General features: G+C 57.3%; 2 protein-coding genes across 7 annotated transcripts; both read left to right on the forward strand.

Annotated features, from left to right (window-relative positions):
- The first annotated feature begins 8,987 nt into the window (after positions 1-8,987).
- PTP4A1 (protein tyrosine phosphatase 4A1) lies at positions 8,988-16,904 on the forward strand. Its single transcript, XM_054169501.1, has 5 exons — positions 8,988-9,140; positions 11,785-11,877; positions 13,798-13,928; positions 14,907-14,981; positions 16,779-16,904. The coding sequence occupies exons 1-5, from the start codon at positions 9,036-9,038 to the stop codon at positions 16,894-16,896; spliced, it is 522 nt and encodes a 173-aa protein (XP_054025476.1). The 5' UTR covers positions 8,988-9,035; the 3' UTR covers positions 16,897-16,904.
- Positions 16,905-22,289: 5,385 nt separating this feature from the next.
- Positions 22,290-60,599, forward strand: PHF3 (PHD finger protein 3). 6 transcript variants are annotated; one of them, XM_054169520.1, is made up of 15 exons: positions 22,290-22,551; positions 30,710-30,874; positions 32,006-33,767; positions 42,663-42,972; positions 43,863-44,040; positions 44,478-44,628; positions 44,749-44,905; positions 46,029-46,145; positions 48,713-48,844; positions 52,731-52,863; positions 53,838-54,033; positions 54,818-54,965; positions 55,901-55,990; positions 57,195-57,390; positions 58,071-60,599. In XM_054169520.1, the coding sequence occupies exons 2-15, from the start codon at positions 30,730-30,732 to the stop codon at positions 60,209-60,211; spliced, it is 5,856 nt and encodes a 1,951-aa protein (XP_054025495.1). In that variant the 5' UTR covers positions 22,290-22,551; positions 30,710-30,729; the 3' UTR covers positions 60,212-60,599. The 6 variants fall into 6 exon arrangements, with proteins under 6 accessions (XP_054025495.1, XP_054025513.1, XP_054025504.1 ...); XM_054169538.1 differs by having other exon boundaries at positions 22,452-22,551; positions 30,801-30,874; XM_054169529.1 differs by lacking the exon at positions 22,290-22,551 and adding an exon at positions 29,735-29,821.
- The last annotated feature ends 7,099 nt before the right edge of the window (positions 60,600-67,698 follow it).

Raw genomic sequence — 67,698 nt, forward strand, 5'->3', positions numbered from 1 at the left:
CCTTCCACGCCCTCAGCGCTGCTGGGCGGCGGCGCTCCCGCTCGCTGCCGGCCGTGCCCCCCCGTGCCCCCGCCGCCCCCCGCTCCATTCACAAACCGGTTCCCGCCGGCTGCCTCCGCCTCCGCTCCCGTCCCGTGCCGCCCCGGACGCGCAGCCGGCGGCGGGCATTGGGCGGCCGGGCGGCGCTGGCTGACGTGCGGCGAGCGCGGGGCGGTCCCCGGGGCGCTTGTGCAGGGTTGTGAGGGGGGGAAGGCGGCGCTCGGTGTCCCTCCTCCCGCTGCTGCAGCCCCGCAGAGCCGCCCGCCCGCCCGTCGCAGCTGTATGGTCCAGCCCCGCTCCGCCGCCGAACCTCCGCCGGCAGCTCCGCGGCCTCCAGCGCTTCCTCCTCCTCTTCCTTCTTCTTCTTCTTCTGCCGGTTCTGCTTCTCCTGCCCCCGGCGGTGGCGCCCGCAGCCCGGCTGTATGATCAGGCTACAGTCTTCAATGAGTAACCATATTCCTGTGAGTGTCCTCCGAGCCCTGCCCGGCTGCGCTCTCCTCCGTCCAGCCCGCTCCGCTCCCGCTCCGCTCCCCTTCGTCCAGCCCGGCCCCGGCTGCGCTCTCCTCCGTTCAGTCCTGCCCCGGCCCCGCGCTGCGCTCCCCTTCGCCCAGCCCGGCCCCGCTCCGCTCCCCTTCGCCCAGCCCGGCCCCGGCTGCGTTCTCCGTCCAGCCCTGTCCCGGCTGCGCTCAGCTCCGTGCAGCCCGGCCCCTGCCCCAGCTCCTCCATGTTTGTCTCTTTGTTCTGCTGCCCCGGCCACGCCGCCGGCTCCGGCCGGCTCCTGGCCGCGCTGAGCTGGGGCTCCGCCCGGCCAGCCCCACAAGCGCGACCTTCCTCCCTCTGCCTGGGGAGGAGGAAGAGGAGTGGGACCGACCCCTGCGCTTGGCGCGGCCACAAAGGCGCTTTGTGAGCCCGGCCGCCCGCAGCCCCACCCGCCGGCCCGGCCTGCCCCCGCCGCCGGGGAGGGAAGCGACAGGCAGGGCAGAGCCCCTGCGGCCGCAGCTCCGCGCCGGGCCGTGCGGTGCCGTGCGGCGGCAGGCGGCTCCGGGCGCGGCCGCTCGGGGCCAAGATGGCTCCGCGCCGGCAGCCCGAGCGCGGCGTGCTGCGCACCCGTGACCGCCGGGCAGCGTCTCCTTGGCCGCCGGCGGCGACGCGGAGCAGGCCCGGGGCCGGCCGCGGCCTGGGGCGGCTCGGGGCTCGGCGGGCAGGTCGGGGCTTGCCCGCTGGCGGTGCGGGGGGTGGCGCGGCCGGGCCGCGGCGGCTCTCGGCCCCGCTGCCAGGGCCAGGCCGGCCGCTTTGTCTCCGTAGGGGCTGCGAATGCTTCCCACAATGAGCTTGGCGGGGCTGTGGCGTGGCTCCGGGGCGGGAGCTGCCCGAGCTGGGGCGGCGGCTATGTGGGGGCACCAGGCTGCTATGTGGGCACCGGGCTTGCTGGTAGGGGTGCCAGGCTGCTATGCGGGCACCGGGCTTGCTGTGGGGGTGCCAGGCTGCTATGTGGGCACCAGGCTTGCTGTGGGGGTGCCAGGCTGCTATGTGGGCACCGGGCTTGCTGGTGGGGGTGCCAGGCTGCTATGTGGGCACCGGGCTTGCTGGTGAGGGTGCCAGGCTGCTATGTGGGCACCGGGCTTGCTGGTGAGGGTGCCAGGCTGCTATGTGGGCACCAGGCTTGCTGTGGGGGTGCCAGGCTGCTATGTGGGCACCAGGCTTGCTGTGGGGGTGCCAGGCTGCTATGTGGGCACCGGGCTTGCTGGTGGGGGTGCCAGGCTGCTATGTGGGCACCGGGCTTGCTGGTGAGGGTGCCAGGCTGCTATGTGGGCACCGGGCTTGCTGGTGAGGGTGCCAGGCTGCTATGTGGGCACCAGGCTTGCTGTGGGGGTGCCAGGCTGCTATGTGGGCACCGGGCTTGCTGGTGAGGGTGCCAGGCTGCTATGTGGGCACCAGGCTTGCTGGTGGGGGTGCCAGGCTGCTATGTGGGCACCGGGCTTGCTGGTGAGGGTGCCAGGCTGCTATGTGGGCACCAGGCTTGCTGTGGGGGTGCCAGGCTGCTATGTGGGCACCGGGCTTGCTGGTGAGGGTGCCAGGCTGCTATGTGGGCACCAGGCTTGCTGGTGGGGGTGCCAGGCTGCTATGTGGGCACCGGGCTTGCTGTGGGGGTGCCAGGCTGCTATGTGGACACCGGGCTTGCTGTGGGGGTGCCAGGCTGCTATGTGGGCACCAGGCTTGCTGGTGGGGGTGCCAGGCTGCTATGTGGGCACCGGGCTTGCTGTGGGGGTGCCAGGCTGCTATGTGGGCACCGGGCTTGCCTGTGGGGGTGCCAGGCTGCTGGTGGCCGTCGGCGGCTCGGGAGCTCTCAGCTGCAGGCCGAGCCCAGCTGCGGAGCAGAGCCTGCTGCCTGGCTCCGGCATTTCCTGCCGCAGGTGGATCGCAGCGCTCTGGCAGAGCTTTCCCCTTCCTCCTCTGTTTGCTTTCTAAGTGTATTTGTTGTTTACTGCATGTGATTGGCATCCATGATCTCAAAAGGGCTTTCCCCATCCAGGCAATTCTGTGACAATTGATTACCGACTCTCCTGTTCGGTTCCTTCCTTATCTACTCCCCTGCTAACCTCAGCATCTGGAACAGGTTGCTCAGGGAGGCTGTGTCCTGCCTGGATGTGTTCCAGGCCAAGCTGGATGAGGCCTTGAGCAACCTGGGCTGGGGGGAGGTGTCCCTGCCCATGGCAGGGGATTGGAGCTGGATGGTCTTGAAGATCCCTTCCAACCCAACCCATCCTGTGATGCTCTGAACCTGTGAGCACAGAGCACGTTGTGTTCTAAGCACAAACCCTTGAAGGTTTGGTGGTTGTTCATACCTCCTCCAAAAGCAGGGAAGCCAGAAAGACAAAGCAGTGTCCAAATGGCAGGACAGGCAAGATTAAAAGCACAGAAGTGTTTGGGTTGGCAAAGCCCTCTAAGATCATCCACTCTAACCATCAGCCCGACCCCACCATGGCCACCAAACCCTGGCCCCAAGTGCCATGGCCACAGCTTTCTGCAACACCTCCAGGGATGGGGACTCCACCACCTCTCTGGGCAGCCTCTGCCAGACCCTCAGCACTCTTGCAGCAAAGACATTCTTCCTTCTCTCCAACCTAGCCTTGCACTCTCACAATTCCAGGCCATTTACTCTCCTTCTGTCACCTGAACCTGGGGAAGAGAGCCCAACCTCCAGCTCCCTGCAGCCTCCTCTCAGACTAGTGGCTGTTCTGCACAGATCTTGGATGCTCACTAGTAGCTGACTGCACACACTGCGAGTCATGGAATGGTAGGGGTTGGAAGGGACCTCCAGGGATCACCCAGTCCTACCCCCTGCCAGAGCAGGGGCACCCAGGGCAGGGCACCCAGAACACATCCAGCTGGGGCTGGAAAGTCTCAAGAGAAGGAAGCTCCACCACCTCTCTGGGCAGCCTGCTCCAGGGCTTCAGCATCCCTGTAGTAAAGAGGCTTCTGCTCATGCTGAGGTGGAAGTTACATGCTGACAGGTGCTGTGGCATAAGGCTCTTGAGATTCTGGTGTTGATTTCTGCTGGAGACAGCTTCCCAGGTCCTGAGGTTCCTGTGTTAACAGCTGCCTGCCAAAGAGAGCTTCCCAATATGTCTCCTTGCATCTGTGGAGCCTTCCCGAAGCGGTGACTCAGAAGCATGAACCCTGGCTCCTTGTAATCTCATAAAGCTGTCAAGTCAGAAAGGAAAACCCAACCAAACCCTGAAGATGCCACTTAAATGTCAGCTCTGATTGCACCATTGATGGAACAGCAAAGGGCATGGAAATCGGCTCTGAGGAGCAGAAGCATTTCAGGGGGGAATTGTTGGAAGGAATACAGAAGGGACACTGAGTGGTTGCAAAAGGACCTCTGGAGCTCAACCAGTCCAGCCCCCTGCCAGAGCAGGGCACCCAGAACACAGCCAGCTGGGGCTGCAAAGCTTCCAGAGAAGGAGATTCCACAGCCTCTCTGGGCAGCCTGCTCCAGGGCTCAGCACCCTCACACCAAGGAAGTTTCTCCTCCTGCTGAGGTGGAACCTCCTGGCTTCCAGTTGGTGTCCACTGCCCCTTGTCCTGTCCCAGGACACCACTGACCAGGGCCTGGCCCCTTCTTACCCCCCACCCCCCTCAGATATTTACAGACATTGCTCAGCTCCCCTCTCAGCCTTCTCCTCTCCAGGCTCAGCACCCCCAGGGCTCTCAGCCTTACCTCACAGCAGAGATGTTCCAGGCCCCAAATCATCCTCATAGCTTCTGCTGGACTCTCCAGCAGGTCTCTGTCTCACAATACTCCAGCTGTGGTCTCAGCAGGGCAGAGCAGAGGGCAGCAGAACCTCCCTAGCCCTGCTGGCCACACTTCTGATGCCCCCCAGGATGCCCTTGGCCCTCTTGGCCACAAGGGCACATTGCTGTCCTGTGGAGAGCTTGCTGCCCACCAGCACTCCAAGGTCCTTCTCCATGGAGCTGCTTCAGTCATAAAATGTGTATCTTTATGGCCCTTCAGGACCCTTCCCAGCAGGACTACCCTTAGTCTGTGCTGGTTTCTGGGGTTGTCCTCCCCAGATGCAGGACTCCTTCCTGAACTTGCTGAGGTTCTCCTTCCCCCAGCTCTCAGCCTGTCCAGCGCTCTCTGGATGCCAGCACAGCCTGGGGGGTGTCAGCCACCACCCCCAGCTCCTTATCTGCAGTGAACTTGCTGAGGGTCCCTTCAGTCCCCTCCTTCTGGGCACAGATGATGACATTGCACAAAGCTGGACCCAGCCCTGATCCCTGGGGAGCACCACTGGCCACAGGCCTCCAAGTGGGCTCTGTGCTGCCGATCAGAGCTCTCTGAGCTCTCTTCTTAAAGCCAGTTTACAGCCCACCTCGGGGTCCCATCCTCTGACCCACAGTGGAGGAGAAAGGAGTGACAGAGCCACCAGGAGCTAGGGGAGAGGGCTGGCATTGTCCTACCAAGAGGAACTGCTGGCAGTGGGGCTGGAGATAGAATTTAGCTTTGTCCAATGGCTTAGACCTTGTGAAGCCTTCCTGCTCTGCCACTCCATGTGGGGATGCTGGGTGTGGGCTGCCTGATTGCTGCTGCTCTTCAGGACTAACCACAGCACCCAGAGCAGGGCACTGCTGAGGTCTCAGCTGGCAGGAGCTGTCACCTTCTTGAGTCAGTCCAAATCCAATTCATCAGCTCAAGGCAGCTCCCTGCAGCCGTGCAAGAACCCTGTGGCCATGGCTCTTGGGGCCAGGGTTTAGTGGTCACGGTGGAGTTGGGTTGCTGGTTGGACTGGGTGATCTCAGAGGGCCTTTCCCACCCAAACCCTTCCCTGACTGCTGTCTCTCTGATGTTGCCCAGACTGCCTGGGTCATTTGCTGGCAGGAGGCAGCCTCTGCTCAGTGTGCTGTCGCAGTGAGGAGGTGGTTTGGAGACTCCCTGCTTGGGGAAGCTCGAGCAGGTCCTTTTGCAGAGGGGTGGGGTGGTCTCTGGTGGCTTCTCCTCCCCAGGATCTGTGGAGGCTTCCCTGCACGTGGGTTTCTCATGGGCCAGGCAGAGCTGGGAGCAGTCACATGGGCTGGGTTTCATCACCCCTGGAGTTGCATCATCTCCTGCAGGAAGTTTGGAGAGGATTCCTGCTCCCCCCTGACCTGCATACTGCAGGAAGCCTCCTTCCTTGCCTCAGGGTGTTGCAACTAAACCCTTGGAATCTTCCCATCTGGAGTCTATCTCCTTAGGCTTCAGGTGGCTTTCTGTGGCCCCAGGAGGGTGCTGTGCTCACTGTGGGTATCACACTGCAGTCAGTCATGGCCCAGAAGATAAGGAGATGCATCTTGTCCCTGACAGCTAACAGAGGTGGACCTCTGCCATCAGTAGCTGCTTCTCAGCATGGAGTCACAGAATGGGTTGGCTTGGAAGGGACCTCAAAGATCATCCAGTCCCAACCCCCTGCCATGGGCAAGGATACCTCCCACCAGCCCAGGATGCTCAAGGCCTCATCCAGCCTGGACCTGAATACCTCCAGGGAGGAGACATGCACAGCCTCCCTGGGCAACCTGTGCCAGTGTCTCTCCAGCCCCACTGCCAACAATTTCTGCCTCACTTCAAGAGGTCTTCTTGCTGGAACGAAGCCATTCTCTTAAGTTCTCTCAAAGAGGTGGTGGTAGTGATCCAGTCACAAGGCCCATGACTCTGTCCCATGGTGGACAGGACAGCTTCTACTGGTAGCTGCACTTGCCCTTAGCTTGCCAAGTTGTTTTTCCAGTCACAGAACCTGAAGGCTTTTCCAGCTGAAACCATTCTAAGATCATGACATGGCCCTCAGCACCCCCTCTCTGCCTCTGGGAAACACCCCCAGGGATGGGGATTCAGCCACCTCCCTGTGCCAGGCTTGGAGAGCTCTTAGAGTCAAAAAGTTTCTTCTGAAGTCCAACCTAGCCTTCCCCTAGTGCACCCTGAGGCCTTTTTCTCTGCTGCTGTCACTTGTCACTGCCTGCCTGCCCCAGTTAGAGGCCATGGTCACGGTTCCCACTCCCCCAGCACCCTTCTGTGCCCCAGCTCCCAGCTGCAAAGATCTTTTCTTCTCCCTTCTGAGCCCTTCTCCTCCTGGAGCTCCCTGGGATGCTGTTCTATTCCTGGCTCTGCCAGCCTCCACTCCTCACCCTGTGCCAGGGCACAGGCCCAGCTCTGAGCAGCTTAGCAGGAGATAACCCTGGGATCTGCCAGCCCCTGTGGGAAGCAGCCCAAGGCCTCATGCAGCTCCAGCTGCTTAGAGCTGGCCTGTCCCTCTGTGCTGCTCTGCTCCTCGTTAGAAGTGGCCTGGAGAAAGCTCTCTCTGGTTCTTGCTTTTCCCCAGTTGCTGTTTCCTAGCTCTGGTCCCAGCAGTCTGAGGCTCCCCTGCCTTCTGCTGGGGCATGGCTGCTCTGCAGGTGACAGCTCTGGGAGCTCTGAGCCTCAGGTCTCCTGGGTCCTGTTACTCTTGTTGGCTTTAGGCTTCAGAGAGTCCTTCTTGCTCCTTTTCCATGCTGATTTGATTTAGAATTCACTGGCCCTCAAGCTGCCACACACCAAGGCACCTGAGAGGTTTTTTAGTCACTGGCAAGCTCCATCCCACGAGCTGGAGAGAAGTGGTGGTGGTGGCAGCCCAGGGCACAGCAAAGTGTGCTATCGGTTTCTGTCTCCTCTCTGGTAGGAAGCCATGCCTGGGAGTAAGGTGCAGCCTTCAGGCTTCTCTCCAGGAAGCTGTCTGAGTGCCTGCCTGGAGGTGTCTGTTTGGTGTTCTAAAGGTCCTTTCAGTGCTCCATCATGCAGCTGCACCACCTGCTGCACTCCAGGCACCCTGGAGGGGTTCCAGAAAGCTGTGGCCTTGGCACCTGGGGCCATGGTTTGTTGGTCATAGTGGGGTTGGGTTGGTGGCTGGGCTGGATGCTCTCTGAGGGCTTTGCCAACCCAAACAATTCCATGGATCTGTCAAACTACCCTGGCTGGACACTTTGCATCACCAACTGTGTCTATTTCCAAGGAATCCTTCTAAGAGAAACAGAGTCACAGGATGGGTTGGGATGAAGGGCCCCTGAGGATCAGCCAGTGCCAACCCCCTGCCATGGGCAGGGACACCTCCCACCACAGTATCACTAAGGTTGGAAGAGACCTTGAGGATCATGGAGTCCAACCTGCCTCCACAGACCTCATGACTAGACCATGGCACCAAGTGCCACATCCAATCCCCTCTTGAACACCTCCAGGGATGGGGACTCCACCACCTCCCTGGGCAGCACATTCCAATGGCCAACAACTCTCTCTGGGAAGAACTTTCTCCTCACCTCCAGCCTAAACTTCCCCTGGCACAGCTTGAGACTGTGTCCTCTTGTTCTGGTGCTGCTTGCCTGGGAGAAGAGACCAACCTCTACCTGGCTACAACCACCTTTCAGGTAGTTGTAGAGAGCAATGAGGTCACCCCTGAGCCTTCTCTTCTCCAGGCTAAGCAACCCCAGCTCCCTCAGCCTCTCCTCCCAGGGCTGTGCTCAAGGCCTCTCCCCAGCCTCGTTGCCCTTCTCTGGACACGTTCAAGTGTCTCGATGTCCTTCTTAAACTGAGGAGCCCAGAACTGGACACAGGACTCAAGGTGTGGCCTAACCAATGCAGAGTACAGGGGCACAATGACTTCCCTGCTCCTGCTGGCCACACTATTCCTAATGCAGGCCAGGATGCCGTTGGCCAGCTTCCAGTCATCTGGGACCTCTCCAGTGAGCCAGCCCAGGTTGCTCAAGGCCTCATCCAGCCTGGCCTTCAACACCTCCAGGGCAGGGGGTGGGGCAGGGTCCTTGGGTTACAGATTCCACCCTGGGAAACTCCTGGGGCTTTGGGCTTTCATTTGGTTGTGTTTCCATTGTGCAGTGTCGCTGGGCTGGTGTGCTGTGGTGTCCCTGCTGGGCACCGCTGGCCCCCCGCTTCCCTCGGCGCTGCGCCTTGCCGTCCCCGTGCTGACGCCGCTCTGCTGTGTGTTCTGTCCCCTCTCTCTGCAGCAGTTCTGTGGTGTTCTTGGTCACACATTTATGGAGTTTCTGAAGGGCAGTGGAGACTACTGCCAGGCACAGCACGACCTCTATGCAGACAAGTGAACTGTAGCCGCTCATTCCTGCTCCACCAAGATCCCCCCCCGAGAGCGCTCGACCCAGAAGTATTGATTTGAAGTTTGGCAGAGCATTTCCACAGCAGAATCCCAACCTGGATGGGGTAAACCTCAGTGCACTGCCTTCCTTGTTTTGCCTCAGTATTACTGGATTGAAGAATTGCTGCTGCTGCTGCTTCTTCTTAGGAGGTTCCTTTCATTGCCCATTGCCCCCCAGCCGTCATCCTTGCCGGCGCTGAGAAGCCGACGTGGAGCAGAGCGAAGGAGACCTCAGGTCCTCTGCGTCGCTTCCCCGGGCGAGTTTTTGTCAGTGGTTCTTCCTCAGCCCTTCCACCACCTCCTTGCATGTTGAATTGAGTCACCATGGCCCGAATGAACCGCCCAGCTCCTGTGGAAATCACCTACAAGAACATGAGATTCCTCATCACACACAACCCAACCAATGCCACCTTAAACAAGTTCATAGAGGTAAGGCCGCCCCGCAGCCCCTCCTGAGCTACCTCGCTGCCTCCCCAGCTTCCTCTGGCAGTTGGCTCCTCTGCTGCTTGCTAAGAGCTGTGCAAGCCATCTGGGTGGGGGTGGGCCAGGTGATGACATCTCAGTGGCCCACAGCTCAGTGTCCAGATTCATTGGGAGTGCCATGGAATGGGGTAGGGTGGAAGGGACCTTCGAGATCGCCCAGTTCCCAGGCTGCTCCAGGCCCAGCCAACCTGGCCTGGAACACCTCCAAGCTGTGTGGTGCAGCAGACATGCTGGAGGGAAGGGATGCCATCCAGAGGGACCTGGACAGGCTGGAGAGGTGGGCACAAGCCAACCTCATGAGGTTCAACAAGACCAAGGGCAGGGTCCTGCAGCTGGCTCAAGGCAATCCCAGGCACAAATCCAGGCTGGGCAGGGACTGGCTGGAAAGCAGCCCTGAGGAGAGAGACTTGGGGGTGCTGGGGGAGGAGAAGCTCAACAGGAGCTCTCAGTGTGCACTTGCAGCCCAGAAAGCCAATCAGATCCTGGGCTGCAGCAAGAGAAGTGTGGCCAGCAGGTCAAGGGAGGTGATTCTCCCCCTCTACTCAGCTCTGCTGAGACCCCACCTGGAGTACTGCCTCCAGTTCTGGAGCCCCTATGACAAGAGGGATCTGGAGGTGCTGGAAGGTGTCCAGAGAAGGGCCATGAGGATGATCAGAGGGCTGGAGCACCTCTCCTGTGAGGACAGACTGAAGGAGTTGGGGCTGTTCAGTCTGGAGAAGAGAAGGCTCCAAGGTGACCTAATTGTGGCCTTCCAGTATCTGAAGGGGGCTGCAAGAAGGCTGGGGAGGGACTTGTCAGGATCTCAGGTAGTGATAGGACTAGGGGGAGTGGAATGAAGCTGGAGGTGGGGAGATTGAGGCTGGAGGTGAGGAGGAAGTTCTTCCCCATGAGAGTGGTGAAGCCCTGGAATGGGTTGTCCAGGGAGATGGTTGAAGCCCCATCCCTGGAGGTGTTTAAGCCCAGGCTGGATGAGGCTCTGGCCAGCCTGATCTAGTGTGAGGTGTCCCTGCCCATGGCAGGGGGGTTGGAACTAGCTGATCCTTGTGGTCCCTTCCAACCCTGACTGATAGTATGATACTATGATACCTCCAGGGAGGGGAGATGGAGATGAGTGAAAAGTGGTGTCCATACTGGGAGCAGTGCTGTTCAGTGTCTTCATCACTGATACAGAGACTGAGGCACCCTCAGCAGGTGGGCAGGTGGCACCAGGCTGAGTGGTGAGGTTGGAAAGACTGAAGGATGGGACAGGAGACATCCAGAGGGACCTGGGCAGGCTGCAGAGGTGGCTGAGGAGAACCTCATGAGGGTCAATAAAGCAAAGAGGAAATAGCCTCAGGTTGCACCAGGGGAGGATTAGGGTTGGACATTAGCAGAACCTTCTTCACTGAGAGGGTTCTCCAAGCCTGGCCCAGACTGCCCAGGGAGGTGGCTGAAAGCCCATCCCTAGGGGTGTTTCAGAGAGGCAGAGCTGTGGTGCTGAGGGCCAGGAGTGAGCCCCAGCCTGGGCAGAGCCAGAGGATGGTTGGAGTGGATGAGCTGAAAGGGCTTGTGCCAAGCCAAACCATTCCATGATTGCTTTGTAGCTGAAGAGGAGCTCTGAGTGTGGCACTCAGGTGAGGTTGTGGCTGTGGGCTTGCTCTGCAGGTAGAGCTGCTGGTGGTGCTTGGAGGCTGAGATAGTTGAGTGACCAAAGCCATGTGCTTGGCAGGCATTGCTCATGCCTGCACCTCTCTGGCACTGGGAGCTGTGAGAGGCACAGGTCAGAGTGTCCCCATGTGAGCTAACGAGTGGCTCCTCCAAAGCCATCTCCTGTGAGGCCTGAGCTAGCAGTGCAGCCCCTCAGGGGCACCAGTGAGGGTCTCACTGAGCTGTTGTTTGAAGCAGAGGGACAGAAGGGTGAGATCTGAACCTCCCAGAGGGGCCTCCAAGTGATGTAGGTAGCTTTGCAAAGCAGGACACCTCCTGTTCCTTTCAAAGGAGGGACCCTGTGGGGGCAGACTGCTCATGGCTCCAATACTGAGCTGCACCTGGGCTTCCAGAAAGGAAAGCCTCATCCTGCAGAGCAGGACTTGACCTTCAGATGGGCTTGCAGAAGGTCAGCTAGCATCAGTACACAGCTTCTCAGGTAGTTTGGCTTGCTGTGGTCTTTAGCTGCTTCTTTCTGTCAAGAAGATGCTGCCAGGCTCTGTTCAGTGGTGCCCAGGGCACGACAAGGGGCAGTGGACACCAACTGGAAGCCAGGAGGGTCCAGCCCAGCATGAGGAGAAACTGCTTTGGTGTGAGGGTGCTGAGCCCTGGAGCAGGCTGCCCAGAGAGGCTGTGGAGTCTCCTTCTCTGGAGGCTTTGCAGCCCCAGCTGGCTGTGTTCTGTGTGCCCTGCCCTGCCCTGGGTGCCCTGCTCTGGCAGGGGCTGGGACTGGGTGAGCTCCAGAGGTCCCTTCAGTCGCCACCATTCTGGGAGTCATTGGCCAGCAGCATTCGTGTGTGGAGCTGCTGGCAGGTTGTGGGAGGAGTTCAGCTGGGAGGAGGTGGCCAGGCTGGGGCAGCCAGTGTGGCCCTGAGGCAGCCTTTGGTCGCTGTGCCCTCCCCAGGAACTTAAGAAGTACGGAGTGACCACCGTGGTGAGGGTGTGCGAAGCCACCTACGACACCGCGCCCGTGGAGAAGGAAGGCATCCAGGTGCTGGTGAGTGAGGGGCAGCAGGGAGGGCATCCAGGTGCTGGGGAGTGAGGGGCAGCAGGGAGGGCATCCAGGTGCTGGGGAGTGAGGGGCAGCAGGCTGGGCATCCAGGTGCTGGTGAGTGAGGGGCAGCAGGGAGGGCTTCCAGGTGCTGGGGAGTGAGGGGAAGCAGGGAGGGCATCCAGGTGCTGGGGAGTGAGGGGCAGCAGGGAGGGCATCCAGGTGCTGGGGAGTGAGAGGCAGCAGGGAGGGCATCCAGGTGCTGGTGAGTGAGGGGCAGCAGGGAGGGCATCCAGGTGCTGGGGAGTGAGGGGCAGCAGGGAGGGCATCCAGGTGCTGGGGAGTGAGGGGCAGCAGGGAGGGCATCCAGGTGCTGGGGAGTGAGGGGCAGCAGGGAGGGCATCCAGGTGCTGGGGAGTGAGGGGCAGCAGGGAGGGCATCCAGGTGCTGGGGAGTGAGGGGCAGCAGGCTGGGCATCCAGGTGCTGGGGAGTGAGGGGCAGCAGGGAGGGCTTCCAGGTGCTGGGGAGTGAGGGGCAGCAGGGAGGGCTTCCAGGTGCTGGGGAGTGAGGGGCAGCAGGGAGGGCATCCAGGTGCTGGGGAGAGAGGGGCAGCAGGGAGGGCATCCAGGTGCTGGGGAGTGAGGGGCAGCAGGGAGGGCATCCAGGTGCTGGGGAGTGAGGGGCAGCAGGCTGGGCATCCAGGTGCTGGGGAGTGAGGGGCAGCAGGGAGGGCTTCCAGGTGCTGGGGAGTGAGAGGCAGCAGGGAGGGCATCCAGGTGCTGGGGAGTGAGGGGCAGCAGGGAGGGCTTCCAGGTGCTGGGGAGTGAGGGGCAGCAGGGAGGGCTTCCAGGTGCTGGGGAGTGAGGGGCAGCAGGGAGGGCTTCCAGGTGCTGGGGAGTGAGGGGCAGCAGGGAGGGCTTCCAGGTGCTGGGGAGTGAGGGGCAGCAGGGAGGGCTTCCAGGTGCTGGGGAGTGAGGGGCAGCAGGCTGGGCATCCAGGTGCTGGGGAGTGAGGGGCAGCAGGGAGGGCATCCAGGTGCTGGGGAGTGAGGGGCAGCAGGGAGGGCATCCAGGTGCTGGGGAGTGAGGGGCAGCAGGGAGGGCTTCCAGGTGCTGGGGAGTGAGGGGCAGCAGGCTGGGCATCCAGGTGCTGGGGAGTGAGGGGCAGCAGGGAGGGCATCCAGGTGCTGGGGAGTGAGGGGCAGCAGGGTTGGCATCCAGGTGCTGGGGAGTGAGGGTCAGCAGGCTGGGCTTCCAGGTGCTGGGGAGTGAGGGGCAGCAGGGAGGGCATCCAGGTGCTGGGGAGAGAGGGGCAGCAGGGTATGACCTCAGCCCCTCAGCTGGCTGTGAGCTCTGGCAGTGTGTTCCAGCAGCTGCTGGAGGAAGCTTCCCAGACATTCTCTTTTGGCTGGAAGCAACAAAATTGGGTTTGAGCCAAATCATTTTCTTGATGCCTGTGGATTGGGCAAGAGGCACAACCTAGAACCTGGGAGGTTCCATCAGAACGTGAGGAGAAAGCTCTGTGCAGTGAGGGTGCTGAGGCCTGGAGCAGGCTGCCCAGAGAGGTGGTGGAGTCTCCTCTGGAGAGATGCCCAAGCCACCTGGCTGTGCTCCTGTGTGACCTGACCCAGGTGCCTCTGCTCTGGCAGGGGGGTTGGACTGGCTGATCTCCAGAGGTCCCTTCCCACCCCACCATACATGGCTTCTCTGGAGATACTCCTGGCATTACCTTGATGACCCCTTTAGAGAGCCACAAGCACGAGTGGCTGTCAGCTCCTTGTGCCCTCCTGCTGCAGAAGCCTGCAGCCGTGGCGGCTGGGCAGAGGGTTTGGCGAGCTGGTGGCCGGGCTGGGCGCTCTCAGAGGGCTCTTCCAGGCCAAGCAGGGGGTGATCTCCATGTGCTGATGGCAGTGCTGTGTCTCCCAGGACTGGCCCTTCGACGATGGGGCTCCCCCCTCCAGCCAGATCGTGGAGGATTGGCTGAACCTGCTGAAGGTGAAGTTCCGGGAGGAGCCTGGCTGCTGCATCGCCGTGCACTGCGTGGCTGGCCTGGGAAGGTGGGTCAGGGCGGCCTGCCTGGCTGCCCTTGCTGCTCACACTCCTCAACATCAGGCACTCTGAGCCCTTCAGCAGCCTGGGCTGGTGGGAGGTGTCCCTGCCTGCGGCAAGGGGGTTGGCACTGGATGGTCTTGCAGGCCCCTTCCAGCCCAACCCGTTCTGTGACTGTGTTTGAGTCACACAGCCAGTGCTGGGATGGCTGGGCAGGGAATGGAGAAAGGACACTGAGGGCTGGAGCAGGGCCAGAGAAGGGCAACAGAGCTGGGGAAGGGTCTGGAGAAGAGGGCTGGGGAGCAGCAGCTGAGGGGGCTGGGGATGTTGAGTGTGGAGAAGGCTGAGGGAGACCTCCTTGCTCACTCCAGCTCCCTGAGAGATGGCTGCAGGGAGCTGGGGGTTGGGCTCTGCTCCCCAGTCTCAGGTGATAGAAAGAGAGGAAATGTCCTGGAATTGTGCCAGGGCAGGGATAGGTTGGAGATTAGAATAAAACTTCTTGACTGAAAGTATCATCACAGAATCAGTCAGGGTTGGAAGGGACCACAAGGATCTTCTAGTTCCAACCCCCCTGCCATGGGCAGGGACACCCCACACTAGATCAGGCTGGCCAGAGGTGGTGGAATTCCCATCCCCACAGGATGAGACTTTGGGGTCATCACTGCTTCAAATACACAGCTCTTGCCCAGAATTGATTGGGTTTGGAACAAATGGGTAAAGATTTCTTCAACTTGATTCCTGCTGTCCTCTCCTACACCTGGAACCAGAGAGAAACTTGCTGAGCTTGCAGACAGGTGGCTCAGTTGATGCTGGGGTGGCTCAGTTGATGCTGGGATTGTCTCCTCCCCTGTCTGGCTTTGTCTCCTCCCCAGGGCAGAAGGAGCAGATAGCTGGGAGGACAGGAGGGAAAGCTGTGCACACCAAGGTGCCCAGGTGTGCAGTGGCAGCTGCTGAGCTGAGCTTTGCTTCTGTTTGTTTTTCCCCAGAGCTCCAGTGCTGGTTGCTCTTGCACTGATTGAGTGTGGGATGAAGTATGAAGATGCAGTGCAGTTCATCAGGCAGTGAGTATGGAGCCCACAGTGGGCTGCTGCTGCACTGGCACAGCTGGGCCTGTCCTGGGGCACTCAGGGAATGTGGCAGTGCTGGGCTGGGCTCTGAACACTTGGGGACATGGCTTAGTGGCCATGCTAGGGTTGGGTTGATGTTGGACTGGGTGATCTTAGAGGGCTTTCCCAACCAGTTCTGTGATTCTGTGTTTCTGGTTTTGGGGCAAGATCCGGAGCTCTCAGCTCTTGGGCTGAGGGATGGGAGTGTTCCTTGGCTGTGGGAAACAGTCAGGGGCTGGTGAAGGAAGGTTAAAAAAATCCAGCAACAAAGGAAAAAACCTAAACAAACAAAACCCAAGCAAAAAAATCCAAACAGAAACCCCCAAACACAAGCCAACACAACCCAAACCCCAACCCATCCCCCAACCAACCCAAACCCCCAAACCCCAACCCAACACAACCCCCCAAACCAACCCAAACCCCAGCACAACCCAAACCCCCAACACCCCAAACCAATACATCCCCCCAACCAACCCAACCCCCAACCCAACACACCCCCAACCCAACACAACCCACCAACCCAAACTAACACACCCCCTCAACCAACCCAACCCCCTCAACCAACCCAACCCCCTCAACCAACCCAACCCCCTCAACCAACCCAACCCCCTCAACCAACCCAACCCCCTCAACCAACCCAACCCCCTCAACCAACCCAACCCCCAACCCAACCCCCAACCCAACACAAACCCCCAACCAACACAACCCCCAAACCAAAAACCCAGATAAACAAACCCTAAGCCAACACAAAACCCAAAAAGGCAAAAAAAGCACCAAACAATAAAAAAAGAGCTCAGACAAAACCCCCCAGAAGTCCAAATGACCAAAAAAGCCCCCAGCAAGCAAACCCAGAAGCCCCCAACAAGCAAAGCCCAAAGAGGAAACCCACAAAGAAGCAGAAAGTCCCCAAACCAACCAGACCACCCCCAAACCAACAGAAGGGAGCCCCAAAGAAAGCAGAACCCCCCCCCCAAACAGACAAAAGAGCCCTGAACAGGCACAGCAAAGCCAGACAATAAACCCCAACCAAATGAGGGCCCAAGCAAACACAACTCCCACCCGGCACCCCAGGGCAAGAGCCCAGCCCCCTGACTTGTGTTGTGTCTGCTGGAGAGCAGCTCTGGGGAGCAGCCCTGGGGGTGCTGGTGGCTGGCAGGATGCCCAGGAGCCAGCAGGCTGCTCTTGGGGCCAAGAAGGCCAAGGGCAGCCTGGGGGGCACCAAGAAGAGTGTGGCCAGCAGCTCAGGGGAGCTTCTCCTGCCCCTCTGCTCTGCCCTGGATGAGGCCACAGCTGGAGGCTGCTCTCCAGTTCTGGGCTCCCCAGTCCAAGGACAGGGACTTGCTGCAGAGGGCACAGCAAAGGGCTGCAGAGCTGCTGAGGGGCCTGGAGCAGCTCTGGGAGGAGCAAAGGCTGAGAGCCCTGGGGCTCAGAGCCTGGAGAGGAGCAGCCTGAGGGGATCTGATCAGTGCTGATCAATACTGCAAGGGTGGGGGTCAGGAGGCTGGGACCAGGCTTGGTTCAGTGGTGGCCAGGGACAGGACAAGGGGCAAGGGGCACAGAGTGGAACATCAGAAGTTCATCTGAGCATGAGGAGGAACTTCTGTAACTGGAGGGTGCTGAGCCCTGGAGCAGGCTGCCCAGAGAGGTGGTGGAGCCTCCTTCCCTGGAGGCTTTGCAGCCCCTGGCGGGGGGTTGGCCTGGGGGTCCCTGCCGAGCCCCCCCCGCTCCGCTGAGCTGCCTCTCCCCCCGCAGGAAGCGGCGCGGAGCCTTCAACAGCAAGCAGCTGCTGTACCTGGAGAAGTACCGGCCCAAGATGCGGCTGCGCTTCAAGGACTCCAACGGCCACCGCAACAACTGCTGCGTGCAGTGAGCTGCCCCCGGGGGGCCTGCCCCGCGGGGCGCCTGCGCGCCAGCCCCCGCCCCAGCCTCGCTAGAGAAGCACTTCCGTCTGTAGAGAACATCCGCCTGGCCCCAGAGCCAGCCAGTGCTCCCTCCGTCTGTCTGTCCGTCTGTCTGTCTGCTCCCGGGGGCCTGGCCACATCCCCTCCAGTCATGCATCCACTGGAGCTGGTTGGTGACCAGATCTCCTCCCATCATGCCAGCCTTTCTTTCCCACCTCCTTGGTTAATGATCTCATCCCCTCCAGTCTTGCATCCACTGGAGCTGGTTGGTGACCAGATCTCCTCCCATCATGCCAGCCACTCTTTCCCATCTCCTTGGTTAATGATCTCATCCCCTCCAGTCTTGCATCCACTGGAGCTGGTTGGTGACCAGATCTCCTCCCATCATGCCAGCCACTCTTTCCCATCTCCTTGGTTAATGATCTCATCCCCTCCAGTCTTGCATCCACTGGAGCTGGTTGGTGACCAGATCTCCTCCCATCATGCCAGCCATTCTTTCCCACCTCCTTGGTTAATGATCACACCCCCTCCAGTCATGCATCCACTGGAGCTGGTTGGTGACCAGATCTCCTCCCATCATGCCAGCCACTCTTTCCCATCTCCTTGGTTAATGATCTCATCCCCTCCAGTCTTGCATCCACTGGAGCTGGTTGGTGACCAGATCTCCTCCCATCATGCCAGCCACTCTTTCCCATCTCCTTGGTTAATGATCTCATCCCCTCCAGTCATGCATCCACTGGAGCTGGTTGGTGACCAGATCTCCTCCCATCATGCCAGCCACTCTTCCTCACCTAGTTGGCCAATGACCGGTTCAGATCTCCTCCCATTATGCCATCCACTCTTTCCCATCTCCTTGGTTAATGATCACACCCCCTCCAGTCATGCCATCCACTCCAGGTGGTTGATGACCAGATCAGATCTCCTCCCATCATGCCATCCACTCTTCCTCACCTAGTTGGCCAATGACCGGTTCAGATCTCCTCCCATTATGCCATCCACTCTTTCCCATCTCCTGGGTTAATGATCACATCCCCTTCAGTCACGCATCCACTTGAGCTGGTTGGTGACCAGATCTCCTCCCATCATGCCATCCACTCTTCCCCACCCCCTTCCAAGCCCTGCCAGCCTGGGTACTGGAGTCAATCAGTGGCAGAGACGAGGTGCCAAACACCCACCACCATATCAACTGTTGCTGCTGCTGCGCCAGCGTAGCTCTGGTGCCCTGGGACCTACCAGCTCAGCTGGACCTTGCTAGCAGTTTTGGGTCTTTTTTCTTTTACATTCTCATCTTCCTTCTTTTCTCACTCTTGACTGCCTTCCAGGCAGCCCTGGCCTGCTCACCCTCTTCCATCTCCCACCCCAGAACTACTAGGATTTGCACAGTTCCTGGTTTAATGCTTTGAGTTACATCAATTCCCCCCCTCCCCGGGTGTCTCTGCTGCTTCTGTTAGCTCAACCTCTTCCATTTTCCAAACCATGACTCTGGATCCTCATCTAGAGAGGAATCTTTTGGAATCTTCTTGGAGAGACTCTTTGGAGGTCCTCCTCTAGAGACTCTCTGGAGATCCTCATCTAGAGCTTCTTGGGAGGTCTTCATGGAGAGACTCTTTGGAGGTCCTCCTGTAGAGACTCTTTGGAGATCCTCATCTAGAGCTTCTTGGGAGTTCTTCATGGAGAGACTCTTTGGAGGTCCTCCTCTAGAGACTCTGGAGATCCTCATCTAGAGCTTCTTGGGAGGTCTTCATGGAGAGACTCTTTGGAGGTCCTCCTGTAGAGACTCTTTGGAGATCCTCATCTAGAGCTTCCTGGGAGGTCTTAATGGAGGGACTCTTTGGAGGTCCTCCTTTAGAGACTCTTAGGAGATCCTCACCTAGAGCCTCTTGGGATCCTCATCGAGAAGCTCTTTCAGGATCCTCATGCAGAGATTCTTTCCCAATCCTCATATTGAGACCCTTTTGAAATCCTCACCTAGGGACTCTTCAGAGCCTCAGCTAGAGGCTTTTGGAGTCACCTAGGCACTCTTCAGACCCTCATGTAGAGGCTTACAGTCCTGCAGAAGCACACAAGGTCTTGAGCACCTCCGAGCCGCCACCGCCACCACCACCAACAGAAAGCCTTACAGTACAATTTTACCACTTCATGTGCAACTCGAGGGCCTGCAAGCAGGTTGGGAGAGGGGCCCCTTCCTATCTGTAGTCAGCTGCTGCCTTTGGTGCAGGAAGTGGAGACCTGAGCCCTTTGGTTTCCTGCAGAGGTTTTTAAAGAGCTAGTAACGCTTTGTTAGGGCAGCTCCCGGCTCCCCAGCCACAGCATCTGCCCTCAGAAACCCCTTGGGGAACTTCTTTTTTTTCTCTCCCTAGCAAAACTTTCCCCATTCTTTGCTTTCTTCAGAGTGTGGTTTCTTGATTTCCTTCCCTTTGCCTCCCCTCCTCGAGTTCCTGCTGTGACTGGGCAGAGCTCTGTACGATTTTGTATGCCTTCCAAGCTGCGGAACCGAACTCTTTGGATACTTGATGATCATTCTGATTATTTTGGGGGTTTGTTTTCTGATGTAATTGAGACAATTGGTGATGTGTAATGATTCCTGTTAGCTGAACCATCTATTTATACTGTCTTGGGAATGTGTGGTGATAGTTCTGTGGGAGAAATAATTTTTTGCCAGTGTTTCACCAGCTTGTAAAACTCTAGTGCGAGAGCTTCGACATCTAAATAAAAACCGAGATGCACTCACCCCAGCTGGCCCCACGGGCTGCTCCCTGCCCCCTCCTGGCCAAGCTGTCAGCCCCTGCCTTGGACAGCAGCACACTGCCTTGGGTTAGGAACTGGCTGGAGGCTGAGCCCAGAGAGTGGTGGGGAATGGTGCCACAGCCAGCTGGCAGCCAGGCACCAGTGGTGTCCCCCAGGGATCAGTGCTGGGCCCCAGCCTGGTCAATAGCTTTATTGATGATCTGGAGGAGGGCATTGAGTCCATCAGCAGTAGGTTTGCAGATGACACCAAGCTGGGGGCAGGAGTTGATCTGTTAGAGTGTTGGAGAGCTCTGCAGAGGGACCTTGCCAGGCTGGACAGATGGGCAGAGGCCAAGGGCAGGAGATTGAACACATCCAAGTGCCAGGTTCTGCACATTGGCCACAGCAACCCCAGGCAGTGCTACAGGCTGGGGTCAGAGTGGCTGGAGGGCAGCCAGGCAGAGAGGGACCTGGGAGTGCTGGTTGATGGTAGGCTGAACATGAGCCAGCAGTGTGCCCAGGTGGCCAAGAAGGCCAATGGCATCCTGGCCTGCATCAGGAAGAGTGTGGCCAGCAGGAGCAGGGAAGTCATTGTGCCCTGTGCTCAGCACTGCTCAGGCCACACCTTGAGTCCTGTGTCCAGTTCTGGGCCCCTCAGTTTAGGCAAGATGTTGAGTTGCTGGAAGGTGTCCAGAGAAGGGCAACAAAGCTGGGGAGGGGTCTGGAGCACAGCCCTGTGAGGAGAGGCTGAGGGAGCTGGGGTTGCTTAACCTGGAGAAGAGGAGGCTCAGGGGAGACCTTGCTGTCTCAAACTCCCTGAAGGGAGGTTGTAGAGAGGCAGAGGTTGGTCTCTTCTGCCAGGCAAGCAGCACCAGAACAAGAGGACACAGTCTCAAGCTGCACCAGGAGAGGTTTAGGCTGGATGTTAGGAAGAAGTTCTTCATAGAGTTGTTGGCCATTGGAATGTGCTGCCCAGGGTGGTGGTGAAGTCACCATCATTGGAGGTGTTCAGGAGGAGACTTGATAGGGTGCTTGGTGCCATGGTTTAGTTGATTATGTGGTGTTGGATTAGTTGATAGGTTGGACACCATGATCTTGAAGGTCTCTTCCCACCTTGTTTATTCTATTCTTCTGGCCTCACACTTGTCACTTTGGAAGGGACCTCTCAGCTCACTGACCATCGACCCAACCCCACCATGGGTGCCAAACCTTGTCCCAAAGGGCTCTGGGCTGTGTCACAAAGTCATAGAAGCACAGAACTGGTTGAGTTGGGAGAGCCCTCTGAGATCACCCAGCCCAACCACCGACCCAGCCCCACCATGACCACGAAGCCATGGCCACAGGTTTCTGGAACACCTCCAGGGATGGAGCCTCCACCATCTCCCTGGGCAGCCTGTGCCAGTGTCTGCCCTCCCTCACTGTGCAGAACTTCCTCCTGATGTCCAACCTAACCCTGCCCTGCTCCAGTTCCAAACCACTGCCCCTCATCCTATCCCCACAGTCCCTCCTCAGCCTGCCTGCAGGTCCCCTGCTCTGAGGTGTCCCTGGAGCCTTCTCCAGGCTGAGCAGAAAGCCTCAACCCCATGTCACTACTGCTCCGGTTTCTGCTGCTCTCCAGCTCCCAGAGTACCTCTGAAGTTCTCATTTGAATCCGAAATCCCAGCAGGCAACTTGATCTCCTGGCACTGTCCCCATCGGCCCTTCTCACACCGCTGGTCCCTCACAAGAGATGTTTGCCACCTGTGATTAGCTCACCTTGCCTTTCAGATAAGGCATCACCAAGGCACTGGGACACTGTCAGAGCAACCAGCCTGCAGCTGAGCCTAAGGAGCACACCAGCACCCACCCAGGCATTGATCTGTATTGATAAAATCACATCTGCTCATTGCCAGCATCTGCTGGACGAGAAGAGAGATGCTGAGAACACAGAGCATGACCTGAGACTGTGACCTGTGCCCCCTAGCCTGGAGAAGGGAGCTGAGATGCATTTCATCCGCCTCTAGATACCAGCACTGCAAACTCCATCTGCTGGCAGAGCCTCTGCTCTCACCTCTGCACAGCTCTGGGAAGCAGAGAACCATTTAGGCTGGAGAAGAGCTCTGAGCTCATCCAGCTCAGCCCTTCTCTAGCTCAGCCCAGCCTGAAGGTCACCAAGTATCTTATTGTAGGCGTGGGGAAGGGAGGTCACTGGTAAGCTCCATGAATCCCAGGCTGGCTGCTATCCATGTTTTGTCCACCTTTATTTGGGAGCGAACCAAAGAGCAAACAGCACAGCACAGGGGCCCTTGGGGCCCAGGCTGAGCAGCAAGGAGGGGCCCAGGGAGATGGCTGAGTGCTGGCAGGACTGATCACAAAGGATGGCTGAGGTGGGCCAGGGAGGTGGCTGAACGTCCACCGCAGGAGGTGTTTCGGAGCCGAGGGCCGGGGTTCAGCCGCAGCCGGCTCGGGTGGGAGCCGCGGCTCTGGCGTCCCTTCGGGCTCCTTCCTTCGGCTCCCTCCGGCCTCTCTTCCCCCCGCAGCCCGCTCCGCCCCCTCCGCGCATGCGCGCACACACACACACACACACCCCCCCCCCCCCCCCGGTCACGTGACCGCGGAGCCGGCGCCACTCGCCTGGCGCGGCGGGGACGCGCCCCGGGAACGCGCCCCGGGGGCAGCGGGCACGCAGCTGGCACGGCGAGCCCAGCCGAGCTGAGCCGAACGGAGCCGAGCGCAGCCGAGAGGGGCCGAGCCCGGCCGAACATTGCCGAGCCCAGGCAGGCCGGGGCCAGGCCGGGAGCCGCGGGAGCCCAGCGCAGCCCGGCTGGCAGCGGCCGCGGGTGACATCTCCGCCCGCCTCTGCCTGCGGCGCGGGGCCGCCGCCGCGTCCTCCCGAGGCTGCCGGTCGGCGGAGCAGGGTGAGTGAGCGCTGCTGCGGCAGGTGAAGGGGCACGGGGGAGGAGGAGGAGAAGGTGGAGGGAGGCCGAAGGGCCTGGTCGCTTGGCGCAGCCACGGCCTCGCCTTGCAGCGGCCCGGCCCGGCCCGGCAGGGAGGGCCCGGCTCGGCCTGGGCCGGCGGCGGGGCCCGGCTGGTTCGCGGCCTTGCTTCCGCCGGCGCTCGGCCGGCAGGGGCTGGGTGAGCAGCGGGCGCCGCTGCCGGCCCCGTGTCTGGCCGCGGGCCCTGCGGACGCTGCCCGGCGGAGCCCCGCAGGCTGCGCTCCGCTCCGCCCCGGGTGCGGCCCCGCGGTTCCGGCGCTGACCTTGCGGAGGCAGCAGCCCGGCGGGCCCCGGGCTCGGGGCCTTAGGCGGCCATCTGCGCCCGGCCTCGCTGCCCGCCGCGGCCTGCGCGGCCCTGCGGGGCCCTGCCGCAGCCCCCCCGGCACCGCCTTGCCTGCCCTCCTGCTGCTGCCCCCCGCTGGGCTGCTGCCCCCCGCTGGAGCCGCTGCTGCCTTCCTGCCCCGACAGACCCGAGCAGCGAGCGCCAACGGAGAGCCTGCCGCTCTGCCGGCTGCTGGGCTCCTCCTCCCGTCTCCCGAAGTCAGCAGCAGCATCATCAATTTCTGCCTTTAACTCTTGTCTGGAGCCCCCGCTGTAGGACGTGCGGCGGAACATGAGCTCAGCGGCAGTTACCCGGGGGTTTGCGGGCCTGGTGGTGCCTCAGGTCCTCTGCTTGGAGGAGAGGCTGGATCCGAGGCAGGATGTCCACGCTTCCTGCTGGCTGTTGGAATGCAGAGAGTGGCTGGAGGGCTTTAGAAGAGATGTGCCCCTTGTAAAGTGTGACTGTGTGCCTGTGTGCACTGCCCAGGAGACCTGCCAGAGCCATGAGGAGAGGCATAGGAAGAGCTTTCAGTGTCATGTGGGTTGACAGAATCATAGAGTAGTTTGGGTTGGAAAAGCCCTCTGAGACCATCCAGTCCAAGATCAACCCAACCCCACCGTGGCCACCAAACCATGGCCCCCAGTGCCATGGCCACAGCTTTCTGGAACAACTCCAGGGATGAGGACTCTACCACCAACCTGGGCAGCCTGTGACAGTCCCTAAGGAATCCCTGGAGTTGGTAGAAGGAGCCTGCAGAATGAAGCATAGAGGTGAGGAAGACAGGAATGTGGCAGGACAAGAGCTGGGCTGCACAGGTTGCATCTGTGGTGTTGGCTTTTCTGTGGCTAGGAACCCACTGTGTCACTGCTGCAGCTCTGCTTTGTCACTCTGGCTGCCAGCAGCCCTGAGTGGTGAGAATGCTGCAGGTGAAGGTAAGGGATGGTAGACACCTGGCATCTCTGTAACACCATGGCTTGCTCTGCTCTGTGCCCTCCTGGCCAGGAAGGCCAACGGGCTCCTGGGGAGCATCAAGCAGAGTGTGGGCAGCAGGGCAAGGGAAGTTCTCCTCTACTTTGCCTGGGTGAGGTCACTCCTGGAGTTCTGTGTCCAGTGCTGGGCTCCCCAGCTCCAAAGGGACAGGGAGACAGTGGAGAGAGTCCAGGGGAGGCTGTGAGAATGCTGAAGGTCCTGGAGCATCTCTGTGAGCAGGAAGGGCTGAGAGCCCTGGGGGTGCTGAGCCTGGAGAGGAGAAGGCTGAGAGGGGATCTGAGCAATGTCTGTAAATATCTGAAGGGTGGGGGGGCAAGAAGGGGCCAGGCTCTGGTCAGTGGTGTCCTGGGACAGGACAAGGGGCAGTGGACACCAACTGGAAGCCAGGAGGTTCCACCTCAGCAGGAGGAGAAACTTCCTTGTTGTGAGGGTGCTGAGGCCTGGAGCAGGCTGCCCAGAGAGGTGGTGGAGTCTCCTTCTCTGGAGGCTTTGGAGCCCCAGCTGGATGTGTCCTGGGTGCCCTGCCCTGGGTGCCCTGCTCTAGGCAGGGGCTTGGACTGGGTGAGCTCCAGAGGCACCTTCCAACCCCTGCCAGTCTGTGGTTCTGTGCCTGTGTTGTGCTGAGCTGTGCCAGGTGGAGTGATCTCAGCTGCTGTGTGGATGGAAGTTGTATTGAAATCTGCATCATTTTCCCCTGGGCTGCTTGCATATTGTGAGACCCAAGGCCAGGTGTTCAGGACAGCTGCCACCAGGAGATGAGTTATTTGGAGGAGAGAATGAACTTTGATTGCTTTGTTGACCACTGCAGGCTGGGGGCAGAGTGGCTGGAAAGTGCCCAGCAGGAAAGGCCCTGGGGGTGCTGGGTGCCAGCAGCTGGAGATGAGCCAGGGGGTGCCCAGGTGGGGAAGGAGGCCACCAGCAGCCTGGCCTGGAGCAGCAGTGCTGTGGGCAGCAGCAGCAGGGCAGGGATTGTGTTTGCTGGGGGGCTCTGATCTCTCTGTGGCTGCACTGCCATTCCCATGCTGTGCAGCCCAAGTGTTGTCCTGTCAGAAGAGCTTTGTTAATCCTTGAGGACTGATGACATCTAGGGGACATCTGGGTGGTGGGAGTGGAGCTGGTGTGAGCCAGAGCAGCAGGTCCCTTGGTGTGGCAGTGCTGCAGGTGAGGTTTGCTGCCCAGGCCTGTGATTGAGTTGCCTTTTTCCCATGAGCTGCAAAGGACCTGGGGCTCTCTCCTGGCTTTGGGTGCTGTGATATCCATAAATGCTGGAAGAGCCTTGGGTTGATTGGCCAGGGGCAGGGAATTGGTTGGATGATCACATCCAAAGGGTAGTGGTCAGCAGCTCGATGCCCAGATGCAGATGGGTGACCAGTGGTGTCCCTCAGGGTCTGCACTGGGCCCAGTGCTGGTCAGTGCCTCCATCAGTGCCACAGAGACTGAGGCACCCTCAGCAGGTGTGCAGGTGGCACCAGGCTGAGTGGTGAGGATAGGATGGGAGCCATCCAGAGGGACCTGGACAGGCTGCAGAGGTGGCTGAGGAGAACCTCATGAGGGTCAACAAGGCCAAGTGCAAGGTCCTGCAGCTGGGTCAGGGCAATCCTGGAGAAGAGGAGGCTCAGGGGAGACCTTGCTCTCTCCAACTCCCTGAAGGGAGGTTGTAGCCAGGTGGGGGTTGGTCTCCCAGGAAAGCAGCACCAGAACAAGAGGACACAGTCTCAAGCTATGCCAGGGGAGGTTTAGGCTGGATGTTAGGAAGAAGTTCTTCATAGAAAGAGAGATTGGCCATTGGAATGTGCTGCCCAGGGAGGTGGTGGAGTCACCATCCCTGGAGGTGTTTAGGAAGAGCCTGGCTGAGGCACTTGGTGCCATGGTTTAGTTGATTAGATGGTGGTGGGTGATAGGTTGGGCTTGATGATCTCCAAGGTCTTTTCCACCCTGGTCTATCCTATCCTATCCTATCCTATCCTATCCTATCCTATCCTATCCTATCCTATCCTATCCTATCCTAATCTATTCTAGTATATTGTAGTCTATTCTAATCAGTTCAGGCTGTGGGTGATGAGATTGAGAGCAGCCCTGCAGAGAAGGACTTGGGATACTGGGGGGTGAGAAGCTGGGCAGGAGCCAGCCATGGGCACTGGCAGCAGAGCAGGGCCATGGCAGCCTGGGCTGCATCCAAAGCAGTGTGGCCAGAGCTGAAGCAGGTGAGGCTGAGCAGGTGAGTTGTGCTGTTGAACATTCTCTATTTGCTGCTCTGCTGCCACGTTGGGAAATGTCTTTGGAAGCTGTGAGCAGGCAGCAGGTGCTGCTGGGCCTGGTGTGGGTGGAGATGCACTGCAGGGGGTGATACAAATCATCCCAGTTTTGGTCAGGGAGCCTTAGATGTGCACTCAAGCTGTGGCCTCCCCAGTGCCCAGCCCAGGGGCACAATCCCTGCCCTGCTCCAGCTGCCCACAACCATTGCTGCTCCAGACCAGGCTGCTGGTGGCCTCCTTGGCCACCTGGGCACCCCTTGGCTCCTCTCCAGCTGCTGGCACCCAGCACCCCCAGGGCCTTTCCTGCTGGGCCCTTTCCAGCCACTCTGCCCCCAGCCTGGAGCCTTCCTGGGGTTGTTATGGTCCAAGGACAGGACCCAGCCCTTGGCCTTGCTGGACCTCACCCAACTGAGCCTGGCTACAGAAGGGCTTTGTGTGGCATTCAGATGCAGCAGGAGCAGCCCTGGGCAGCTGCTGTTCATGGAGAGCAGCTTGCTGCTTCCAGCCACTCGGCAGAGCCAGGGGACTGAGGTCTTGGTTTCAATGAAGGTATCATCAGTTGAAAGAAGTCAAGGGGTAGTAATGTCCAACACATCTCAGGGTAATCAGTTTTGGAACGGTATTTGGGGTGATAAATCATAAAGTGCCCAGGGAAGGGAGCTTCAGCTCTGCAGTTGGCCATGATAAGATTTTTGTTGTAGTTTTCTAGCAGGGCAGCCCAGAACTGGCTACAGCACTCCAGATGTGGCCTCTCCAGGGGTGCAGAGTAGAGGAGGGAGCAGGACCAGTTCTGGGCCCCTCACTTTAAGAAGGACATTGAGACACTTGAAGGTGTCCAGAGAAGGGCAACGAGGCTGGGGAGAGGCCTTGAGCACAGCCCTGTGAGGAGAGGCTGAGGGAGCTGGGGTTGTTTAGCCTGGAGAAGAGGAGGCTCAGGGGAGACCTTCTTGCTGTCTGCAACTCCCTGAAGGGAGGTTGTAGCCAGGTGGGGGTTGGTCTCTTCTCCCAGGCATCCAGCACCAGAACAAGAGGACACAGTCTCAAGCTGTGCTAGGGGAGGTTTAGTCTGGATGTTAGGAAGAAGTTCTTCCCAGAGAGAGTTGCTTGCCATTGGAATGTGCTGCCCAGGGAGGTGGTGGAGTCCCCATCCCTGGAGGGGATTGGACGTGGCACTTGGTGCCATGGTTTAGTAGCCATGAGGTGTTGGGTGACAGGTTGGTCTGGATGATCTTTGAGGTCTCTTCCAACCTTGGTGATACTGTGATATCCTGTGACCTCTCTTGGCCTGCTGGCCACACTCTTCTCCCCCTTGGCCACTGACCATGGTCAGGTCCCTGGGTGCAGGTGGAGGCTGCAGGAGCAGTACAGAGCTTCTCTTTGCCAGCTGTGCCCATGTGCCCCGGGCTGCAGCTCCCAGCAGGCAGTGGCTGGGGGGTGGTTATCAGGTGGCTGCAGCTGGTGCCCTATCAGTCTGTGTGTCCCCACGCCGGGCTCAGGGCTGGCTCAGCACAGCAGGAGCTGCCAGCCAGGGCCTGCACCCAGCTTCTCTGCTGGGCTGCTGTGGGAGATGCAGGGCTGGCAGTTCTGGCTCAAACACAATGAGGAAGCCCCCAGCTCCAGAAACTCCAGAGGTTGAACCGGGGCAAGGGCAGGGGCCTGCCCCTGGGGAGGGACAACCTCTGTGCCAGGACAGCTGAGGGGGGACCTGTTGGGGAGCAGCTCCATGGAGAAGGGCCTGGGAGTGCTGGGGTCAAGGTCCCCAAGAGCCAGCAATGTGCCCTGTGGCCAAGAGGGACAGTGGGGTCTGGGGGGCACCAAGAAGAGTGTGGGCAGCAGGTCCAGAGAGGTTCACCTCCCACTTTGCCCTGGTGAGGCCACAGCTGGAGTGTTGTGTCCAGTGCTGGGCTCCCCAGTTCAGGAGGGACAGGGAGACAGTGGAGAGAGTGGTGGAGGCTCTGAGGATGCTGAAGGGCCTGGAGCATCTCTGTGAGGAGCAAAGGCTGAGAGCCCTGGGGCTGAGAGCCTGGAGAGGAGAAGGCTGAGAGGGGATCTGAGCAATGTCTGTGAATATCTGAGGGGTGGGGGGCAAGAAGGGGCCAGGCTCTGGTCAGTGGTGTCCTGGGACAGGACAAGGGGCAGTGGACACCAACTGGAAGCCAGGAGGTTCCACCTCAGCAGGAGGAGAAACTTCCTTGGTGTGAGGGTGCTGAGCCCTGGAGCAGGCTGCCCAGAGAGGTTGTGGAGTCTCCTTCTCTGGAGACTTTGCAGCCCCAGCTGGATGTGTTCTGGGTGCCCCTTGTTGAGCAGGGGGTTGGCCCTGATGATCTCTGGAGGTCCCTTCCACCTCTGCCACTCAGTGATTCTGTGACTCCCCCCTACCCTGTCAGTCCAGCATCCATTCTCTTGTCCCAGCCACACGAGGGACACCTGAGCCCCAAGCTCCTGCTGCTCTTTTAGCCCTGGGCAGCTGATAGAGAAAGCCAAATCATGGCCCTGGTTTCACCAGTCAACACCACCCAGAGAGGTGGTGGAGTCTCCTTCTCTGGAGGCTTTGCAGCCCCAGCTGGATGTGTCCTGGGTGTCCTGCCCTGGGTGCCCTGCTCTAGGCAGGGGCTTGGACTGGGTGAGCTCCAGAGGCACCTTCCAACCCCTGCCAGTCTGTGGTTCTGTGCCTGTGTTGTGCTCAGAGCTGAGCTGTGCCAGGTGGAGTGATCTCAGCTGCTGTGTGGATGGAAGTTGTACTGAAATCTGCATCATTTTCCCCTGGGCTGCTTGCATATTGTGAGACCCAAGGCCAGGTGTTCAGGACAGCTGCCACCAGGAGATGAGTTATTTGGAGGAGAGAATGAACTTTGATTGCTTTGTTGACCACTGCAGGCTGGGGGCAGAGTGGCTGGAAAGTGCCCAGCAGGAAAGGCCCTGGGGGTGCCGGGTGCCAGCAGCTGGTCCCTTCCAGCCCCTGCCAGTCTGTGGCTCTGCTGTCAGCTCCTGGGCATCCAGAGGTGCAGCCTGTGGGTGCCCTGCTGCCCAGGCTGCCCTTCCCCAGAGGCTGCCTGGAGCTCAGCTGTGAGCTGCAGCCCGGGCAGGCCCTGGTGGCTGTGCTCGGCCTTTGCTTTCTGGCCTTTTGCTTTTGGGTTCCACCCCCCCCCCCCCCCCCCCCCCCCCCCAACCTTTTTTACTTTCTTTGTGTTCTGTTTTTCTCCAGCTCCTCCTGCCAGGTGCTTGTGGCTGGGATCCCAGCCCTGCCTGACTCGATTGCTCCTCCTTGTGTGGCTTCAGCGCTTCCAAGTGGTGTTACTTGCTGCGCTCATCGCTGTCCATTGTTCCTGAAGCGCTGCGTTTGGGGCCAGGCTTTGGCAAAGGCCGTGGTGGGGCCGGGGGGCTGGCTGGGCTGGCTGGTCTCACAGGGCTTTTCCAGCCTCAGGGAGGCTCTGTGTTCTGTAAAAGCACACGGGGCTTTGTCCTGCTCTCACCAACCTCCCACCCCACAGGGCCCAGGAGCCGCTGACCCCATGTAGGAGCTTGTGTAGGGCCACTGCAGGGCCACCCTTAGAGCCCAAGGGAGGAGAAGGCTGCCCCAGTGGCCTGAGTGCCTCCTAGGGAGCCACCCCGGGATCCTTCTCAGGTTAGTGCTGCTGTGCAGGAGGCACCAAGCTGAGCAGTGTGCTTGATAGGACTCGAGGACAGGGTGGGAGCCATCCAGAGGGGCCTGGAGAGGTGGTGTGAGGAGAGCCTCATGAGAGTCAATGAGGGAAAGAGGAAATGGCCTCAAAGAGATGGCAAGGGTTTGGAGCTGGAGCAGGGCAGGGTTAGGTTGGGCATCAGGAGGAAGTTCTGCACAGTGAGGCTGGGGAGACACTGGAGCAGGCTGCCCAGGGAGGTGGTTGAGGCTCCATCCCCGGGGACATTCAAGCTCAGCCTTGCTGTGCAGCCTGCTCTGCCTGCAGGGGCTGAACAAGATGAGCTTGGAGCATCCCTTCCAAGCCATGCCCTCTGTGGACAGCAATTGACAAGGCTTGCTTGACTCTCCTGCGTGGCCTGCAGCATGCTGCACTCAGAGCTCTGCTGGAGGTGCAGATGTGTGAGCTGGGCTGGGCCTTCAGAGTTGTCTCAGATTCCTCCTGGGTGAGCGCTGTGGGTTTGTCCTAGCTCCTTGCACCCCTGGCTCAGCTCTTTCTGCTGGTTGCCTGCCTTCACTTCCCCCGAGGTGGGAAGGGGCAGTGAGGAGCAGCTGATCCTCCGAGCCTGGGGCCCTTCCTGAGGCACAGACCCAGCACACCTGTGAGTGTCCCTCCCCGCCCCCCCAGCTCTGAGGGCTGTGTACAGAGCTGGGAAGCTGATGGCTGCTTCTCCCCATCCCTCCCTTGGAGTTCTGCATCCTGCCTGTCTTCACTTTGCCCCTTTGGGTTGTTTGGAGGTGGCGAATTTGGCTTCCCCTCCCCTTCCCCTTCCTCTCTCTTGCTCACCAGCACCTGCTAAGTTTTAGGCTCTTTGTTTGTTTTTGTTTCTCCAGTTCTTGGTCTTGATGGTATTATGGATGAAGAAGGAGTTCAGGAGAGTGGCAGTGACACCATTGATGATGATGAGCTTGTTTTGCCCAACAGGACCCTGAGGAGCCGTGCCGAGGACGCGGCGGCAGTCACCTCCCCGAGGAAGTCGCCACGCTTGATGGCACAAGGTGATCACACAGGGCTTGATGTGCTGGCACCTGGACTGTCTCCACACTGCTGGGACCACAGCTGCAGGATTGTGGCCAGTGCTGGGCTGTCCAGCTCCAGAGGGACGGGGAGATGGTGGAGAGAGTCCAGGGGAGGCTGTGAGGAGGAAAGGCTGAGAGAGCCCTGGGGCTGAGAGCCTGGAGAGGAGAAGGCTGAGAGGGGTCTGAGCAATGTCTGTAAATATCTGAGGGGTGGGGGGCAAGAAGGGGCCAGGCTCTGGTCAGTGGTGTCCTGGGACAGGACAAGGGGCAGTGGACACCAACTGGAAGCCAGGAGGTTCCACCTCAGCAGGAGGAGAAACTTCCTTGTTGTGAGGGTGCTGAGGCCTGGAGCAGGCTGCCCAGAGAGGTTGTGGAGTCTCCTTCTGTGGAGACTTTGCAGCCCCAGCTGGATGTGCTCTGGGTGCCCTGCTCTGGGTACCCTGCTCTGGCAGGGGGTTGGGCTGGGTGAGCTCCAGAGGCACCTTCTGACCTCTATCATTCTGTGTTTCCACTGTCAGCTCCTAATGATTCAAGATGGTTGGGGTTTGGTTTGGAATTGATTAGGATTTAGTCTGGGATTGGTTAGGATTTAGTCTGGGTTTGGTTAGGATTTAGTCTGGGTTTGGTTAGGATTTAGTCTGGGATTGGTTAGGATTTAGTCTGGGTTGGGTTTGGATCTGGTTTGGGTTGGGTTTGGATCTGGTTTGGGTTGGGTTTGGGTTTGGTTTGGATTTGGTTGGGTTTGGTTTGGATTTGGTTTGGGTTTGGTTTTTTTGGAGGGGGGTTGGTTTGGATTTGGTTTGCTGTGGATGATTTGGTTTGTTGTGGTGGTTTGGGGACTCTTGTTTGTGGTTTGTGTTGGTTGTTTGGTTGGTTTGCTCCTTTGGGTTGTTTTTTGTTGTTCTGGGGCTTCCCCCCGCCCTGTTGTTTGTGGTTTTTTTTGTTTGTCTGGGGTTTTGTTTATGTTGTTTGGGTTCTTTTCCTTCCTTTGGGTTTTTCATTGTAGGAGGCAGCCTGTTTGTGCTGGTGGCAGGCTGGGTCAGGTGTGTTGTGTGTGAGTCTTGTCCTTGGCTGTGGCCCAGCTGAGCCCTTTCCTCCTTCCCTCCCCAGAGGCAGTGCGCAGCCTGCGGCAGAGCACCCTGGCCAAGCGCTCCAACCTTGCCCCTCCTGTCAGCACCAAGAAACCCTCTGCAAAGAGTGGAGCTGCTCCAAAAGCTGGGCAGAAAGCAGAGAGGAGTCCAGCCAAAGACACAGAGACTGCTGCAGCCCCCAGGACAGAGCAGCCCAGAGAGGTCAGGCGCAGTACGAGGCTGTCAGGACAGGTGGAAGGGACAGCAGCAGTAGCAGCACCCCAAGGTGACACCAAATCTCCTTCTGCTCCCAAAGAGGGCAATGAAAGCCTTGAGCAGGCAGAAGCTGAGGAAACATCCCAAGAGTTAGGCTCTACTGATGTAGCAGGAGCCTCTTCTCCTGGAGAAACAAAGGAGGTCACAAAGGCTGCAGCTGGACCTGGGCATGCTGAGTCTGTCTGCTCAGGGCCTGCGGACACTGAGGGCACTGTGGTTCAGCATGAAGCCCGTGATGTGAGTGAGCCAATGGGCTCTGAAATCTCTGCAGAGGAAAAGACTGAGAACAAGCCAGAGGGGCTGGAGAAGAACCCAGAAGAGCATGAGCCAAGTGTGGGAAGTGGAGAAGCTGAGGCTCCCTCAGCTGGGGTGGATCCAAGTGACGTCTCTGAGCCCTTTCCAGACCTGTCCAGCTCCGGAGCTGAGGGCATTAACTGTAGCTTGGGTTCAGACAGCGTGGGAGCTCCTGAGGAAAAGGCACTCTCAGGGAGGGAGCATGGAGCAGAACCTGCAGGTGATGCCATGGAGACATCTGCCCCTGCACCCGAGGAGCTGCTGGACAGCACAGAGCTGGATCAGAAAGACCTGAAAAGCACAGAGCTGGCTGCCGCTGGGGCAGGAAACTGCAGCTCGGAGAGCACTGCTCCTGAGCAGCCCAACCCAGCTGGGCAGCAGCAGCCCAGCCCTGCAGCAGAAGCTCCTGAGGCAGCACGATTGCAGGATGCTGAGAAGCAGAGCACTGCTTCCTCCAAGTGTGAGAGGAGCGTCAGGCCCAGGCAGGACAAGCCCGCGGCACAGACCAAGCCACAGCCACCTGCAGCTGCCCGCCACAAGCTGGGCACGGCCCAGGCAGAGCCTGCACGGTCCAGGACGAGGGCTGGGCTCGCTGGCTCAGCTCTTCACAGTCCCCCTGGTGCAGGCCTGAAGAGGAATGCAGCTGAGCAGGAGGGGCACCAAAACAACCCAGTTAAGATCAGGAAGAAGGAGTCGGATCCGGGTCCGAAGGCCAAGAGCTGCCTGCCGGGGCTTAAAAAGCAGAGCAACACCGTGCTGAAGAAGGCACCCCGAGGCCAAGCTCCTGGGCCAGCCCTGAAGGCCCCAGCTCAAAGGGCAAGTGAGAAATCCCCTACCCATCAAGGCTCTGGGAGAGACCCCCAGCACCCCCTGCACGTTGCCAGCCCTGCTCAGAAGCCGGCCCAGCCCCAGAAGCACCAACCTGCAGCCCTGCCGAGAGCAAACAGCTCCGCCAAGGAGGAGGCAGACACCAAAGACTCTCCCGTCCTGGAACATCAGAAGGAGGAGGACAGAGACAAAAGCAGACCCAGAAGACCTGAGAAGGTTCTGCAGCCTCGGCAGAGGAGGAGCAGCAGGAGCCTGTCCCTGGATGAGCCTCCCCTGTTCATCCCAGACAACATCGCCAGCGTCCGGAGGGAGGGCCTGGAGCAGCCCTGCGCCGCTGCCGACGGCAGGCAGGCCTGGGTGCCCAGCAAGCAGTGTGGCTTCTGCAGGAAGCCTCATGGCAACAGGTGTGTGAGGCTCAGCAGCTCAGGGCTGCCTGCACAGCAGCAGCCTGGGGCTGTTTCCTCTCCTCTCTTACCGGCTGCTCTGGTTCCCAGCACCCTGCACCCGTGTTCCTTACCCCTCCTGTTGCTAGCCCACAAACCGAGGCATTGTCCATCCAAAAGAAAGCTCTAGGCAGAGAGAAACTCTTGGTCCACCTTCAGATCTTCCACATAAAGCCTCTGCTCCCAGCTTGGCTCAAAGCCTTAAGGTGGGTAAGGTAAGAGATGGAACCCTGCAGCTTCTCTCTGGAAAGCTGCTCTGGGTGCACACAGCTCAGTCTCTTGAGAGGATCTGCTGGAGTCACCTCTGGCATTTCTGGAGAGGAGGAGCATGAGGGAAGACCTCAGGTTTGGGCTGCTCACTCCCAGAAGGACCTTGAGGGCTGGAGCAGGTCCTGAGAAAAGCAACCAAGCTGGGGAAGGATCTGGAGAAGAGGGCTGGGGAGGAGCAGCTGAGGGAGCTGGGGGATAATCCATGCCCTGCTGCTGCTGCCCACACTGCTGCTGCTCCTGCCCAGGCTGCTGGTGGCCTTCTTGGCCACCTGGGCACCCCCTGGCTCATCTGCAGCTGCTGGCACCCAGCACCCCCAGCTCCTTTCCTGCTGGGCGCTTTCCAGCCACTCTGTCCCCAGCCTGGAGCCTTCCTGGGGTTGTTGTGTCCCAGGTGCAGGTCCCAGCCCTTGGCCTTGGTGAACCTCTTCCCATTGACCTCAGCCATGGATGCAGCCTGGCCAGGTCCCTCTGCAGAGCCTTCCTGCCCTCCAGCAGATCACCACTGCCACCCAAGTTAGTGTCATCTGCAAACTCAGCACAGTCTCACCTAAGAGCTTTACAGGACCTCATGTTGATGAAACCTTTAGAGCAGAATCACAGAACAGTCTGGGTCAGAAGTGACCTTTGAAGGTCTTCTCATCCCAACCCCAGCAGTCACCTCTTGACCATTTTTGTGTTCCCCCAATGAATGCAGCAGCAGGAAGCTGCTGTTGATGTACCCCTGAGTGTGGGGGGTGGCTGAGGCTGCAGATACCACATGGGCATGGGTTCATAGCTTGCTTTGTGTGCAAGGTCCCTGGGGGATGCTCAGGCAGGGCTGTCACAGCCCCAGGGTGACCTCACTGTGCCTGCTGCAGGAGCAGCAGCAGCAGGGTGGTGTTGGATGTTGTTTTACTTCAGGATCAGCACTGGACACATGGAGTCAGGGTAGATCTCTGGGAATCATTTGGTAGCCACCTGCAGAGGCAGAGACAGCAGATTTGGCAGGGACAGGAGGCACCAACTCCTACAAACCTGAGAGTTGCATGAGCAAAAGATTCAGAAGTTGTGAGGTGTCTGCCTTCAGGACAGGGGCAAGGGGCACAAAGTGGCACATCAGAAATTCCATCCCAACATGAGGAGGAACTCCTGGAATTGAAGGGTGCTGAGTCCTGGAGCAGGCTGCCCAGAGAGGTGATGGAGTCTCCATCTCTGGAGACATTTGAAACCTACCTGGATGTGTTCCTGAGTGACCTTCTCTAGGTCCCCCTGCCTTGGCTTGGGGGTTGGCCTGGATGATCTCCAGAGGTCCTTTCTAACCCCTACCTTCTGTGATTCTGTGACATACATGAGACAGAGCTGTGATGCTCCATGTTTCTGGAGCCTCAGCTAGGCTCAGCTGCTCAGGGCTTTGTCCAACCTGACCTTGAACAACCCCAGGCAGGAGGCAGCCACAGCCTCCCTGGGCAGCCTGTGCCAGAGTCTCAGCACCCTGGCACTGAACAACTTCTTCCTCAGCTCCAGTCTGCCCCTGCTCTGCCTCAGCTCCAAACCATTCCCCCTTGGCTTGTCCCAGACACCCTCAGGAGAAGTCCCTCTGCAGCCTTTAGTGCTGAAGCTCTGCCTTCTTCCTCAGCTCCACTCTGACCCTGCTCTGCCTCAGCTCCAAACCATTCCCCCTTGGCCTGTCCCAGACACCCTCAGCAAAAGTCTCTCTGCAGCCTTCCTGCAGGATGCCTTCAGGTCCTGGCAGGCAGCTCTGAGGTCCCCCTGGAGCCTTCTCCTCTCCAGGCTGAGCACCCCCAGCTCCCTCAGCCTGGCCTCACAGCAGAGCTGGTCCAGCCCTGGGATCATCTTTGTGGCCTCCACAGCTCTGTGTCCTTCTGCTGCTGGGGACAGCAGAGCTGGAGGCAGGATTGGAGGTGAGGTCTGAGCAGAGCTCAGGGGCAGCATCCCCTCTCCTGCCCTGAGGTCAGACACTTAGTCCCCAGGTCCCAATCATTTCCAGGGCTGTCAGCTGTCACTCTTTAGAGTTTTCCTCAAGAAAATGTCATTTTTGGTAGCCCAGCCCCAGTCCAGCAGCTCTGGTACTGTCTGTGGCACTCTTCCTGTTTTCAACCACCTTTTTTTCTTTCTCTTTCAGCTTTACATCTTCCCATCCAGCCTTACAACATGGGTAAACCCTTCTGCACTTCCACCTTTGAAGCAACCTCCAGGCAGAAACTTTGGTGTCTTACTAGTCCAAGATACCACAACCTCTGCAGACAGCTGTGCAAGAGGACATCCTTGATCCTTCAAGCCAGGCTTCAGCAGCCTTTGAGCACTGCCCATTGCCCAGTGTCATCCCTGGATGTTGTGTGAGTGAAGCAGATACAGGTGTCCAAGGGAACTGCTGCTAAAGAGGCTTCTTTGCATGATTGCTGTCAAGTGTCCTCTGCTCCAGCCTCAGAGGCTGCTCTCTGGCAGCTGAGTGGTGTGAAATAGCCTAGGAGAAATTGTGGAACTTTAGGCAGCTCTGAGTCTGTACATTCCTGACAATGAGGTTGGTGAGACCTGGAACAGGCTGCCCAGGGAGGATCATGGATGCCCCTTCCCTGGAGGTGTTCCATTTCTTGAGCACCCTGGGCTAGTGTGAGGAGTCCCTGCCCATGGCAGGGGGTTGGAGCTGGATGATGTTGAAGGCCCTTTCCAACCCAGCCCATTCTGTCCATGCCCAATCTTTTGGGGGACCATTTTGTATTAACTGTGTTTAAACAGGACAGCTGCAACCACCACATCCTGGTTGGTAGTGTTGGAGCCACAGGATGACAGAAAGAGAGGCATTGGAAGGGACCTCTGGAGCTCACCCAGCCCAACCCCCTGCCAGAGCAGGGTACCCAGGGCAGGGCACACAGAACACAGCCAGCTGGGCTGGAATGTCTCCAGAGAAGGAGACTCCACAACCTCTCTGGGCAGCCTGCCCAGGAGAGAAGCAATCCCTAGGACACAGTGCAGGCTGCATGGACAGTGCCAGGGACTCCTTTTAGTCTTGGTTTAGCCTGCAGAAGGTTCATGGTTTAAGCTGAAACCTCCTTGTGAAGACTGGAATGAAACCAAAGGGGTGGTCCCACCTCCAGCAGTGAGCCTGAGATCACAGCATCTTTTGGGTTGGCAAAGCCCTCTGAGACCATCCAGTCCAGCCAGCAACCCAGCCCCACCATGGCCACCAAACCCTGGCCCCAGGTGCCATGGCCACAGCTTGCTGGAGCACCTCCAGGGATGGGGACTCCACCACCTCCCTGGCCAACCTCTGCCAGTCCCTGACCACTCTTGCAGCAAAGACATTGTTCCTCCTCTCCAGTGTTCCCAAAGCTTTACTGCTGATTGCTTGCACTGATACAAGGTGGAGCCTGTGATGGATCCTTGTAGATGAAGCCTTGAGCAACCTGGGCTGGTGGGAGGTGTCTCTGCCCTTGGCAGGGGGTTGCAGCTGGATGATCCTGAAGGTCCCTTCCAACCCAAACCATTCTGTGATTCTGTGGTCTTGAAGGTCCCTTCCAACCCAAACAATTCTGTGATCTCCAAGGTCCCTTCCACCCCAAAGCATTCTATGATTCTGTGACCTCAAAGGTCCCTTCCAACCCAAACCATTTCCATGATTCTGTGACCTCAGAGCTCCCTTCCAACCCAAACCATTTCCATGATTCTGTGACCTCAAAGGTCCCTTCCAACCCAAACCATTTCCATGATTCTGTGACCTCAAAGGTTCCTTCCAACCCAAACTATTCTGTGATTCTCTGACCTCAAAGGTCCCTTCCAACCCAAACCATTCTGTGATTCTGTGCTCTCAAAGGTCCCTTCCAACCCACCACCTCCCTCAGTAAAGGTGGCTTGGATGCCATCTGGCCTCTTGGTGTCTGAAGTGACACCAAGTGGAGATCTTTCCTGAGCTGAATTCATGACAGGTTTCTTTGTTTTGTTGGCCTTTTCATTTCCTGCTAGACCTGAGCTAAAGATGTGAGGCTGGATGCCTATCCTTCCCATCCACCATAGATTAGAGTCAGTAAGGCTGGAAAAGACCTTGAAGATCATCAAGTCCAACCATCAACCCAGCTCCCATGGCCACTACCCTACATCCTGAAGCTCCACATCGCCACACTCTCATCCACCACCTCTGTTGCTCACTTGGTACATGTGAGCTGAGCTGGAGACCTTCCATCTGCTGGCCAGTTAAATGTTGGAAGATGTTCAGCATCTTCTGTCCTTTAGGCTCTGCAGTGTTAAGCCCTTCTGCAAATTTCAGCCAGGGTCTAGGTCTTGATGTGGATTTTGGTTTGGTTGCTAAAGGTTGGCCCAGTGGAGTTGGTCTCCAGTGTCTGACTTTACAAACTTGGGGGTGGGGGGGAAATAGATCTGGTTTTAATCAAAATGGATCAGGTTTTAGTCAAGGTAGATCTGGGTTTAGTCAACATAGAGCTGGGTTTAGTGCAAACAGATCAGGTTTTGGTCACAGTAGGTCTGGATTTAGTCCAGCTTCAGCTTGTAGCAGTTGTAGTTGGTAGCTGTTCAGCCAGTAGCTTCAACTGGCTGCATTGTTGGCTTCCTCCTGCTAAACACCACCTTAGCTGAGGCCACCAAATATCTGCTAAGCCAGAGGCACTTGACTCTTTAGCTGGACTTAGCTCTGGGCTTGGACTTTCTAGACCCAGCTTCAGTGTTCCCAAAGCTTTACTGCTGATTGCTTGCACTGATACAAGGTGGAGCCTGTGATGGATCCTTGTAGAACTTGTAGATGAAGCCTTGAGCAACCTGGGCTGGTGGGAGGTGTCCCTGCCCTTGGCAGGGGGTTGCAGCTGGATGATCCTGAAGGTCCCTTCCAACCCAAGCCATTCCATGATTCTGTGACCTCAAAGGTCCCTTCCAACCCAAGCCATTCCATGATTCTGTGACCTCAAAGGTCCCTTCCAACACAAGCCATTCCATGATTCTGTGACCTCAAAGGTCCCTTCCAACCCAAGCCATTCTGTGGCCTCAAAGGTCCCTTCCAACCCAAGCCATTCTGTGGCCTCAAAGGTCCCTTCCAACCCAAGCCATTCTGTGGCCTCAAAGGTCCCTTCCAACCCAAGCCATTCTGTGGCCTCAAAGGTCCCTTCCAACCCAAGCCATTCTGTGACCTCAGAGGTCCCTTCCAACCCAAGCCATTCTGTGACCTCAGAGGTCCCTTCCAACCCAAGCCATTCTGTGACCTCAAAGGTCCCTTCCAACCCAAGCCATTCTGTGACCACAGAGGTCCCTTCCAACCCAAGCCATTCTGTGACCTCAAAGGTCCCTTCCAACCCAAGCCATTCTGTGACCTCAGAGGTCCCTTCCAACCCAAACCTTTCCATGATTCTGTGACCTCAAAGGTCTCTTCCAACCCAGACCACTCCATAATATGAATGAAGCAAGCTGGAGAGTTCCTTTCCACTTCTGGAGAGTGAGGGTTGCCCTAAGCTTGCTCTGTAGTAGTTACATGGAGGAGTAGTGGTTAGAGCAGCTCCTTGCCAGAGTAGGAAGATCCATAGATCTTTTTCCTGGAATCCTCTTGCAAAAGAGATCTCTGGGATGATACAGAACCAGAGTTTGCAGATCAATTCCTCACCTAAGAAAGAGATTAGATGGCAGAGCTAGCTGTAGTTTCAGCCTGAAATCCATCTCTAAAATCCATGGGTCATGTAGTCTAAGCCCAGAAGCCATCTGCTTTGTGTAGTTTAAGAGTAAGATCCATCTACTTAGTAGAGTTTAAGCCCAGAATCCATCTAGCTAATGTAATTTAAGCCTAGAATCCATCTGTTGGATGCAATTTAAGCCTGAAATGCATCTATCTAATGTTGTTTAAGCTTAAATTCCACCTGTTTAATGTAGCTTATGCCTAAATTCCATCTGTTTAATGTAGTCTAAGTCTAAAATGCATTGATTTGATGTAGTTCCAATCTAAAATGCATCATTTGGGATAGTTTAAGCCTGGAATCCATCAATTTGATGTAGTCTAAGCCTAAATTCACAGACACACCCCCAGGGGATGGGAAAGCAGACAGAGCATCAGTGCATGCAGCTCTTCCTGCACCATTTGAGACTCTATGTGTGGTCACTGCTGTGAGGATAGTGACAAAGCCCTGCCTGCCCAGGAGGGCTCCTCACACTGGCTGTACTAGAGAGAAAGTCCACATTCAAGCTGTGCCAGGGGAAGTTTAGGCTTGAGAGGGAGGAGAAAATTCTTCCCAGAGAGAGTTGTTGGCCATTGGGATGTGCTGCCCAGGGAGGTGGTGGAGTCCCCATCCCTGGAGGTGTTCAAAAGGGGACTGGATGTGGCACTTGGTGCCATGGTTTAGTAGCCATGAGGTGTTGGGTGACAGGTTGGACTTGATGATCTTTGAGGTCTCTTCCAGCCTTATTGATTCTCTGATTCTTCTCACACTGAGCACAGAGTCTTGCAATGGGTTGGAAGGGACCTTCACAGAGTCACAGAGTGGTTGGAAGAACCTTAAAGATGATACAATCCTAGAATGGGTTGGGTTGGAAGGAGCCTTCAAGATCATCCAGTTCCACCCTCCCCTGGTGTCACTTGAGGCCATTTCCTCTCATTAATGATGACTCATTTTGGCTGGAACAGACCTTTAGGAGCAGGTCCAGCCATTGATGCTTGGACACAGAATCATAGATTCATGGAGTGGGTTGGGAAAGGCCCTCAAAGCTCATCCAGCTCCAACCCCCTGCCATGGGCAGGGAGGGACACCTGCCACCTGCCCAGGTCTCATCCAGCCTGGCCTTGAGCACCTCCAAGCAGGGGACACTTAAGTCTTGGTGATAGTTAATTTAAGTTTAGTGTTTTCACCAAAATAGTTTCCTTTTAGCCCAAGTCACCTTTACAACAGGTGGGAAATCCTCTTTATACCCAAAGTGAGTTTTACTTTTGGGATAAGAGAGTGGTTGGAGCAAGTCCTGAGGTGAAAGCTGTGCTGGAAGTGAGATGGAGTTTGGTCTTTGGAATCATAGGGATGGGATAGGAGACGAGGAGGTGATCTGAGAGGAGGGTCAGGTTGGAGAGAAGGAAAAGTGCCTTTGCTGCAGGAGAGCCTGCCCAGGGAGGTGGTGGAGTCCCCATCCCTGGAGGCGTTCCAGGAAGGTGTGGCTGTGGCACTTGGGGTTTAGTGGCTGTGGTGGGGCTGGGCTGATGTGATTAGATGATGTCAGAGGGCTTTTCCAACCCAAACAATTCCATGAGACTGAGTTGGTTCTGAATAAAAGAGCTGAGCAACTCAGGTGGCATCTCCCTTGTTGAGGCCAAACCAAACAGGCACTGCAAGCTGGAGAGATGTAGGTGGGACCCAACCTTCTGCTCTCATCATCACCACCAAGAAGGGCAGTAAAAAGCAGCTTGCTGCTGTTATTCCTGGTGTGTAAAATACAAAGGAATTCAGAGCAGCCAGATGTTCCCATCTTAGCTGTCACAGCAGGAACAGGAGGAGAAGAGATGGCCTCAAGTTGGAGCCAGGGGGAGCTTAGTCTTTTCTTCCTAGTCTCAGGTGATAGGACAAGAGGAAATGGCCTCAAGTTGTGACAGTTGGGCTGGAGATGAGAATAAACTTCTTGACTGGAAGAGTTCTCAAAGCCTGGCACAGGATGCCCAGGGAGGTGGTGGAGTGACCATCCCTGGAGGTGTTCAAATACATGTAGACATGGCACCTGGGGACATGGTGTGGTGGTGAACTTGGCAGTGCTGGGTTGATGCTTGGACTGGATGATCTGGGAGGTCTTTTCCATCCTTGATGGTTCCATCACCTCTTACTGCTGAGGGAGATGGTGGCTGTTGATAGCCTTCTGCTGTAAGGATGATGGGAAAGAAAAAGGAGATGGTAACTGAATGATCCCTCCCTGGGGTGGTCAGGGCCAGGCTGGATGAGGCCTTCAGCAGCCTGGGCTGGTGGGAGGTGTCCCTGCCCATGGCAGGGGGGTTGGAACTGGATGGTCTTGAAGGTCCCTTCCAACCCAACCCATTCTATGTCTCTGTGAACCTTGCATGAAGTTTTCCAGGTCTTTTCCAACACAGCCCTGCTGTGGAGAGTCTGGGGAGTGGGTTCCTCTTTGAATTGCTGTGGGGACTTTTTGGATACATTTCTGTCAGATTGCTTTTGTAATAGCAGCCTGAAAAACTGCTGCTGGGTAGGATTTGAGGGGAAGGTTCCAAAGCCACCCTGAAGCTTTGAAAGACTCTTGGACTACTGCTAAAAAAGAAAGGCAAATAGGGCACCAAAAAATCCCAACCCCATTTCTCAGGAGGATCATCCCATGGTGTAAGGCTGGAGATGGATGTAAAGCTACTGAGAAAATCACTGTCCAGGTAAGGGGGGCCTGGTGAGATGCCCAGATCAGAGCAAGTGCCTCCTTCTGCATGGGCTGAGGGTGCTGAGCCCTGGAGCAGGCTGCCCCTTGAGGCTGTGGAGTCTCCTTCTCCGGAGACTTTCCAGCCCCACCTGGCTGTGCTCCTGTGTGCCCTGCCCTGGGTGAGCTCCAGAGGTCCCTCCAGCCCCCAGGGTGTGGTACCTGCTCTGTCTGCAGGCTGTGTCTGACTGCTGCCTCTCTCCTCAGGTTCATGGTGGGCTGTGGCAGGTGTGATGACTGGTTCCACGGGGACTGCGTGGGGCTGAGTCTCTCCCAGGCGCAGCAGATGGGAGAAGAAGACAAGGAGTACGTCTGTGTGAGATGCTGTGCCGAGGAGGACAGGAGGATGGAGTGCCTGGAGCAGAGTGGGGCAGAGGCTCCAGGCAGACTGGACATGCAGAGAGAAGAGAGAGGCCCTGAGGGTGACAAAGGGATGGCCAAGCAGCCCCCTCCCGGGGCTGACAAAAGCAAGCAGGCAGAGGACTCTGGGAAGCACAAAGTCAAGATCTTCAGACGGGTGGGTCTCACCTCCTGCCCAGGGAAGGCTGAATCCCTTCTGCTTCCTGGGCTTGAATTCTGAGCTAAAGAGCCCCAGGGGATCTCTCCAACCCAAACCATCCCATGGCTTCCTATGGGTACTTGCCTCAAACTGCCCCAGGGCTTTCCTTGGCTCCCCTGACCTTCAAAAGTAGCTGGAGTCAGGAGTGGTCTTCAGCAGAGAGCTTAACTGCAAGTCACAGAATGGTAGGGGGTGGAAGGGGCCTCTGGAGGTCAACACAGGAACACATCCAGATGGGTTTGGAAAGCCTCCGGAGAAGGAGACTCCACCACCTCTCTGGGCAGCCTGCTCCAGGGCTCAGCACCCTCCAGTTACAGAAGTTCCTCCTCATGCTCAGATGAACTTCTGATGTTCCACTCTGTGCCCCTTGCCCCTTGTCCTGTCCCTGGCCACCACTGAACCAAGCCTGGTCCCAGCCCCCTGACCCCCACCCTTGCAGTATTGATCAGCACTGATCAGATCCCCTCAGGCTGCTCCTCTCCAGGCTCTGAGCCCCAGGGCTCTCAGCCTTTGCTCCTCCCAGAGCTGCTCCAGGCCCCTCAGCAGCTCTGCAGCCCTTTGCTGTGCCCTCTGCAGCAAGTCCCTGTCCTTGGACTGGGGAGCCCAGAGCTGGAGAGCAGCCTCCAGCTGTGGCCTCATCAGGGCAGAGCAGAGGGGCAGGAGAAGCTCCCCTGAGCTGCTGGCCACACTCTTCTTGGTGCCCCCCAGGCTGCCCTTGGCCTTCTTGGCCCCAAGAGCAGCTTGCTGGCTCCTGGGCATCCTGCTGGCCACCAGCACCCCCAGGGCTGCTCCCCAGAGCTGCTCTCCACTGTAGCCCTCACGCTAACTTGTGTACCTGTGTGTTGCAGGAATCTGGTGATGGGAAGAACGTGGCAGAGGCCAGAGATGTGGATGCTAGGAAAGGACAACAGCCTCCTGCTCGGAAAGGCACACAGGGTGCTGCAGGCCCTCGGCGCTCCCCTGAGGAGAAGAACGAGAAGCTGGGCAAAGAGTCCCTTGGTGTGCTGGAAAGGGCCTCAAAGCCAGGTACAGCCCTCCAGGCTGAGTCTCAGGGACAGGCATGGTGCAGGATGGTGATGTTCTTTGCAGGATTAGGGTTGGAAACCATCTTCTGTAGTCCAGGTGATGGTGATGGCCCTGGGTGATCTTCAGGGTCCCTTCCAACCCCACCCCTTCCATGCATCTTGGTCCTGTGTAAAAGCCAATCCCTGTAGTCAAAGGGGCAAGCTCTTGCTTTGTTTCTTTCAAGGATGTATTTTTTTTCCCCTGGATGAATCTGGAATGCAGAATCCAAATGGAATAAGAAGGAAAACCAAACCCACAACCACCCTCTGAGTCCCTTCTCTTCTTCTGGAAGGCCACTTCTTAGCAGTCTGAGAGTAAAATCGATGCCATTCAGCAGGATTCCAGCTTTCTGGCAGCAGCTGGAGGAGCTGACAGTGTTTTCCTGGTGTTTTTCCTAGGTGTCCATGAGAAGCCAGAGCTGAAGAAGAAGAAGAATGAGAAAGGCTCCGTTCCTGCACCGCACCTCCCGGCTGTCCCTGCTTCCAAGCCTTCTGCTGACCAGATAAGGCAGAGTGTCAAGCAGTCCCTGAAGGAAATCCTGATGAAGAGGTAAAACACAGAGGATTCAATGAAAGAAGTTGTTGGGTTGGGTGTCAGAAGGCAGAGGCAAGGATAAAAGCTGCTTGGAATCCTTTGTTGATTTCCCCTCTCCTCTATGTCCTCTCCTAGGCTGACTGACTCCAGTCTGAAGATCCCTGAGGAGAGAGCAGCCAAGGTGGCCACCAGGATCGAGCGGGAGCTGTTCTCTTTCTTTCGGGACACTGACTCCAAGTACAAGAACAAGTACAGGAGCCTGATGTTCAACCTCAAAGACCCCAAGAACAACGTAGGTGCTGCTTGCTGTGCTCTGCAGGCAGCCTGCTCGGCCTCACACTGCGGGGGACAGTGCTCTGGGGGACATGGGAGACAAGTGGGCTCTGGAGAACCTCACTGAGGTTCCTCAAGCTGCGCCAGGGGAAGTTTAGGCTGGAGGTGAGGAGAAAGTTCTTCACTGAGAGAGTTGTTAGCCTTTGGAATGTGCTGCCCAGGGAGGTGGTGGAGTCCCCATCCCTGGAGGTGTTCAAGAGGGGATTGGATGTGGCACTTGGTGCCATGGTTTAGTAGTCATGAGGTGCTGGGTGACAGGTTGGACTTGATGATCCTTGAGGTCTTTTCCAACCTTATTGATTCTATGATTCTGAGTGGGCTGAGGAGAACTCATAGTATTAGTCAGGGTTGGAAGGGACCACAAGGATCATCTAGTTCCAACCCCCCTGCCATGGGCAGGGACACCCCACACTAGATCAGGCTGGCCAGAGCCTCATCCAGCCTGGGCTTAAACACCTCCAGGGATGGGGCCTCAACCACCTCCCTGGACAACCCATTCCAGGGCTTCACCACTCTCAACTCATGAGGGTGTACAAGGCCACGTGGGCTGAGGAGAACTCATGAGGGTGTACAAGGCCACATGAGCTGAGGAGAGCCTCACTGAGGTTCTCTAAGGCCAAGTGCAAGGTCCTGTACCTGGGTCAGGGCAGTTCAGGATACCAGTCCTGGTTGGGGGCAATGAGATTGAGAGCAGCCCTGCAGAGAAGGACTTGCTGCTGCTGGGTGAGAAGCTGGACAAGAGCCAGCAGCCTGACCCAGCTGCAGGTCCTTGAGCTGTGGCTTGTTAAGCCTCCTGCAGCTGGCACTGCCCCACTTCTCAAGCCTGCCAAGATCCTCCTGGAAGCCATCTGTGTGCTCAAGTGAGTCCAGCACCACACAGCTTGGTGTCCTCAGCGGACCTGCTGAAGGTGCCCTCAGTGCCACTGTCCGTGTTGGTGACAAGAGATGTTGGACAGCACTGGACCCAAAGCCACCTGATCCCAGCAGCTCTCCAGACTGCTGCTTTCCTGCTTCATTTCCTGCTTCATTGCCTGCTGGTTTGGTCTTGCCAGCAACAATTCACTTTTTCTTCTTCCTTCTAGATCTTATTTAAGAAAGTCCTGAAAGGAGAGGTTACTCCAGACCACCTCATCAAGATGAGCCCAGAAGAACTGGCATCCAAGGAACTGGCTGCTTGGAGGCAGAGAGAGAACAGACATGTGAGATTGGGCAGTTGGTGGTGGTGGAGCATCTTGAGCTCCTGTTGGCAGCCTGGGTGCATGTGGAGCAGAATTCAGGTTGCACAAAGCAGGAGCATCCTTCCTTTGTTTGGTGATCAAAACCCAAAGGGCTTCCTAGAAAGCTAGAGTGGCTCAGGCTGGAAGGGAGCTCAGAGCTCATCCCCTCCACCCTCCCCACCATGCCCAGGGACACCTCTCAGCTAGGCTCAGCTGCTCCAGGCCTCATCCGGCCTGGCCTTGAGCACCCCCAGGCAGGAGGCAGCCACAGCCTCCCTGGGCAGCCTGTGCCAGAGTCTCAGCACCCTGGCACTGAACAACTTCTTCCTCAGCTCCACTCTGCCCCTGCTCTGCCTCAGCTCCAAACCATTCCCCCTTGGCCTGTCCCAGACACCCTCAGGGGAAGTCCCTCTGCCGCCTTTAGTGCTGAAGCTCTGCCTTAGGCCTTGCTTCAATCCATGCTCCGTTTGCCACGTGAAATAGAAGAGTTTGTTCTTTTGTTGCCCCAAAGAGTTGGGTTGGGTTGGAAGGGACCTTAAAGCTCAGCTACTTCCAACCTACTTGGCAAATCCCGGTTAGCTGTTAGTACTTCGGTGCAGCTCGGAGGGGGTGTGTGGGGCACGGAGGGTTGGCGTGGGGCGCATGGGGCGTGGAGGGTTGGCGTGGGGCGCGGGGGGTTGGTGTGGGGCGCGGGGGTGCGGAGGGTTGGTGTGGGGCGCGGGGGGTTGGTGTGGGGCGCATGGGGTGTGGAGGGTTGGCGTGGGACGCGTGGGGCGCGGAGGGTTGGCGTGGGGCACGTGGGGTGCATGGGGCGCGAAGGGTTGGCGTGGGGCGCATGGGGCGTGGAGGGTTGGCGTGGGGCGCGGGGGGTTGGTGTGGGGCGCGGGGGCGCGGAGGGTTGGTGTGGGGCGCGGGGGGCGCGGAGGGTTGGCATGGGGCGCGGGGGGTGCGGAGGGTTGGTGTGGGGCGCGGGGGGTTGGTGTGGGGCGCATGGGGCGCAGAGGGTTGGCGTGGGGCGCATGGGGGCGCGGAGGGTTGGCGTGGGGTGCATGGGGGCGCGGAGGGTTGGCGTGGGGTGCATGGGGCGCAGAGGGTTGGCGTGGGGTGCATGGGGGCGGGGAGGGTTGGCGTGGGGTGCATGGGGGCGGGGAGGGTTGGCGTGGGGTGCATGGGGGCGGGGAGGGTTGGCGTGGGGTGCATGGGGGCGGGGAGGGTTGGCGTGGGGTGCATGGGGCGCGGAGGGTTGGCATGGGGCGCATGGGGCGCAGAGGGTTGGCGTGGGGCGCATGGGGTGCGGAGGGTTGGTGTGGGGCGCGTGGGGCGCGGAGGGTTGGCATGGGGCGCGGAGGGTTGGTGTGGGGCGCATGGGGCGCGGAGGGTTGGCGTGGGGCGCGGGGGGCGCGGAGGGTTGGCGTGGGGCGCGTGGGGCGCAGAGGGTTGGCGTGGGGCGCGGGGGTGCGGAGGGTTGGCGTGGGGCGCGTGGGTGCGGAGGGTTGGCGTGGGGCGCGGAGGGTTGGCGTGGGGCGCGTGGGGCGCGGAGGGTTGGCGTGGGGCGCGTGGGGCGCGGAGGGTTGGCGTGGGGCGCGGAGGGTTGGTGTGGGGCGCATGGGGCGCGGAGGGTTGGCATGGGGGCGCAGAGGGTTGGGGTGGGGTGCGGGGGGTTGGCGTGGGGCGCGGGGGCGTGGGGGGTTGGCGGGGGGCACGGGGGGTTGGTGTGGGGCACGGGGGGTTGGCGTTGTGGCGTTGGGTGCAGGGGGTTGGCGTGGGGCGCGGGGGCGTGGAGGGTTGGTGTGGGGCGCGGGGGGTTGGCGTGGGGTGCGGAGGGTTGGCGTTGTGGCGTTGGGTGCAGGGGGTTGGCGGGGGGCACAGGGGGTTGGTAGGAGGTGCGGGGGGTTGGCATGGGGCTCGTGGGGTGCAGGGGGTTGGTGTGGGGCGGGGGGGTTGGCATGGGGCGGGGGGATTTGTGTGGGGCACGGAGGGTTGGTGTTGTGGCGTTGGGCGCAGGGGGTTGGCGTGGGGCGCGGGGGGTTGGTATGGGGCGTGGAGGGTTCCTCTGGAGCTTGGAGGGTTTGTATGGAGCTCATGTGGGGCTCGGAGGGTTCGTGTGGGGCTCGGTTCGTGTGGGACACAGAGGGTTTGTGTGGAGCTCATGGATTGCAGGGGGTTGGCGGCGGCATGGGGGGTTGGTGTGGGGCTTGTAGGGCACAGGGGGTTGGTGTGGGGCCTGGAGGGTTCCTCTGGAGCTTGGAGGGTTTGTATGGGGCTCATGTGGGGCTCGGAGGGTTCATGTGGGGCTTGGTTCATGTGGGGCATGGAGGGTTTGTGTGGAGCTCGTGGGGCTCAGGGGGTTGGCGTGGGGCACGGGGGGTTGGTGTGGGGCCTGGAGGGTTCCTCTGGAGCTTGCAGGGTTTGTATGGAGCTCATGTGGGGCTCGGAGGGTTCATGTGGGGCTCGGTTCGCCTGGGATGCGGAGGGTTGGCGTGGGGCTCAAGGGGGCCTTACCTGTCAGCAAATACTCACCGAGTCCCTGGTGCTCGTTCTGTTCGCAGACAATTGAAATGATTGAGAAGGAGCAGAGGGAGGTCGAGAGGAGACCCATCACCAAAATCACTCACAAGGGGGAAATTGAGATTGAAAGTGAAGCCCCCATGAAGGAGCAGGAGGAGGCCATGGAAGTTCAGGTACAGAGCCTGGCAGCAGTGTCCTCAGCCCCTGGCTGGGCTGGGCAGGGCTCTGGTGCTCAGAGCTGGAAAGGGCTGGGGAGGCTTGGCTGAGGTACAGTTTCCCTGCAGTCTTTGGTAGTTTTGCTGTTTTTCTCCATGTTCATAGAATAGAATAGAATCAATAAGGTTGGAAGAGACCTCAAAGATCATCAAGTCCATCCTGTCACCCAACACCTCAGGACTACTAAACCATGGCACCAAGTGCCACATCCAATTCCCTCTTGAACACCTCCAGGGATGGGGACTCCACCACCTCCCTGGGCAGCACATTCCAATGGCCAACAACTCTCTCTGTGTAGAACTTCTTCCTAACATCCAGCCTAAACCTCCCCTGACACAGCTTGAGACTGTGTCCTCTTGCTCTGGTGCTGGGTGCCTGGGAGAAGAGACCAACCCCCACCTGGCTACAACCTCCCTTCAGGGAGTTGCAGACAGCAAGAAGGTCTCCCCTGAGCCTCCTCTTCTGCAGGCTAAGCAACCCCAGCTCCCTCAGCCTCTCCTCACAGGGCTGTGCTCCAGACCCCTCCCCAGCTTTGTTGCCCTTCTCTGGACACCTTCCAGCAACTCAACATCTTGCCTAAACTGAGGGGCCCAGAGCTGGACACAGGACTCAAGGTGTGGCCTAACCAGTGCTGAGCACAGGGCACAATGACTTCCCTGCTCCTGCTGGCCACACTCTTCCTGATGCAGGCCAGGATGCCATTGGCCTTCTTGGCCACCTGGGCACCCTGCTGGCTCATGTTCAGCCTACTCTCAACCAGTACCCCCAGGTCCCTTTCTGTCCATGACTTCATGATGGCAATGGCAGGAAAGAAATCTTAGCTGGGAGAGAGTTAGGAGTAGCAATTAATTAATTTAGTGGCAGGAAATACTCTAAAACTGAGCTGAAAATTTATTTGGAATGGCAATTAATTCATTTAACAGCTGAAAATGTTTTAAATCTGACCTAAGATGGAACTATTGATACCAGTTAATTAATCTGGTAGTAGAAAGTGCTCTAAGTCTCACCTAAAATATAGGTAGGAATAGAAACTAATTAATTTCATAGTAGAAAACACTCTGAATAGTAATGCATTTATTAATATCTATTAAAGAATTGAATTGTTAATATCTATTAAAGAACTGAATAGTACAAAAGACAGTTTGTTCCACTGTTGTAATATTAATTAAGTTGTAATGATAATTTATTATTGGTAATAAATCCCTACCCTTCTTAATATCTCTTAATTAATTTAATAGTGGGGGAAAAGAACAATCCATCTGGCCTGGAAGGGATTTATTAAAGCCATTTCATTAATTTGGTAGCAGAAAGGAGTCTTTAAGTCTTAGCTGACAAATAATTTGGAGTAACAATTAATTAATTTACAGGCAGGAAGTACTTCAAACCTTACCTAAAATTATCATTCATCAATTAAATAGTAGAAAATACTTTCTTAGCTGTGTATTAATAGCACTTAATTAATAGCAGAGCTTGCCTAAAGTAGCATTATTAATACCAATTAATTCCTTTAATAGCAGAAAACAATTTAAATCTTAGCTGACATGTATTTATTAATAGCAGTTAATGAATTTAATAGCAGAAAACAGTCTAAATCTTAGCTGAAATGTATTTATTAATACCAGTTAATTCCTTTAATAGTAGAAAACAGTTTAAATCTTAGCTGAAATGTATTTATTAATAGCAGTTAATTCCTTTAATAGTAGAAAACAGTCTAAATCTTAGCTGAAATGTATTTATTAATACCAGTTAATTCCTTTAATAGTAGAAAAAGTTTAAATCTTAGCTGAAATGTATTTATTAATAGCAGTTAATTCCTTTAATAGCAGAAAACAGTCTAAATCTTAGCTGAAATGTATTTATTAATAGCAGTTAATGAATTTAATAGCAGAAAACAGTCTGAATCTTAGCTGAAATGTATTTATTAATAGCAGTTAATTCCTTTAATAGCAGAAAACAGTCTGAATCTTAGCTGAAATGTATTTATTAATAGCAGTTAATTCCTTTAATAGCAGAAAACAGTCTGAATCTTAGCTGACATGTATTTATTAATACCAATTAATTCCTTTAATAGTAGAAAAAGTTTAAATCTTAGCTGAAAAGTATTTATTAATAGCAGTTAATTCCTTTAATAGCAGAAAACAGTCTAAATCTTAGCTGAAATGTATTTATTAATACCAATTAATTCCTTTAATAGCAGAAAACAGTCTAAATCTTAGCTGACATGTATTTATTAATAACAGTTAATGAGTTTAATAGCAGAAAACAGTCTAAATCTTAGCTGAAATGTATTTATTAATACCAATTAATTCCTTTAATAGCAGAAAACAGTCTGAATCTTAGCTGAAATGTATTTATTAATAGCACTTAATTCCTTTAATAGCAGAAAACAGTCTGAATCTTAGCTGACATGTATTTATTAATAGCAGTTAATTCCTTTAATAGCAGAAAACAGTCTAAATCTTAGCTGAAATGTATTTATTAATAGCAGTTAATGAGTTTAATAGCAGAAAATAGTTTAAATCTTAGCTGAAATGTATTTATTAATAGCAGTTAATTCCTTTAATAGCAGAAAACAGTCTGAATCTTAGCTGAAATGTATTTATTAATAGCAGTTAATTCCTTTAATAGCAGAAAATAGTTTAAATCTTAGCTGAAATGTATTTATTAATAGCAGTTAATGAATTTAATAGCAGAAAACAGTCTAAATCTTAGCTGACATGTATTTATTAATAGCAGTTAATGAGTTTAATAGCAGAAAACAGTCTAAATCTTAGCTGAAATGTATTTATTAATAGCAGTTAATGAGTTTAATAGCAGAAAACAGTCTAAATCTTAGCTGAAATGTATTTATTAATACCAATTAATTCCTTTAATAGCAGAAAACAGTCTGAATCTTAGCTGAAATGTATTTATTAATAGCAGTTAATTCCTTTAATAGCAGAAAACAGTCTAAATCTTAGCTGAAATGTCTTTATTAATAGCAGTTAATGAATTTCGTAGCAGAAAACAGCCTAAATCTTAGCTGGCAAATAATTTGGCATGACAATTAATTTGATGGCAGAAACGACTTTAAATCTTGCCTCAAACAAAAGCAGCATTATTCACACCAATTAATGTATTAGTAGAAAATACTCTGGTTTAGCTGAACTGTATTAAATAATGCCAATTAATTACTAGCAAATCTTACCTAAAATGGCATTATTGATGCCAATTAATTCCTTCAGCAGCAGAAAGCAGGTTAACTCTGACCTGAGATGGATGTATTAATAGCAGCTAATGAATTTAATAGCAGAAAGTAGTCCAAATCTTAGCTGAAATGTGTTTGTTAATGGCTTGAATAGGAGAAAGGACTCTTAAATCTCACCTGAAGCACATTTACCAATGCCAATCAATTAATTTCCTGGTAGAAATGACTCCAGATCTTAGCTTGAAAGGTATTAAGGAGTTCAGCTTCTCATCATTGTAGTAGGGTTTGTTAGATGCTATCTAGAGGAGACTTGATTTATGGATTGCATTTGCTGAGAGGTGGGATTGAAGTGGGGACTTGGTTCATTCATGGTGTTTACTGATATTCTTACACTGGATTTAGGTCAGACTTGGTTTATTGATTGTACTTACTGATTTGATGAGATCTGAGTTAGATCAGCCTGGATTGATTGGTTGTGTTCCCCGAGATCTGCTTCCAGCCTGTGAGGCTCTGCAGCTGCTGCTGAAGTTTGGTGTCCCCGGAGCAAGCCCCCTAAAGCGCCCCAGCAGAGCTGCTCCGTAGCTCTTGAATCATCAGTAGCTGCTCAGTGTGCTGCTGTTGTGTTGAACAAGGGCACTGTGTTGGGTTGTCCCCAGGAGCCTGGCCTGAAGCTGCTGGAGAGGGCCGAGGAGGCTGACAGGGACCGGGAAGTGGCGGAGTCTGCGTCCCCAGACACCACCAGCCAGCACAAGAACCACCTCTTCGACCTCAACTGCAAGATCTGCATAGGTAGGGCTGGAAAGAGCACCCAGGGCAGCCCAGCTTCCAGAGTGGGCTTCCAGAGTGCATCCGTGGAATCATTGCATGGCCTGCTTGGACAGCACCTGGAGCTCACTGAGTCCAACCACAGAAAGGTGTCTCCTTCTGCACAGCTCTTAAATGTGGCCCTAAGCTCCTCAGCCAAATGGCTTTTGGACATCTCCGGGGTGGAGACTCCTCCACGTCCCTGGGCAGCCTGGCCAGGCCCTGACCACTTGCAGCAAAGAAATTTTTCCTTATCTCCAACCTAACCCTCCCCTGGGGCAACTTGAGATCATTTCCTCTTGTTCTGCCTCTTCCTACTAGGGAACAGGGCCCAACCCCCAGCTCACTGCAGCCTCTCCTCAGAGAGCAATGAGGTCTCCCCTCTGCATCCTGAACATCCCCAGCTCCCTCAGCTGCTCCTCCCCAGCCCTCTTCTCCAGACCCTTCCCCAGCTCTGTTGCCCTTCTCTGGCCCTGCTCCAGCCCTCAATGTCCTTGCGGTGAGGGCCCCAAACCTGAACCCAGCACTCAAGCTGTGACCACCCCAGTGCTCAGCCCAGGGGCACAATCTCTGCCCTGGTGCTGCTGCCCACACCACTGCTGCTCCAGGCCAGGCTGCTGGTGGCCTTTTTGGCTCCTCTCAGCCAGCTGCCAACCAGCATCCCAGGCTGTGTTCCCACTGGACCAGTCCCACCTTTACCTCTCCCCAGGCTGTAATTCTCTATCCAACAGATCAGTTCTTTGTCCCACCCCACTGCCATGACAACCTGGAGTATCCTTGGTGCATCCTGCACGTGTGCCCTGCCCTGGGTGCCCCTGCTGGGGCCGGGGGGTTGGACTGGGTGGTCTCCAGAGCTCCCATCCAACCCCTCTGTCCTGTGATTCCATGAAGTTCCATGCCCCCAGAGGCTGTGTGTTCCGTGTGCTGGCCCCTAAAGGCCCCTGGCTGCCTCCCTGCAGGGCGCATGGCTCCCCCCTCGGACGCCCTCTCCTCCAAGAAGGTGAAGGTGTCGGTGGGAGTGGCGCGGAAGCCGTCGGACAACGAGGCCGAGAGCATCGCCGACGCCCTCTCCTCCACCTCCAGCATCCTGGCTGCAGAGCTGCTGGAAGAGGACAAGCAAGACTCAGCCAAGTCCTCGCTGCCACCTCTCCCAAAGTAACCAAAGCTGCTGCCAGGGGGGTTGTGGGTGAAGGGCATCGTTGGGCTTAGCAGAGGGTGGCTTTGGTTGGGAAAGCCTTCCGGATCCTCCGGCCCAGCCATTCTCTGGCTCTGCCCAGGCTGGGGCTAACACATGGCCCTCAGCACCACAGCTCTGCCTCTCTGGAACACCTCCAGGGATGGGGATGCAGCCACCTCCCTAAGTAGCCTGGGCCAGGCTCTGAGAACCCTTTCCAAACTAACCCTCCCCTGGGGCAACCTGAGGCCATTCCCTCTCTTCCTGTTTCTTGTTACTAGAGAGAAGCAACCGACCCCCACCTGGCTCCCACCTCCTCTCAGGGAGCTGTAGAGAGCAGTGAGGTCTCCTTCAGCCTCCTCTTCTCCAGACTAAACACCCCCAGGTCCCTCCTAAGCCAGTCCATGAGAGGTGCTGTCTGCCTGTTCTTTTCATTGACCATCGAGTGGGAAGGCCTCAGTGCCCTCTCCTTTCTTTCACAAGGAAACTCAAGTTCATGGAATGTGTTGGGCTGGAAGGGACCTTCAAGACCATCCAGTTCCAACCCCCTGCCATGGGTAGGGACACCTCCCACCAGCCCAGGTTGCTCAAGGCCTCATCCAGCCTGGCCTGGAACACTTCCAGGGAGGGGACAGCCACAGCCTCCCTGGGCAACCAGTTCCAGTGTCTCCCCACCCTCATACTGAGTTAGAATCTTGACTCCTGTGATCTTTTGGGCTCTGTCATGTTCTAGAAGTGGGGCTTTGTATTGTGTTTTGGTTTTAGGTCAGAAACCCCTGGAACAGTGGAATGTGAAAGTCTGTTCCTGGCACGCCTGAACTTCATCTGGAAGGGCTTCATCAATATGCCTTCAGTGGCCAAGTTTGTCATCAAGGCTTACCCAGTGTCTGGCTCCTTTGATTATTTGACAGAGGTATTTCTAGTGACTGCAGAGGAAATTAATTAACCATTAATTCATTAACTGGGGGGACTTGTTCCACTTGTGGGCTGCTGGTAATTCAGTGATGAAAGGCAGCAAAGGGCATGGACCTGTTAGAGAGGGTCCAGAGGAGGCCACAAAGATGATCAGAGGGCTGGAGAACCTCTGCTTTGGGGACAGGCTGAGAGAGTTGGGGCTGTGCAGCCTGGAGAAGAGAAGGCTCCAGGCAGACCTTAGAGCTGCATCTCAGTATCTGCAGGGGAGCTGCAGGCAAGCTGGGGAGGGACTGTTCAGAAGGGGCTCTGGGGATAGGATGAGGGACAAGGGTTTGGAACTGGAGCAGGGCAGGGTTAGGTTGGACATCAGGAGGAATTTCTGCACAGTGAGGGAGGGCAGACACTGGAACAGGCTGCCCAGGAAGGTGGTTGAGGCTCCATCCCTGCAGACATCCAAGCTCAGCCTTGCTGTGTCCCTGGGCAGCCTGCTGTGGCTGGAGCTGCCCCTGCTGCCTGCAGGGGGTTGGACAAGATGCCCTTGGAGGGTCCCTTCCAGCCTGATGCATTCTGAAAGTGTCTGCTGAGAGGCTGTGCAGCTTTGTGTCCAGGGCTGGTTCCTAAAATCTGTGTTGGCTGTTGGTGCTTTGGAAACACCTTCTGTAGCAGAAAGCAGCAGGTAAGGCAGGACAGGGTCTGCTGCTGGAGTGAAGACTCTGCTGGGACCCATTTTCTGCTGGCCACACTCCTCTGGCTGCAGCCCAGCACACAGCTGCCTTCTGGGCTGCATGAGGGCACTGCTCAGCACCCAGCACCCCCAGGTCTCTGAAGAGCCAGGAGAATGAAGCATGTTTTGAATGCATGAAACAGGTCCTGTGTGAAAGGCTTACAGCAGTTTGTATGCTGGGCTTAGAGTTCTCTTGTCCTTGCTCCTAGGATTTACCTGACAGTATCCAAGTAGGGGGCAGGATCTCCCCTCACACTGTCTGGGAGTATGTAGAGAAAATCAAAGCTTCAGGGACCAAGGTAAGATGTTTGCTTGGTGGAGAGCTGCTCTCTCCATGCACCCTGTTCACCCCAGAGATCTTCATTGCCTTCCTTGCTCAGGGGTGTCTGTGACATACCTGACAGTTGTGGGTGACTGGTGTGTGTGTGTGGGGTGAGATGGGTGGCAGCTGCTGGGCTTCATGTTCTTATCACCTAACCTTAGCCTGCCACTTGCTGCTAGAGAACACTTGGTTGCATGGAATTGTTTGGGTTGGATCTCAGAAGCCCTCTGAGATCACCCAGTCCAACACCAACCCAACCCCACCATGGCCCCAAGTGCCAGGGCCACAGCTTTCTGGAACACCTCCAGGGATGGGGACTCCACCATCTCCCTGGGCAGCTTCTGCCAGTCCCTGACCACTCCTGCAGCAAGGAAATTTCTCCCAGTCTCCAACTCGACCCTCTCCTGGCACAATTCCAGGCTATGTCCTCTCCTAGAACTAGAGACTGGGGAGCAGAGCCCAACCCCCAGCTCCCTTCAGCCTCCTCTCAGGGAGCTGCAGAGAGCAAGGAGGTCTCCCTCAGCCTCCTCTTCACACTGAACACCCCCAGCTCCCTCAGCTGCTCCTCCCCAGCCCTCTTCTTCTGACTCTTCCCCAGTTCTGCTGCCCTTCTCTGGACCTACTTCAGCCCCTCAATGTCCTCCTTGCAGTGAGTGGCCCAAAACAGACCCCAGCACTGAACCCAGCCAGGGGTGGGACTGGATGATCTCTTAGAGATCCTTTCCAACCCCCACCATGCTGTGGATTTATGATTCCATCTCAAGGTGCAGGGTTTTGCACTTGCCTTTGCTGCCCTTCACAAAGCTTAGCTGAGGTCCCTGTCAGTGTCACCCAGCCTTCCATCAGCCCCTGCTTGTGTGCCACCTCAGGGCACCTCCTGTCCAGTGTGTCAGCAAGCCTTTAAAGAGCATCAGCCCCAGGCTCTAGTCGTGGTTCTGGGGTCTGCATGCTGCTCTTCTCCCACTCCCAGTGGCTCTCTTGGACACAAAAGCTTTGCCCCCTAGCCGGAGGTGTTCCAGGCCAGGCTGGATGAGGCCTCGGGCAAGCTGGGCTGGTGGGAGGTGTCCCTGCCCACGGCAGGCTGTGGGGACTGGGTGATGTTGAAGGTCCCTTGCAAGGCAGTCTGTGCATGGATGAATGGCTGCAGTCAGCACTGTGCCTTGTCCCTGTCTCTGCCCCAGGAGATCTGTGTGGTTCGCTTCACCCCTGTGACCGAGGAGGATCAGATCTCCTACGCCTTGCTCTTCGCCTACTTCAGCAGCAGGAAGCGTTACGGTGTGGCTGCCAACAACATGAAGCAGGTGAAGGATTTGTACCTCATCCCCCTGGGCTCCTCTGACAAAGTCCCACATCACCTGGTGCCTTTTGATGGGCCTGGTAAGTGCAGGCTTGGGAGTCGGAGCTGTGCTCTCACAGCACTGAGCTGCTGGAGGGCAGCGCAGAGGAGGGAGAGGGACCTGGGGGTGCTGGTGGCCAGCAGGATGCCCCTGAGCCGGCAACGTGCCCTGGTGGCCAAGAAGGCCAAGGGCAGCCTGGGGTAGAGTAGAAGGGGGGTGGTGAGCAGGTCTGAAGAGGTTCTCCTCCCATTCTGCTCTGCCCTGCTGAGGCCACATCTGGAATCTTGTGGCCAGTTCTGGGCCCCTTGGCTCAAGAAGGACCTCAGGGAACTGCTGGAGAGAGTCCAGAGCAGAGCCACAGAGCTGCTGCAGGGTGAGGGAGCTGGGGCTTGGAGCAGAGGAGCCTGAGGGCTGCCCTCATAGCTGGTGATAAAGAAGTGCAGGGCTGGAGCCAGGCTCTGCTCAGGGATGTCCAAGCACAGCACAAGGGGCACTGGGGGCAAGCTGGAGCAGAGGAGGTGCCACAGGAACAGCAGGGGAAATACTTTGTCCCTGGGAGGGTGCTGAGTCCTGGAGCAGGCTGCCCAGAGAGGTTGTGGAGGCTCCTTCTCTGGAGCCTTTCCAAACCCTTCTGGTTGTGTTCCTGGGTGCCCTGGCCTGGGTGCCCCTGCTGTAGGCAGGCCCTAAGCAGGTGCTCAGCTGCTGCTGCTTTCTGTGCAGGGATTGAAGTCCACCGACCCAACTTGTTGCTGGGGTTGATCATCCGCCAGAAGATGAAGAGGCAGAGCCCTGCTGTGGCTGCTGCCGGCTTTGCGGATGAGCCTGCCGAGAGCACCTTGAGCTCCCTGCCACCAGAGAAGAAAAGCAAGCCAAGCAAACCTGAGGTCTCTCATCACGAGCTGGGCCTGGAGGAAGAGGAGGAAAATGATTTCTTTAACTCCTTCACGACGGTGCTGCACAAGCAGAGGAACAAACCCCAGCAGCCCAGCGCCGAGGATGCCGCGGCGGCCGCCGAGCCCCTGGTGGAAAGCGCCAAGCACGAACCGCCAAAGCCTCTCAGATTTCTGCCTGGGGTCCTGGTGGGCTGGGAAAATCAACCTTCTGCTCTGGAGCTGGCAAATAAACCCCTGCCAGTGGATGACATTCTCCAAAGCCTCTTGGGCACCACGGGGCAGGCGCTGGAGCCCAGCAAGGCAGAAGCAAGCTCCAGCGAAGACATTCCCCTGCTGAACGAGCAGGCAGCCTCCAAAGAGGAGGACATGGACGTTGCTGAGGGAACTCCCGAGGGCAGCGAGGCAAAGGCTGCTTCGGGTGACCCCCCAGAAGTCAGCAGCGCTGCTGCAGCTGTGGATGCGGCAGCTGGAGGCACCTCAAGCTCTGCCAAGAGTGCTGGGCCCTTGCTGGGCCTGACCCTTAAGGGGAAGCCTCCAGATGTCTCCACGGATGCATTTTTAGCTACTCTCTCTGCTCAGAACAAAGACACTGAAGAGGCTACGGAGAACGACCCAAAGAGGCAGCTGCCTGACAAGGACACTGCTGCCCAGGAAGTCAGAAGGACCACAAGTTCCAGCTTCTCCACCTCCTCCTCTTCCTCTTCCTCCTCCTCCTCCAGCACAGGGAAAAAACCCAATGAGAACAACCTTGCAGCAGGCTGCTCTGAGGGTGCCCCTGCCACCACCTCTAAAGCCTCTCCCTTCATTAACCTAAAGAGGGACCCGCGGCAGGCAGCTGGCCGCAGCCAGCAGGCTGCAGAGAGCAAGGAAGGGGAGGCCAGCAGGGGAGAGGAGCGCCAGGGGCCCCCGGGCGCTGAGCCAGCAGAGGCAGACTGCAAGCAGCCTCCTGCAGAAGCGGCAGTGAAGCCCTACCAGGGAGAGGCTCAGGGCAGCGAGGCGCAGCAGGGCCCGGCCGCAGCCCAGGCGGAGGCCGCGGAGGCCAAGCAGCCCCAGGAGGATGCCCTGCTGCAGAGCGTGGAGGCAGCGGCTGCCTTCAGGAGGGGCCCGGCGGCAGCCGCGGCTCCCTTCGAAGCAGAGAACCCTTCTCGCTCGGAATTCCTCCCCCAGGGCCCCGGCCCCGTCCCGGGCAGCAGCTTCCCCCCGGCCAGAGCCGCCCAGCAGAGCTTCCAGCACGCCAAGCCCAGCCCAGCCGGCTTTCAGTTCCAGGCCCCTGCGCCCCCCAGCTTCCCCCCGCAGAGCAGCCCCATGTTTGCCTTCCCTCCTCACCTGCCGCCGCCGCTGCTTCCGCCTCCTGCCTTCGGCTTTCCTCAGAGCCCCATGCTGCCCTGGCCGCCGGTGGCTCACCTGGCGGGGCAGCCCCCGCCCTTCGCCGGCCCCATGGCCCCGGGGCTCCCGCCGGGGGCTCACAAGCAGCCCAGGTTCCTGGGCCCCGAGGGCTTCTTCGGTGGCAAAGAGAGCAGGAGGCCGGAGAGGCGCCACAGCGACCCGTGGGGCAGGCAGGAGCAGCCCCAGCACCCGGAGAGGGCCTTCAGCAGGGGCAAGAGCGAGCAGCACAGGCAGAGGTTCTACAGCGAGTCCCAGCAGCAGAAGAAGGAGAGGTACGAGAAGGAGTGGAGCTGGGAGCAGGAGGCTGAGCGGAACAGGCGCAGGGACAGGACCCAGGAGAAGGAGAGGGAGAGGAAGGGCAGAGAGGAAGGGCAGCGAGACAAGGAGCGAGCGCGGTCCCCGCACGCCGCCGAGGGGAAGAGCCCCAGAGAGACTAAGAACCCCGAGAAAAAGGGGGAGAAGCCCAGACCCGAGGAGGACAAGGAGAAGGAGAAGAGCAAAGAGAAGCACAGGGAGAGGGAGAGCGAGAAGAGCAGAGACAGACACAGGGACCACAGCGACAGAAGCAAAAGCAAGAGGTGAAAGGCTGCAGGCAGACAAATCCCATGTCAAGAACCTTTCCCAGGTAGGGCCTCAACCTTTGTGTGGAAGCGGAGGGAAGAAGAACACAGCCCCAGAAGCCTGCTAGGATTGTGCCATGGTTTTAATCCCTTCTTGGGGTTCTGCAGAACTCAGTCTGTGGCCTTGGTCCCAGCCAAGGCTGAGTTCCTTTGCTCCTGACACCCAACCGCAAGTAGGGACTGGAACACTTTTAACGACTTCTCCGTTGCTCTGCGGTTCCAAACTTTCAACACTTGTGAAGCTTGGGAGGTTTGGGGGTTGGGTTTGTTTGGGGTTTCCCTTTGGTCCTAGCTGAGGCTTCCCTCAAATCCTGGAAATTTTAGCTGCTGCCTTTCGCGCTCTCTTCTGGTTTGAGGTCACTTTAACAGTGAATTCCAGGCTCTCCAACTCCTCGGTCTGGTCTGGTTTGGTTTTGCACTGCTGGTAACGAGTCGGAATTTCCACCCAGCCAAAACCATTTGGGGTTTGTTCTTTTTAATACTCAAAATCCTCCAGCCACCAAAATCCCTTTTTCGTTCCCAAAGTCTCCACACCTCCTCCCACCACCTAATCCCCTCCTCAGTGCTGCACAGAAGTTGTGTTCTCTTGAGCTCCCTCAGTCAGCCACCAAACTCAACTCCATGTCCTTTTCAGTCCTTTTCTTCAGCATCTTGAAAGCAGTCTGGGAGCAGAGAGTGGGAGGCTGAGCTGCTGCAATGTTTGATTGCTTTAACCTGGACTTGACTGACACAAAACAGCATTTTTAAGCTAAACACTCAAAAAAGAATCAGATTTCTGGCAGCCAATTCATTTCTCCTACCCTTTCCTTCCACCCCTTTTTCATTGTCATTTCTGCACCCATTTCTCTTCTCTCTCACCCATTTTTCCTTCCCTTCCATTTTTCTTTCCTTCCATTCATTCATTTCTTCATTTTTCTTTCTTTCCACCCATTCTTCCCTTTCTTCACCCATTTTTCTTTCCTTCCACCCATTTTTCTTCTTTCCCACCCAGTCTTCCCTTTTCCCCCCCACCCAGTCTTCCCTTTTCCCCCCCACCCAGTCTTCCCTTTTCCCCCCACCCATTCTTCCCTTTCCCCCCCCACCCATTCTTCCCTTTCCCCCCCCACCCATTCTCCCCTTTTCCCCCCCACCCATTCTCCCCTTTTCCCCCCCACCCATTCTCCCCTTTTCCCCCCCACCCATTCTCCCCTTTTCCCCCCCACCCATTCTCCCCTTTTCCCCCCCACCCATTCTCCCCTTTTCCCCTCCACCCATTCTCCCCTTTTCCCCCCCACCCATTCTCCCCTTTTCCCCCCCACCCATTCTCCCCTTTTCCCCCCACCCATTCTCTCCCCCACCCATTCTCTCCCCCACCCATTCTCTCCCCCACCCATTCTCTCCCCCACCCATTCTCTCCCCCACCCATTCTCTCCCCCACCCATTCTCTCCCCCACCCATTCTCTCCCCCACCCATTCTCTCCCCCACCCATTCTCTCCCCCACCCATTCTCTCCCCCCACCCATTCTCTCCCCCCACCCATTCTCTCCCCCCACCCATTCTCTCCCCCCACCCATTCTCTCCCCCCACCCATTCTCTCCCCCCACCCATTCTCTCCCCCCACCCATTCTCTCCCCCCACCCATTCTCTCCCCCCACCCATTCTCTCCCCCACCCATTCTCTCCCCCACCCATTCTCTCCCCCACCCATTCTCTCCCCCACCCATTCTTCCCCTCCTTCCCCACCCCTTTTCCTCCTCGCCCTGCCCTGCCCTGCCCTGCCCTGCCCTGCCCTGCCCTGCCCTGCCCTGCCTGTGAGCGGTGCTCCCCGGAGCGTGTACATGGCCTTTGTGTTTTGCTACCCTTTTTACTGTACAATGTAAATATTTTAAGGGATATTTTGATTCTGAACTGATAAAACTTTCTCACATACTGCCTGTGTGCTCTGCTTTCCTGCCTGCCACACTGCAAGAGGCTGCAGTGCCTGCAGCACGGGGGCCTTCTGGCTTTGGGGTGGGAGAAGGGTAGAATAGGAATAGACTAGACTAGAAAAGAATAGAATTAACCAGGTTGGAAAAGGCCTTTGAGGTCATCAAGTCCGACCTATGACCCAACACTATCTAATCAACTAAACCATGGCACCAAGTGCCTCAGCCAGGCTGTTCTAAACGCCTCCAGGGATGGGGACTCCACCACCTCCCTGGGCAGCACATTCCAATGGCCAATCTCTCTTGCTGGGAAGAAGTTCTTCCTAACATCCAGCCTGAACCTCCCCTGGCACAGCTTGAGACTGTGTCCTCTTGTTCTGGTGCTGCTTGCCTGGGAGAAGAGACCAACCCCCACCTGGCTACAACTTCCCTTCAGGGAGCTGTAGAGAGCAAGAAGGTCTCCCCTGAGCCTCCTCTTCTCCAGGCTAAGCAACCCCAGCTCCCTCAGCCTCTCCTCACAGGGCTGTGCTCCAGACCCCTCCCCAGCTTTGTTGCCCTTCTCTGGACACCTTCCAGCATCTCAACATCCTGCCTAAACTGAGGGGCCCAGAGTGCCACATCTGTTGTACACTTCATGGCTTGGTTGCTCCAAGTTTGGGATGAAGAGGAGCAAGGAGAAGGGCAGAGGGTGGGCTGCTGTGGGTGTCTGACACCAAGGAGCTGCCCCCATCCCTACCTGCCCGAGAGCCCAGGTGCTGTGCTGTGTAGAACAGGATCCCATCAGCAGCCAGGGGCTGAAACTGGAGTTGGATGTGAGTCCTGTGGCGGATGTAGAAGGGTGCAAAGGACATCCAGGAGGAGTGGTTGCTTCTGAAGGATGCATCACTGATGGAAACAGCTGAAACACAGCACACAGGGCTTGGAAAGATGTTTGGAGAGGCACAGGAAGGGCTGTGGGACCTGGCTGAGTGATCGACTCCAACCAGCAACCCGACTCCAACCAGCAACCCAACCCCACCCTGGCCACTAAACCCTGGCCCCCAGTGCCATGGCCACAGGTTTCTGGAACACCTCCAGGGGTGGGGACTCCACCACCTCCCTGGGCAGCCTGTGCCAGTGTCTCCTCACCCTCACTGTCAGGAACTTCCTCCTCCTCTGCAGTCTCCATCTGCCCTCTCCCAGCCTCACCCGTGCTGCTCTCCCTGCCCTACCTTGCTCGCAGTAGTCCCCGGCTGTGCCCAGAGGGCAGTGGCAGCTGTAGCCGCTGGGCAGTGGCACACAGGTGCCCCCTTGCTGACAGAGGTGTGGGGGGTGATGCTCAGGGTCACACACGGACACTGCCTCTGTGCAGAAGGCTCCTTTCCAGCCAGGGAGGCACTCACAGCTGTGGAGGGGGAGGGACAGCAAAGGAGCCAACGATAGCACCAGACACAGCCTCCCCCCTGGGCAGCCTCTGCCAGTCCTTGACCTCTCCTGCAGCAAGGAAATGTCCCCCAGGCTCCAACCTAACCCTCCTCTGGCACATTCCAGGCCATTTCCTCTCCTGACACCTGAGACTGGGAAGCAGAGCCCAACCCCCAGCTCCCTGCAGCCTCTTCTCAGGGAGCTGGAGAGAGCAGTGAGGTCTCCCTGGTTGGACTTGATCACCCTGGGGAGCATCAAGGAGATTCTGGGCAGTAGGTCTAGGGGGGTTCTACTCTGCTCTGCTGAGGCCACATCTGGAGTGTTGTGCCCAGCTGTGGGCTCCCCAGTTCCTGGGGGTGAGGCCTCCACCACCTCTGTGAGCAACCTCCTCTAGTCCTACTGAAGCCAAAGGAGGTCACTGTGGAGTGGTGCTGTAGGACAGAGCCAGAGATGAAGATCTGACGTCCTTGAAAGCAGTGCTCCAGTCCCTCAACCATCCTGTCCAGCCCCCTGCAGGGAGCAGGGACATCTTCAGCTACATCAGGTTGCTCAGAGCCCCATCAGGTTTGACCATGAATGTCTCCAGGGACAACCTCTTCCAGTGTTCCACCACCCTCACAGTAAGGAACTCCTTCCTGATGTCCAACCTAGTCCTGCCCTGCTCCAGTTTCAAACCGCTGCTCCTCGTCCTGCCACTCCAAGCCCTTCTGAACAGCCCCTCTCCAGCTGGCCTGTAGGTCCCCTTTGGGCAGGTGGTGGCTTGGATGCTTGCTCATCACTTGATGTCTTCATGCAGCTGAAAGCTTTCCAAAGCTCTGTCTCCCTTGCCCTCGGTGAGGAGCATGGCACAGCTCTTGGCGTGGGCAGTGCCCCGGCAGGCCGAGCAATCGGTCAGTATGAAGCCCTGTGGTGACCAAGGAGCTGCTCTTCTCCATTCAGCTGCCTTTCAGGGGACCATTGGTCTTCCCAAGCCTCAGAGGAGTGTTGTTCCCACCTCCACACACAGCCTGCCACGTCCACAGGGCCACCGTGGCTCGGGACAGAGCCGGCAGGGATGCGGAACAAAGCCGCGGCCGGTCCGGCGAGGACGGAGCGCAGGCTTGGCTGTGCTGCCAGGGGTGCAGCTCCCAAGAGAGCGACTCTCTTGTGCTGCCAAGGTGAAAATGAAGGCTGTGAAACCGTGGGAAGGTGGTGAGAACAGGACAAGTCCAGAGAATTGCCCACTGAGGAGTCTGGGTTTGTTTTAATGATGCCCTTCTGAAGCAACTGAGACTGGAACCTGAGCAGGCTTCAGGTCTCCATCCTGTGACTGCAGCAGAGAGCCCTGGGGCTCTTCTCAGCTGGCATCCTGTGCTCTCAGCAGCTGCTGCCCTTCTGCCAGTGAGCACACAGCCCAGCACTGGGAAGCAGCTGGCATCTGCCTGAAGTGGTGTGGGAAGGGCGAGGCTGAGGGAGGAAGGCACCTCTGGAGATCATCCAGTCCAACCTCCTAGGCAAAGCAGAACCAACCCACTGGAACTACTGCACTTCACTGGAGCCAGTGCTAAGCACTTTGTTTGGCTGAGCTGTGAGTAGCTCTAAGGACAGAGACTCCACAGCCTCTCTGGGTAACCTGTGCCAGTGTTGCACCACACTCCTGGTAAAAGAGTTGTTCCTGTGCTTCAGCCTTCATTCCTGACTCCCACTCTGTGCCTGCTCCCTCTCCTGCTGTCCCTGGATAGCACTGAGACCAAGCTGGCTTGCTCTCCTTTACTCCTGCTGGAGAGACTTGCACTCACTGACAGGATCCCCTCTGAGCCTTCTCCAGGCACAATGTCCCCAGGCCCTCTCAGGCTCTCTTTCTGTAAGAGACAGGATCCCAGCACCGTGAGGCTGGAAGAGACCTTTCAGATCACCAAGTCCAGCCACTGAGCTCACACCACTGAGCCTGCTGCTAAACCAAGCAGCTCCTCTGCACAGCTCTACCATCCCCCCAGGGATGGGGGCTCCACCCCTGCCCTGCCCTGCCCTGCCCAGCTTGTTCCAGGCCTTGACAAACCTCTCCCTGAGGCTATTTTTCCTAATGTCCAGCCTGAACCTCCCCTGGTCCACCCTGAGCTCCTTTCCTCTTGTGCTGGAGGCTGGAGGGGCTCCAGCCCCTGCATCATCCCCGTGGCTGTGCTGGGCCCCAGTGCATCCAGGTCTGCCTTGTACTGGGGAGTCCACTCTCACATTCCTGTGGGGACCTCTTTGTGCAGCCCTCCTGGGACCTCCTTTGCCTGGCTTCCTGCAAGCACCACCCTGGCTTGGAAAGCAGGAGCTCTGACAAGTCCTTCCTGAAAGGAGGGAAAGGAATTCTGCTAGGATGCTGAGTTGAGCTTAGCAGCTCTCCTGGTTTGCTGGGACACACTCCAGCAGCTCTGGGCCAGAGCACAGCTGCCTGCAGTTGGCTCCAGGTGCTGCTCGTTGCCCCACAAGCAGTATAAAGGGGGAGGTTTGGGGGGGAGGGGCAGCTTCTGGTTGGGCTTCCTGTTGGGGGCTCCTCCTCAGCCTGCTCCTGAGGACTGCCTGCCTGGGTGCTGTGAGTATCACTTTCTAGACTGTGCCTTGACATTGGTCTCTGTTTGGGGAGTTCCTTCACTCCCTTTTGCCTTCCCCCTGTGGGGCTTCTCTCCTGCCCCCTTCTCTGCTGGGGAGAGGTCGTCAGGGGCTGAAGCAAGGGCTGGAGCTCAGCCCTGGGTGCAAGCCACATGCAGGCAGCAGTTCCAAGAGTGCTCTTCTCCTCTGTGGCTCATGGAGCTCTCTGCTTGCTTTGCTTGGTGTATGTCAAGAAGCCTGAAGGAAGCAGGCACCCAGCTGGCATGGGGCCTGGGGCACCCTGAGGTGCTGAGTGCAGTGATGCTGCTCTCAAGGCAAAAGGCACAGCCTGTGTGGTGGCCTTGCTGTGTTGGCAGAGCTTGAAAGCATGGGATGAAGGGCTTGGCTTCTGTGGCTTAGGTCCTGTCAGGTACAGGATGTTTGCCTCCATCATCAGCCTCTGTCTTGATCAAAACCTCTCTTTGGGGGATGTTTGAGTCTTGGAGAGGCTTACTGCAGGAGAAGGTCCAAGCTGGTCTGCTCTGCTTGCTCCCAGGGTCCCAGCACAGAGCCAAAGCCTTCTTGGAGGCTGTGTGAATAATGATGAATGACCTCCTGCCCCCTCGTTGGTGTTGCCTCCTACCTGTTGAGCTGGGAGACTCTGTGTGACAATCTCAGCTGCAGTTAGTTCCCTCCCCAGGGTTTGCTCAGGAGAGCTTCCTAGACCTGCCTGTCCCCTTTCATTGGCAGATCCACTGCCCCCCAGCAGAGAAGGAGAGGAGGAGGAAAGCTTCCAGAGAGCAAAGCTGTGCTGTGTGAGTGGAGCGCAGAGGAGTTGGCACTGGCAAAAGTAGTCCTAGAGCTATCAAAGGAAAGCCAGGGGGCAGGGCAAGGATTGGATGTAATGAGCTGCCCCGGCTCCCCCCGGCTCGGGCTGGCGGTGCCGCCACGGCCGGCTCCCCTCGCCCCGGCTCCCCCGGCTCGGGCTGGCGGTGCCGCCACGGCCGGCTCCCCTCGCCCCGGCTCCCCCGGCTCGGGCTGGCGGTGCCGCCACGGCCGGCTCCCCTCGCCCCGGCTCCCCCGGCTCGGGCTGGCGGTGCCGCCACGGCCGGCTCCCCTCGCCCCGGCTCCCCCGGCTCGGGCTGGCGGTGCCGCCACGGCCGGCTCCCCTCGCCCCGGCTCCCCCGGCTCGGGCTGGCGGTGCCGCCACGGCCGGCTCCCCCCGCCCCGGCTCCCCCCGCCCCGGCTCCCCCCGCCCCGGCTCCCCTCGCCCCGGGGCTGGCGGTGGCACGGCCGGCTCCCCTCGCCCCTATCCTTTGGATTTCTCAGTGTGTTTCATGATAAGAATTAGAGTTCGTCTGCAGGGAGAACTTGCTCTGTGAAACCTGAAGTCTCTTCAGCAGTCTCTGTCCTGTGTGCCTGAGGAGCAGGAGCTGTCACAGTCTGCAAATACTGTGTGCAGGTTCAGTCTTCATCTCAGCTGGGGAACGAATCCAGGTTCCCAAGTGTAAGGGGTGGCACTCGACAGACAGCCCCAGCTGGGGAGGCTTTGCCAGGGCCCGGTACCCGGGAGCATGGAATCCCAG

The sequence above is a fragment of the Dryobates pubescens genome, chromosome 2 (genome assembly GCF_014839835.1).
Source record: "Dryobates pubescens isolate bDryPub1 chromosome 2, bDryPub1.pri, whole genome shotgun sequence".
NCBI lineage: Eukaryota > Metazoa > Chordata > Aves > Piciformes > Picidae > Dryobates > Dryobates pubescens.

Excerpts from the sequence above, each read along its gene's own strand:
- PTP4A1 (XM_054169501.1), top strand. The coding sequence starts at position 9,036 with ATGGCCCGAATGAACCGCCCAGCTCCTGTGGAAATCACCTACAAGAAC. Across the intron at positions 11,878-13,797 it reads AGGAAGGCATCCAGGTGCTG|GACTGGCCCTTCGACGATGG; the intron begins GTGAGTGAGGGG and ends TGTGTCTCCCAG. Across the intron at positions 14,982-16,778 it reads GCAGTGCAGTTCATCAGGCA|GAAGCGGCGCGGAGCCTTCA; the intron begins GTGAGTATGGAG and ends CTCCCCCCGCAG.
- PHF3 (XM_054169520.1), top strand. The coding sequence starts at position 30,730 with ATGGATGAAGAAGGAGTTCAGGAGAGTGGCAGTGACACCATTGATGAT. Across the intron at positions 33,768-42,662 it reads AGGAAGCCTCATGGCAACAG|GTTCATGGTGGGCTGTGGCA; the intron begins GTGTGTGAGGCT and ends CTCTCTCCTCAG. Across the intron at positions 52,864-53,837 it reads CAACTGCAAGATCTGCATAG|GGCGCATGGCTCCCCCCTCG; the intron begins GTAGGGCTGGAA and ends GCCTCCCTGCAG.